Source organism: Phoenix dactylifera, chromosome 1 (assembly GCF_051530095.1).
Source record: "Phoenix dactylifera cultivar Ajwa chromosome 1, Ajwa_hap1_PhDact_Kaust_v1.1, whole genome shotgun sequence".
Classification (NCBI taxonomy): Eukaryota; Viridiplantae; Streptophyta; class Magnoliopsida; order Arecales; family Arecaceae; genus Phoenix; species Phoenix dactylifera.
In genome coordinates this window covers 31,667,903-31,739,991 of record NC_143190.1, presented here as the reverse complement: position 1 = coordinate 31,739,991, position 72,089 = coordinate 31,667,903, and the positions used below count along the sequence as shown (strand labels likewise).

General features: G+C 39.6%; 3 protein-coding genes and 1 pseudogene across 6 annotated transcripts; 1 reads left to right on the top strand and 3 right to left on the bottom strand.

The window, feature by feature from the left end:
- Positions 1-19,469: 19,469 nt before the first annotated feature.
- On the bottom strand, positions 19,470-29,557 carry LOC103718205 (putative disease resistance protein RGA4). Of its 3 annotated transcripts, none has more exons than XM_088721444.2 (5): positions 26,092-29,557; positions 24,622-24,754; positions 23,052-23,249; positions 22,836-22,961; positions 20,579-22,192 (listed from the first exon to the last, which is right to left on the bottom strand). In XM_088721444.2, the coding sequence occupies exon 1, from the start codon at positions 29,442-29,444 to the stop codon at positions 26,142-26,144; it is 3,303 nt and encodes a 1,100-aa protein (XP_088577570.1). In that variant the 5' UTR covers positions 29,445-29,557; the 3' UTR covers positions 20,579-22,192; positions 22,836-22,961; positions 23,052-23,249; positions 24,622-24,754; positions 26,092-26,141. The 3 variants fall into 3 exon arrangements, with proteins under 3 accessions (XP_088577567.1, XP_088577570.1, XP_088577574.1); XM_088721448.1 differs by having other exon boundaries at positions 22,147-22,286; XM_088721441.2 differs by having other exon boundaries at positions 19,470-22,961.
- Positions 20,579-22,297, bottom strand: LOC148715154 (putative inactive purple acid phosphatase 27; annotated as a pseudogene). Its single transcript, XR_015986923.2, has 3 exons — positions 22,026-22,297; positions 21,806-21,931; positions 20,579-21,041 (listed from the first exon to the last, which is right to left on the bottom strand). The product of XR_015986923.2 is annotated as a putative inactive purple acid phosphatase 27 (transcript).
- Positions 29,558-30,415: 858 nt separating the features above from the next.
- Positions 30,416-31,916, top strand: LOC148715153 (uncharacterized). The gene is made up of 2 exons (XM_088720895.2): positions 30,416-31,797; positions 31,898-31,916. Exons 1-2 carry the CDS (start codon positions 30,416-30,418, stop codon positions 31,914-31,916), a joined length of 1,401 nt encoding a protein of 466 aa, XP_088577021.2.
- A 15,411-nt stretch (positions 31,917-47,327) lies between these two features.
- On the bottom strand, positions 47,328-67,107 carry LOC103718202 (putative inactive purple acid phosphatase 1). Its single transcript, XM_026808897.4, has 13 exons — positions 66,732-67,107; positions 66,243-66,423; positions 55,995-56,086; positions 55,572-55,638; positions 55,356-55,478; positions 54,742-54,834; positions 53,033-53,162; positions 51,634-51,715; positions 51,319-51,451; positions 49,334-49,539; positions 49,116-49,241; positions 48,046-48,355; positions 47,328-47,791 (listed from the first exon to the last, which is right to left on the bottom strand). Exons 1-13 carry the CDS (start codon positions 66,794-66,796, stop codon positions 47,486-47,488), a joined length of 1,914 nt encoding a protein of 637 aa, XP_026664698.3. The 5' UTR covers positions 66,797-67,107; the 3' UTR covers positions 47,328-47,485.
- Between the last annotated feature and the right edge of the window lie 4,982 nt (positions 67,108-72,089).

Below are 72,089 nucleotides of genomic sequence, written 5' to 3'. Positions count from 1 at the left end.
GTCCGGATCTGATCTATCTACTCGGCAATTCATCCGGTGACTTCACGGTCGCCAAAGAAGCCCCAAGAAGCATCAAACATTTTCGATGAGATCCATGGAGCTATTCTGAGATAGCAAGCACTAGCTCCCGGTGCGACTTCATAAAAAGCAATCAAAGATATGATCGAAGAAAATGAAACGCACGTGGTGGTCATTATAGCGGTTCCTTCTGATCCTAGAAAACGTCCGAAAAAACCGGCTACGGAACTACCGAGCAGAGGCAAAAAGACAATAAGTAGATACATAATTTCGAGTGTATTCATCAAACAAAAAAATCAGACAATGAAAGAGCGGCCTGTCATTGAGACAAAAACGTGTTAAGCATATAAGCACTTTCGACTTTACTTGCAGTGGTCAGTCACGCAAGACGGGAAGATAGTTTCGTTCTTCAGAGTCGTTCGACCGGAATCAATCACCGCTGCTTTCAAAAGGGCAGCTGCTACTATGGAGATTCCATTCCGTCTCTATCTATGTCATTTCGAGATACGAAAGACGACTTTCGAGAGTTTGACTATACGATAAAAAAAGTCAGAAAAGACCTTGTCACGTCGTTATCTGATTGATTGAGAATCATTGTTTCAGTGAGTAGAGCGAAGGACAATTCCTTATTCCTTATGAGATGGTGCATCTTAGCCCCTTCCTTGTTTACTGCTATCTTCGGCCCCATGTTCTTCTTTATAGCCATTTCTCAGCGCCCTTTCTGTCGCTGAAGCAGCTAATGATCAAACTTCATCCGTAGTAGGTCGTCTAACTGGCTTCCGTGGATCGCTCTACCCGTGAGCAGCTTTCCATTCCGAATCTTTAAAGTACCCATTCTTGAAAAATGTACTGAACGGCTTCGGATGCTACACCTGCCTATACAAGAACAAGAACTATTCCTAATCCAGAAGTTATCTATTCCTCCATGAGTTCCTTCTCTTCTTCAATTGTGATGCACTGGAATGATTTTCAGAGGGCATTTCGAGGACTGTGGTTTATGGTTTCTGGCTGGTCAAGTCTCTGAATCACAGGAGTTTCCTATATTTTTTGGTCTTAGCGCTTCCTTCTACTCTATCTTTCCCATTGGCGGGACTGAGACGAGACGAAGATTTTGCTTGCTCCAAAAGGAACAACCCTTTTTTTCCATCTGACTTTCTTTGTCCAGCAGACCAGGGATTTCTCGATTCAATGGAACTTTCTCTCTGGAGAGACTGCACCCTCGCAAACTGGGGCTGAAAGACCCGGGACTGAGGACCTCGCTGACCCAGTCGCTGATCCAGTAAAGTAAAGCCTTGATTTTGGTCTGACTTTTCGAGGAATTCGGGGCATTGTCGCTAACTATAAAGGGTCAAAAAGGAAGATTATTTAAACGTCGGAGTATGGATGGACTGACCTTACTTGTCCTACCTTAGCTGACCTCGACTCCAATAGATCTCTGGTCGAAGAAGGACTTTCTTTTTCGAGTACTTCTTTTTTCCTTCGTGGCGGGACCGAACTCCTTACCTTTTTAAAGAACCCATATTTTTTGACTCCCCCCTCTCGAGGAAAGCCCTTGTCTGTTTTCGCTTTCTATTCGTAATAGGAGGAAGAATGACTCACTCTGCCACTTGTGAAATAGAAGGTCTTATCTTCACTTTTCAACTACTCCACGACAGCTCTACTGGAAGCTTCCTTAAGGCTGATCGTCTTGCATCATGGGAAGAACAAAATATGGGGAACAAGAACTCGGTAAAGGAGATTCTTTAGAAAAATGTTTGAGTATAGTATTTTCCGATAGGACAGGACTTTGCTTCGACTTCTAGACCAATATTTGTTTTTGACTGACTCTCGTCATGGTAGGAAGATTGACGAACTCTCATGACAAACTGGTGAAAGCCAGTCGGCTGAATTCCTCCCTCCTTCAGTGCGAGAAAAAGCGTTTAGGTTTGACCGATGACTGATAGCGTGAGCAAAAGAAAAAAGAAAAAAAGATGAATCCGTTCATAAACTCTGTTTTTTCGACTTCTTCTACCACTCCGAAATCCGATAACTGCTTGTTGATCGAGTCAATCGGGGATGATTTTGAGCCTCACTTGTCGGCGAAATCTCAGATTATGGCCTTCCTTAAGAAATTAATGCAATTTCTTCCCTTACCGAGACCAATCCACTGGCTATGGCTTGTTGACTGGCTCTTGCTCGCTCACTTCAAGGAAAGGATCTCGGTTGGCTCTTCAAATGATAATCTTTCTTTATGGAGGTTCATCGGGAGAGAAAGGATTTCTACTTACTTTGTGTGGCACCCCCTTATCCTTGATACTAAACCGGATCGAGCCGGGGATCTTCTTGAAAATGAGAAGATCTAGTCTTATAGCCTTTTTCCAATGAAGGACTGAAGCCACCTGACTCCTCTTCAACCCGAAGCGAGAAAGAGAATTTGCCTAAGCAGGCTGTCTTTCTTGAACTGATCTTGCCAACCCTGCTTGATGATTCCCATCATCTTCAGATCAGAAAGGGGATCTCGGATGGCATGAAACTGACTCTTTTACAAGGGAAAAGATGATTGCTGGGCAAGAGCCCTTACACAAATATAGGAATGTGAAGGATTGGCAAACTACTTGAATCGACCAAGGAAGCTCTTCTTTTCAGACTACGTGACTGACTCCTCAAACCACCTTTCTCCTTAGCCTCTGGTCGGCTTAGAAACTTTGCTTCAATTGGCTTCCCTTTCATCATAGTCTTCATGACACCCAGGATCTATCAAAGGTGCCTTTTTTAGTTCAAATACCGTTCGCGCTATCCAACCAAATTCGACACATCGAAATAGACAGGTGATCCTGCACGCCTAACCTCACATTCAGGCACTGTCTACGCATGAGTTAGATGTGTTCATCAATGCACATAAGATAAGAGATATGGGGCTATTATCCCATCGAAGGCTTTCGGGTTGATATTGTATTGGGCAGGACTGTGTATGTGTATTGGCTTCGAAATTAGACATAAGAGCCAGCTGTGCACCTCCTCGCTTCCGGTTCAAAGAACTCCGGATTGCAAAAGTGGAAGAGGGCAGATGCTATATCGCATCGGCTTTGATGTCCCGAATGTTCTCTTTAATAAGGTCGCCTTGACCGGGCTCTTCACCGTAGAACCTTTACCCGTTCAACTGGAGCACAGCTATACTTTCATCGCTTTCACTAGAACCAGAGTCATAGGGGCACTTTGACTTTTGCCTTCATTAAGTCCTATGTTTTTTCGTGGAGCGCAGAATTTGCCTTAATCGGCGAGAGTATATACAATCTATGCCACTGGCAAGAGCATGATTTCGGGCTTAATACTGTAGTCTTTAACTATTCAATTGGTCATTGGCTCTACCTCCAGCCCCTTCATATTCCGTATCCTGCTGCTTCTTTGCTTGCTTTTCTCGATCAAGCATTCCTGTGCTTAGCAAAGAGGTAGTAGCATTTGGGGTGGAAAGAATTTCATTTTCCGGATAAGCCGGCACAGCTCTTGCTTGCTGTCTGTATGTGGTAGGGCCTGGTCAACTGCCCGGCCACCTCTTTAGCTCATCTCTTGTCAACGCTAGCACTTTTTAATAAATGATGCCATTCCCGACTCGCGAAGTGAAGCTCAATCTCTATTCATTAGTTCAGCGCTAAGATGTAGAACTGGATCGTATATGGGTCAAGAGATCTTCAATCTGGAATTCTCTTTTTTATATTGCAATCCTTCTTAGTGAGAAATTACTCTAAAGACTATGTAGGGGAATGCACTATGGGGACTCAATAAAAGAATTTATTTGAGACTTTGGAAATGAAACTTCCATTCAACTATAGTCGAGAGGAAATAAGTCTCAGCAGGCACTAAAGGGGAAGCTTAGAGACGGAATGAAAATATAAGAATAGAGGAGTACGTGGGGGGTGAAGTAAACAACACTCTAGCAATATAGACCGGGCCTGCTTCCCATTCATTCTTTTATAAGGATGCTCTTCGGCTGGTCAATAGGGCACATCGCTTTCGCTTCTGTAATAGAGGCGCTGTAATAGGCGCGCTTGGCTAACGAATAAAAACCTTGGTCCGCTTTCGTTCTTTCCATTCAATATCCCATTCCCGTCGCATCTGTTCTATTCAGCCAATCCCTTGCTGCTTGCTTCATCCCGCCCTGCCTGATCATCGGTCGTACCCTATCTTGAATCTGGAATCGAATTTGTGTCGGCATCTGTCCCACTGGCTGTTGAAGGTGCTGGCTGATGAAAGACATCCCCAGAATGCCCCCCTTTCGTGCCTATCTCACTTGTTTACAGCTCTTATTGGTCTTTTAGCGCTGCTTTCACATGATGCAATATCTAGGCCTCCTAGACCTGCTCTCTCGCCTAAGCCTCATAGCATTCATATTCCAAGCACTAAGTATTACCTGCCCGCTTAGATGCGTCAATCCGCCTTCTGTCCCCCACTACCAAAAGACGTGGAGACCCGTTTATCTCGTCAGCTCCTTACCTAAGGCTACCTTCACGTCACTTCCTTGAACTCGCTTAAGGAAATCCCAAGCTCCAATCAGCTCAGCTCCAACACTCTAAAAGAATAACTACACAACAACAAGGCAATGGGGCCTACAGAGCCCCATTTATACCACCACTCAAAACGACAACTCAAAACACCAATTCATTAGCGAAACTCACCCCTATTTCACTTACGAAGCAACCGGGCTCGCCTCAACAAGATAAGCTGCATCCCGTAGGGAAAGAGTCCCGTAGGCCCTTCGGGAAAGATAGCAGAAAGAGAACCGCTGCTTTGACTTGACTCTCCCCTGTAACCCTTTGCCCTCCTGCCTGCAGATTGCCACAAAAGACGTGTGAGTACGCCCCTCATGCTTTGCGTTGCCAGCTTTGCTTTGTCCAACCCCTTAGACCCCCTGCACCTATAACATAACTATACCCCACTTAAGGCTTCTTTCGAGGAAGTGAAAGACGGTGGAGGGGCACTAGACTGACTCGCTTTTCCGAAAGGTTTTGTCTTCGCCTCAATCCGCCTCTTTCCCAACAACTCAAATCGCGTATCCCTGCCCTTATTGACTTAAAGCTGGGATCCTTAGACCCAGACCCCCACGACTATTAATAAAGCACTGCTCTTTCCTCACATCTACCTAACCAACAACAACTACCCTTAACTAAGTTAAGAAAGGGATGCGTTTCCCCTGTCGGGCCCACCGAAATGAACCTGACGCACTTTGGCCTAATTAGGGAGTGAGGCCCCTCAATAGTAAGTTGGTGCTACGTTTGCTGCCGTAGGAGGACTAAGGGCTGTCTTTACTCACACAGCCAAAAGATAAGATGCGCTACTAATGCGTCTCAACCCCCCAACACGCCAATACTCGCAACTGGTCGCACTAAGGAACAATGACTACTGACTACTTTGGCTTAAGGCTAGATAAAGACATTGGGTGTAATCGCTCTGGTTCGCTCAGATCCTGCTCTTCATTGAGTTGGCTTTTCCGGAGGGTCCTCGCTTTGTCTAGACAGCGGTACAAGCAGTCCCCCCGTTGGAAGACCTATTTTCAATTTCATAACCTTTTTCTTTATATGAACTATATCCACTACACAGACTTTCCGATACAGAAAGAGAAAGAGAAAAATCGCCTACCAAAACACTTTTTTCGATCTCCATTCTCTAACGAATATCTCTTTTCCAGTAGATCTATATTCTCTGGAAGATCCCCCTTATCCATCGGAAGATCATTTTTATAAAATGGGTGGAGAAAAATGAGCAACTACCATTTGCATAGACCAATCCTTGACCTCGATCGAATCCCCCAAGCTCACTCGAAAGCCCTTTTTCGCTCTATTCTATAAATGCTTTCGTCTTGGATAAATGCGTATTGAATTGCTTAAGAACGCGTATAAGTCGTTCTAACGCGATCTGAGAGGCTTCTATCTGTCCTTGTTGGGCCAGCCGTCTATTACATAATCTAAGTCAGTCCTCCCTGAAAGAAAAGAAGGGAAACCACTATTCTTTTAGGAATCCGGCTAGCCAATAGAAAGCCCTACTCGTAGAGGCCTTAAGCGAGCATTCAGTAAAAGTCAGTATTAACCTTGCCCTTGTTTACTTTTTTTGGGGCTAGCTAACCATAGAGAGGAGAGCCCGTTAAGGAATGGGCATCTGAACCGGGCCAAGCTCTTAGAATGAATGAGTACTTCGGGACTCTATGACTAACAATCTGAACTGGACTGGTAGTATCCGAATGCACTAAAATTGATTTATAATCGATTGATGCACTTTTCCTTTCCCGGGAAACTAACAAGCCGAACTTGTTAGAAGGCTGTTAAAAATAGTTATAACCTACTTAATTAAATAGAAAGAGAATGTGGTGGTACCGCCAAAATATGGTCAAAGAATCATTCGTAGGTCTCGGAGTCTCGGTTTTATAGAATCGGAGCAAGCACCAACAAAGAATAGGTTGAATGAACCGGACACCGTACCTCACCCGAAATCCCGCTGCAAAAAAAAAAGGAAAGCACCTGCAGCGTACAAGCGGAGGAGTCTTTAGGTAGTCTTTCCCTATTTCCGAGCTTGGTTGGTTAGCTCCTTTCGTACTTGTATTGTATTTGCTTTTCGTTGACTAAACCGCTGACTGGCCGGTTTGCGAGTGATGAACCGATCTCGGGGAAAAGGTCAGACTTGATAAGTGAGTTCAGAGACAGAAGTGGTCAAGGGGCTAATTGACTCGCATGCTTACCGCGGAGCGGAAGTGAGTACTTAAGCGGACTTAGCCGCTGATTGAACTGATCTCGAAGCGGACCGGGTTGCGTCTACGGCGGGAAGGGTAGGATTTGGGTTTGTTGAAGTTACTAAGCAGGATCTAGTGGTCTTCCAGCTTCCCAAGTTATTTAGCTTTCGCGTCCGTACTACCCGATTTATTCTATTGAGAGATCCCCCTCCGGCCTCTTTCTATCTAAAGTAGGAAGTTAGTTCGCTTTCCCTGAGGGAGCTAGTTTGTTCCAGGCACCCAGGGCTAAGGTCTCGTGCTCCTAGCCCCCGAGGAAGAGAAGAATAGGGTCTTCCCTAGTCATAGAAGGGGGAGCTATGCTAGTCCTGAGAGTCCGTATTTGGTCCACTAATTGATCTATCTCCGAGTGACTTATAAAGAAGAGGGACCTATCCGAGTCCACCAATTCTTGTGTACCATACTAGTCTCGTATCATAGGATTATTCGGATTCTGCTTTTCACATGCATTCTACGTTCAAAATCGTCTACTCTCATTGAGTTGAGGTAGCCCCTTCTATCCCGACATTGAGGTAACCCCGCTAACTTAACTCCGACGACAGGCAACCGCGGCTATCCCGATTGGGATGAGAAAGGGGGACTTGAAGGACAATGGGCGAAAGCCCGATCCAGCAATATCAATATCGCGTGAATAAGAGTGAAGGTCTATAGACTCTCTCTTTCCGAGGTCACTCTCACTAGAAGTAGGAGCAGTAGGACATCTTAGTGAACAACCGATTCTGTGAAACAATCAGTTGTTAACCGAGTAGGAGCCTACTCTCTTCCCTCCAAATAGCGTAATAGAATGGGGTCTGCTTAATATGGTATGCTCTGTACCATACCACTGTACCATATTCTCTTTCTTTGCGAATATGTTAATCTGGGAAGCCAACCAAGGCCGAGGCCATTCAACCGCTATCCTATGGACCGAGCTTCCTGTAGTTAAAGAGAGATAAGGCATGCTCCCTCAGAAGACTATGCTATTGAGCCTAAAAGAAAGAGTAGGGTCCCATTATGGAAGCGAAAAAGCAAATAGAAAAGTCTTTTAACAGAAGGGAAAAAACCTGTCCTGTGACTGAGCTCCGAAGTCTTTCATTCATCCCTTCCCACAGTCAGGGTTTTACCTTCCAGATATGGCTATCTGGCCCCAGTATGAAAAGATTCCCGATTTCCTCTATGGCGAGATTGATCCTTTCTGCTGGAGCTCGTTTAAAGGCGTGTTCGGGTTGTTAGGATATAAATAGATCACCCTTGCCCGACTTCAATCGACGTTGAGCAAAGGCTGGGGTTGTACCAGGTTTCTCGAGGTACAGTATTTGGAACAATCAAAATCGCGGGGGTATCCCCTCTAAAAGGCGAATTTATCGAGTAAGGTGTTCTGTTCTCTTAGAGACCCACCCAACCTAATGGTGATCGGTATCGATCCCATCCTTCCCTTGTGTGAAGGAGGTCGTCCTACTCGCGAAAAGGTTACAACGGTCTGGCAGCACCACAAATTGTCCCACGCGCCAAATCAAAAGAGGAAGAACCACCCTTGCTTGCATCTCTGTCAGCTCCACAAGTTGGTTTGCCCGAGTGAGCTCCTTTGGCCAATAAGTAGTAGACCTTCCCCTCGCTTCCAGCTCGATAAGAGGTCTCTCGAGCCTTCATGCCGCATTTCCGTCATGGGTCTCTTTCCCGAAGGTTGGGTTCGGTTTTTCCCTTTGGTGACGGAGGAATCAAATCAAAGGTCCCGCCAGGTGTATAATAAGGGCAGCAAGCCCCTTGTCCTCAGTCTCCATTTGTGTATTGCTTAAAGAGCTCTTTTTAAGCCCAAAATACGGTGTTTTCGAAAGGATTCTACTTTTGATCCCACTCCACGGAGGGAAAAAGAAATGGAAGCTAAAAAGATGGTCTTTCATATCTCGATGTGGCAACGGGACTTTCTGGACTCCAATACCCGAGGTTTAAGAATTCCATATACTCAATCCTTCTTATTCCTGGATGGCAGTTTCTTCTTCGTGCTTTGGAGGGAAGTACGAGCACCTCTTAGCCTAATCCTAGCTTTCCCATAGACTTGAATCTTAGAAACCTGGCTCGAGAGACCTTTTCTCAACTTTCAGGACAGACAGAAAAGGGCAAGCTTTCCACTTCTTCATGAAAGACCACACGACCCAGCCTTTAAGGCCTTTAAGCTCTATTACTATATTAACAGCTAAACCCTTATCCGCAGGCGGAGATAGGAGAGACTCAGGCACTGAGCTCAATAGATGCAGAAGAAGGAGGACGTCGGGGATCTTCTCCTTGACTTGGGATTTCCTTTATTCATAGAGGAGAAATGAACCCTAGGATATTTAAACCTTAGTCTTGACTTCTCTATTAAACCTAGCTCACGATAAAGAAGAAAAAGGGCGATCGATCTATGTCCATCCTAACAACCCGAACACGCCTAGCTATTTAGTTAAAACCTGCAATCGCTTATGCTCGGTCGGGGATAGCAGCTACTTCACTCCGCTGATCGGAGGTCTACGAGTTGGCTTCCGGTCTTCTAAATAGGGACTGAGACGTCAAAATTCTTCTACTTTTTTATAATAAAATTTTTATATGTAAATTAGAGTATAGTAGGCAAGCCCGCTAACTCTTCTTGTCTTACTGAACTCATTGCGTAAGAGAAGGAGTTGCTCTTCTCCCTCGTACGGGAAGCTACTCACCGAAGGAAAAGAGCACCTCGTCCTTGCTTTTGAACAAGTGGTTTTTCTCTTTTCCTTTCCTAATTGCTAGGTGTTCCGCCCGTCTTACCTGAAATGATGACGCCTTAACTGAAATGAGAGTCTCACCCTCCATCAGGGCATCCCGAAATGCTTACGAGACAAACAACAAAAACGCGGGCAAAAGGAGTCCACGGGTCAGGATCCAACTGAAGAATGGGTGGGAGGTGGTTGTTCTACTACACCGATGTATCGCACTTTATTTCCCAAACTTTGGCTGGACCCAGTTACACCGGGTTTTTTCGTACCCTCCATCTCAGAGGGAGCAAGCCAAACGCAGTTCTACCCATCAACCCCAGTCGTCCGGCTTTATTTCAGGGGCGCCATAGCCTCGAGGAGGCTCATCCGTTATGAACCACTCCTTCTTTTGGTAGTCGAAGGCATAACGCTTCTCAGGCTTCGACTCCCGCTCCGACTCCGCCACCTCAGACCCCGATTCCCCATCAACTGCGCACGACAGAGCTTTACTTCTTTCCACATCAGCGTAGCCATCCACTGCTATTTGAAATTCAAACGGGCATAAGCACAAGGATACTCGTCGCTATTGACATCACGAAGAGCAGCCTTCAGGTATCGAGACACGCCACCGACAGCACTCGCACGGTAGCGGGCCTCCTCGGCGTTGACAGGCTCCCGCTGATATAGCCTTCTAAAATGAGGAACCCTTCTCTCTTCCTTCTCAACCCGGCCTTTAAGGATGAGCGGCCAGCACGCATAATCGAATGCTTCACTCGAAGGGCTACGCCAGATAAAGAGGCTTACCGCCACCTTGTCCACCTTCCCGCCTAGGAATTCCATCAGGACCGGCTCACGACCGTCATTCCGCATTTGGTAGTTGGTCTGCCATTGAGGCTAAGCCCTATTTGAGACTAAGGCAGGCTTCTTTTGACTGCATTTTTTCCTGCTTTCTTTGCGCCCTTTCCAACTAGTTATAGATTTCTTTAATGCCTATAAACTGGGACCAAGCCAAGTAAGTCCATAGATCATCTGTTAATCCTTCTTTGAATCCCAGTTGTATTAGTATCCGTCGTCGTCTGGGGTTTTAACATGACCAAAGTCAAAAAAGTCTTGTTTTCATTCCGGGGCAACAAGGAAAAAATGAAATAAAGTTTTGAAGCCTCGAAAAGTCTCTCTATCTGGCTTTGTTATTATTACAGTGTCATCTGCAACCAGCCGTAGAGATATGGAGAGAGGAGACAGCCTTGTTGCAGACCTTTGTTTGGTTCCTTTTATGAACCCCACTGGTCGCCCATGGATCATAGGTGCTATTCATTGTATATAAATAAACTTTCGTATCCTACTCTGCAAATCCCATTTTCCTTAAGCATATAGGAACCTATGATTAACATTATCATATGCCTGGTTTGGCGAGTTTAGTGATCATGGCTGGCTCACCTGATCTATCAGCTGAGTAGTAAGCCTCCTTGGGATAATAACCTATTGCAGCCAATCTACACTGCATGGACCCATATGGCTAGAGACCATGTATGTGTGCAGTCAAACTACAATAACCTCACTGTGAGTAGCCGAAGCACCGCAGGTCAAAGGACCAGTCACACTACTGCAACATCAAGCAAGTCACTGACGAGTGGATAGACATCCAAGTGACTTCTTGTCTTGGTCACGCTCAGTACCCTTATTCTCTAACAAGCACCTGCACTATCACTTCAGTGTCCCCACACTGTGGACTCAAGTCTCGTCCATCCAGAAGGAAAGTGATCTGTGCACTGATCGGATCGATCACCGTCCTCGTGATGATCCATTGATCAGGAGCATTTAGAAATTAATCACCAATGATACATGGCTCAAATTCTCAACTCTTGAGAATATGTATCATCATCTTATTAATTTCTTGGACGATTCATAGACACATAAATAATATGAATGAAAAGATGCCTTTTATTTATTCAATAATAAATAGTCAAGTACAAAATTATGTCCCTAGAATTAATAATGTGTCAGCCAGATTGGCTTCTAGGGCATACATCTAACACAAATGGCATTCTTCTATATGCAAATGTTCCGAATGGACATGTAAAAGTGGTTTTCTTTTGATCATCAGGATACACGGCCACTTGGTTATATCCAGAATAACCATCTAAGAAACAGTAGAAACCCTGACCGGCTAATCTTTCTAATATTTGGTCAATAAATGGCAAAGGAAAATGATCCTTCCTAGTCATGGAGTTAAGCTTTCTATAGTCGATGCAAACACGCCAGCTAGTGGTCGTGCGTGTAGGCATTAATTCTCCTTCTGCATTTTCAACCACAGTAATGCCCGACTTCTTTGGTACTACTTGAGTCGGACTCACCCAGTTGCTATCAGAGATAGGATAAATGATTCCAGCATCTAGCAACTTTACTACTTCTTTCTTGACCACCTCTTTCATGTTAGGGTTAAGTCTCCTTTGCATTTCACGGGTTGGTTTTGCATTTTCTTCTAGGTGAATGCGATGCATGCAAATAGATGGGTCAATCCCCTTTAGATCAGTTATAGACCATCCAATTGCATGTTTGTGTTCTCCGAGTACACTCAAAAGTTGACTCTCCTGTTTGTCAGATAGGTCAGCTGCGATGATTACAGGTAGGGTATCTTCGGGTCCTAGAAAAGCATACTTAAGGGTTACCGGAAGTGGCTTTAACTCAAGTTTGGGAGGGGACTCGATGGAGGGGCACTGTAGCGTACTAGAAAGAGTAGGAAGAGGTTCATATCGGACATGCCAGGGATGAAAATTTGTGAGAGACGGATTGTCAAGTAGGACATTGACTTCTTTTATGGCATTGTTTAAATCAAGATTATCAATGTCAAAATGGGCTAGACATGCTTCCAAAGGGTCATCTGCCAGAATATAGGGAAGGGCTTCTTCTACAAGATCGTCCATTCTGTCTACTAGAAAACACTCATCTTCCCTTGCAGGTTGATCGGAGGCGTGGAATACATTCAGTTTGACTTTCATGTTCCCAAAGGATATATCCATCACCCCCGTTCTACAGTTAATACATGCATTGGCTGTAGCTAGAAAGGGACGACCAAGAATCATGGGGATCTGTTTCTTGAGATTGGGCACAGGTTCCATATCAAGGACGATGAAATCGACTGGAAAATAAAATTTGTCGACCTTGACTAGGACATCTTCAATTGTTCCTCGTGGTATTTTAACAGATCGATCAGCCAACTGTAGGGACACCGAGGTAGGCTTCAATTCACCTAATCCGAACTTTTCGTAGACTGAATAAGGAAGGAGGTTAACACTCGCCCCTAGATCTAATAATGCTCGATCAATAGGATTGTCTCCCACCACACAAGAGATGGTAGGGGCACCAGGATCTTTGAACTTAGGAGGGGTTTTGTGCTGAAGGATGGAGCTCACTTGTTCAGTCAGGAAGACCTTTTTAGGCACATGTGTCCTAGATTTTCGTTTCTGTGTACAAAGGTCTTTAAGAAATTTGGCATAAGATGGAACTTGTTTTATAGCATCAAGGAGAGGGAGGTTGATTTTGACTTGTTTGAATACCTCCATTATTTCTTCCAACGAAGTTCCTTTCTTGCCAAAGGCAGAAGGTGTATTCAGACACTGGGGGAAAGGAGCCTTCAGCGTAAACGGTGTGGTCGATACTGGACTAGATGGCGACACAGACGAGTTCGCGTTCTCTTTAGGCACAGTCATATTCTTATCTTCATTTTCTTTATGTTCTTTTTCTCCAACCTTATTATCTACTATGCGTCCGCTTCTTAAGGTGGTCATGGCATTGGCTTGTTCATGGTGAACATCATTCGGTTGAGTCTCTTGAGCCATGTATTGCCCTCTTGGGTTACTCACTGGTTGGCTTGGAAGCTTGCCTTCCTCTCTTTTATTTAGTGCACTCGCTAACTGCCCTAGCTGGGTTTCTAATTTAGCAATAGACTGGGTATGGGAGTGCAACAATTGTGAATTGGCTTCGAGTCCTTGAAGAGCAGTTAAAACCTTTTGCTCAAAAGCCATATCTCTTTGGGGTGCTGGAGGAGGGACATGTTGAAATTGTGAATAGTGAGTAGGAGGGCGGTTTGGGTGAACATTCTGGAATGGTTGAAAGTTTTGGGAATAAGGTTGGGAAGTATTGGAAGTCTGCTGCTTCCAAGAGAAGTTTGGATGGTTGCGCCACCCCGGGTTATAAGTATTGGAAAATGGGTCATTACCCGGTCGGGATTGCGTTTGGGCAGCATTTACTTGTTCTTGCACAAATTCAGGGAATTGAGCTGCCGAAGGGCATTCATGAATAGGGTGAGACGGGCTAGAACAAAGAGCACAAACTTGTGCTTGGGGAAAGTTTAGAAACTGTTCTCTAGACATTAGCTGGTCCAACTTGCGGGATAGTGCATCTACTTTGTCAGATAGACCTATGGACTGGCTAACTTCATATATGGTTCCTTTTCTTTGAGAACTCGGGGGTGCTTGACGAGCGGAGGAGGCATGGTGGAGGGAATTTTCATTAAGGTTCTCAAACAATTGCCATGCCTCATGTTCACTTTTAAGCATGAAAGTACCCCCACAAGAAGCATCAACCATCTGACGGTTTCGTTCAGACAACCCGTCATAGAAACATTGCACTAATTGCCATTTGGGTATTTGATGATGCGGGCATTTTCGGAGTAAATCTCTAAATTTTTTCCAAGTTTCATGAAATTCTTCCCCATCAGATTGGGAGAAGCTCGTGATAGCACGCCTAAATTGGTTTGTTCTTCCTATGGAAAAATATTTTTTTAGAAATTCATGTTGCATTTGAGCCCATGAAAGAATGGAATTGGCTTCTAATGAATGTAGCCACTGCTTAGCTCTATCCTTAAGGGAAAAAAGAAACAGCCTAAGTTTCATAGCATCATCAGTGAAGTTCTGAATTTTAACAGTAGTGCAGATCTCAAGGAACTCATCTAAATATTTGTATGGGTCTTCATTGTTGAGTCCATAAAAAGAGGGAAGCATTTGGATGACACTAGACTTAATCTCAAACTGTACAGCAGCAGTGGTATCAGGTAGTCGGATACAAGATGGAGAGGTATAAATGGAAGGAGTGAAGTACTCCTTTAACAGCTTGGGTTGTTCTTCAGCCACCTTGATAGGTGAAGCAGATCCTAGGGTTTTATAAGTGCGGATTTTAGCTCGAAGGGTCCTAATAGAACTCTCTATTTCAGAGTCAAAAGGTACTAATTCAGGAGACCTGGAACGACACCCTAGCATACACTAAGACTCCTTTGATTAGTCAAATACAGTCAAGCATGCACTAAAAAGAAAAACACATCAATTCCTTAAGTTCACCCTAAAATCACTAGACAGCTCCTAACTGGTTTGAAGAGGGCACCTAAGCCTCCAATCCGGTCTAATGACTGAGCTGACCAGGTAAGCTCCCAGATAAGTGGGGGGGTCACGATGCGTTGCAAAGGTCCCACTTAAAAACCACTTGCCTCGAACAGATGAACTGTCTCCCTTAAAGGGACAAAGCTTACCTAGACATCAACTGAGCCACAGAGCGAAATTGGTGCAACTTTCGGTGATCTTCGTCCTATTGAGCTCGAATGTCCCTAGGGGCCAACGTCTAATTGATTTTAATTAAGGTGAAAGCTATGTGAGAATTGATTCACCTAATTTGGGCAAGAATCTAGTGATGAAATCCAGTTCTTATCTTGCTGGGGTGATTGCCTTTACTATGTGCAGATTAATTGGTGTATGTGTATCAAGCATGCATTCACACTTTTGTAAAAAAAAATTGGAATCAAACAATCACCACAACTTGCAGGCTAGATGGGAATCAATTTGAAATAAGAAAGGTTCAGATGTTACCAGAATTTTCAACAATTTTTTTTTAAAAGTAAACCTCTACAGTATTTCTTTTTCAGTCGTTCCCTTTCTGATTGTCCCAAACTTCCTCTTTGGTTCCTGATCAAATGCTACCAAGAAAAATCAAAAATTAGTAAGAGAGGAGAAGGAGATAAGGAAAGTAAAAATAGAAACTATTTTTATTTTATTTTTTTTTTCGAAAATTTTTTTTTGAAAATTTTTTTTAATAAAAAGAAAAACAACTATGCTACCAATCTCCGGCAACGGCGCCAAAAATTGATAGTCAACTTTAAAGACCACGCAATAGCACGTATCTAGTAGAATAGTGATTACGGGTATCGATCCACAGGGATTGGGGTACAGTTATTTTTCTTTAAAAATAATTGAAATAAAGAGAATTTGTAGAGAAAATTCAACTAAGAAATTTAATGAAAATGCAATTGAAGTGATATCAGTGTGAGGGGACCTAGGGCAAGAAATTCACCACTAACATCGGAACAAGGATTAATTATATTTTAATTTATTCTTGGATAAACATGCAAATTGGCTACAAGCCTAATAAGCATTTAAATAGAAATTCACAAAAGTAATTTAGGCATAATCCATCTTTAGTTAGCATGAAATGTCTACCCTAATCTAAGGTGGCAGCACATCGCATCTTCCTTAAGCATGGACTATCTTATATTTACCTAGTGATCATGAAGAACAATTGTATAAACGTCATATTTAAAATCACAAAAATTAAATATGAGATGAAATAAAATATTCATTAGAAGCAAAATAAGGTTTATACAACTCCAAGAATAGAAATCAAAATATAAAACCCTTGTCCCTTTATTAGGGCTGCATCCAGCCCTAGTGAGGAGATCAGCCTTCCATGGAGTCGTGGGCGACAGCAGCAGCGATATAGAAGGCCTTCATCACGACTGGGTTCTTCCTCTTTTCTCCCGTCGACTTCCTCTCAGAACATCATCATCTTTTATATGTGGGAAGTTATTCCCAAAATAGCCAAACCTCTCTCCCTCCTCTGTTTCCTGTGGGACTTCCACCCGAGAAGAGATATGTGGAACCCCTCCCGGTGGGGAATGAGGAATGGAAGAGAATGCCTCTAGCCTTCATCATCGACTCCCTTTTATAGCCTTCTCTATCTTCTGTTAGCATCCGGAGGATAAACTTCCCAAGTGAAAGGATGAGGATGGAGGAACGGCTTCTGTTTCACGGCAGTGGGCGATGCATAGAAGATTTGATTCGAGCGAAGAGGCAGATGGTTGGGGAGCTTGATCCGCGGACTGTTGCAGTTCTGATCCGTTGAAGGGATTTTGCTGGGATGAATCAAGGGGAGTTTGGATGAAGCTCACAGCTGAAAACGGATTCTGTTTTGAGGATGCTGGGATGATTCGGATGAAGATAAAATGAACTGGAAACAGGGGATAGCGGGGATGCATGATTGAATGGATCCTGAGTTTGGTTGGCGATGAAGACGGGATGCTACACGTAACAGGGGATTTGAGCTCATCCGTGGGTGCTGGAACTGGGTGCTTGAATGATATTCACGGTTGAGAGGGGATAAGAATGAATCGTGGAGAGGACGCATGAGGTGCTGGGAGCTGGAATTCCGTTCGTAGGATATTCGGAAGGATGCGGATGAGATCCTGGTTCTGTTTCCGTGGCTGGGGTTGTTTGGATGAAGATGGATCACAACGGGATAAGATTTGGATTGGTTCCGAAACAGGGGAAGTAAAGTTCGATGACGTTGGGATCATTTGGTTGTGCTGCCATTGGCTGGAAATCCGGGAGATGGGCATGAGATAAGGATGAAGTCGGAACAGATTGAACGTGAAACAGGGGATTCGGAGAGGAGCATGGGACGTTGGGGTTAATCCAAAAGAAGGTTAGCTTGGTTCGGAAGAGGAGAACGTGGCTGGGGGTTTGGATGAAATGGGATGAACGGCTCTAATCCTGGTCCGAATAGCATGCACACAGGGGAGGTGAGTTAGGATTCTTATCCGTGGGAGATGATGATATTGAATATTTAAATGGAATTGATATGGAAAAAAATGACTAGTGGATGGCTGGGAAGTGGGAGAATCACGTGAAGGGGAATGATCCATGGATGCTCTGTTCTTTGTTTCAATGCATGGGAAAAACAATGGGTTTGAGAGGCATGGAGTTGGGTGATGCAAGATGAATGGCTGAGATGGGATGAGGCTTTGAGATCCGTGCAACTAAGATGATATGCTTTGAGATTTGAGAAACAAATAATTGAAGGGATTTTATTGTTTTTGAGATTAAAATTAGATCATGTGGAAAAAGAGTTGGAACGAGTGGGGAGAAATTTAGGTGCACTTAGAAAGCACTGGATTTTGGAGAAGAGTTCTTGAAGTCGACTCCGGAGAATGTGAAACTGTAAAATGATGTAGTGTCCGTTTAGGCTTTACCTAATTGAGCTCGACTCGACCTGCACGCATTAAGCTTAATCAATAAATAATCAAATCAAACTTGAATTACCTTGGATAATTTATTAAAATGCAATCATGAAGGTAATACAATTTTTAGTTAAATTTACAAAATATGTGAATTAAAATAATGATAAGTGCTATAAATAAGATATTAATTTATGCATTATTTAGCACTTATCACCGTTTTCGAGACGCGGGAGTCGATTCCGATCTCAACGGTAACATTGTCAAGCTGCACAGTCATGTCAGAACGGCTATTTTACTTCTTCCAATGGCTATTTTTCGAAAATTAAAGCTCTGAAAAGTGGTTATAAATAAAGTAGAGACAAGAATACAAAGACCAAATAAGAGGATTCAAAGTTCACAACCACCAAAGAAGAGTTAGAGCCTTTTCAAAGAGAAAAGAGGAGTAACTGCGCCTACATCGATTTCAGAAGTATTCCTCACATTCAAGGCTCGATTTATTGATCCTCAACCACCGGTATATTCAAGAGAGGATCCAGAAAAGGAGAAGCCACATCTTCCTTCAGCAAAAATCTGTTTGAAAGCTTTTTTCTTTTTCATATTGCTTACATTGTTAAATCTGCCTTTTTAGAAGCTGCAACTTTTAAACATTTAAACTCTGATTTTGTTACTTGATCCAATCAGGAGATTGAATCAAGAAGATTGAGGTTTGTTGATGAGCCAGTGAAAACCAACGTTGTAAAGTTGTAGTTGGTGAGCTGGAAAAAATCAACTAGGTTGGATTCTGAGCCCGAAAAAACAATCGGATTGGTTCTAGTCGGTAAGCTTATGAAAACCGACCGAGTTCGTTGTGATCTCGTGAAAATAACAAGTTGGGTTGTGAGCTTATAAAACAACCGGCTGTAAGCTAAGGGATTATGGTGAACTCCTAAGTGAGGCTTGGAGAGTGGACGTAGGAGCAGGATTGGCTCCGAACCACAATAAAATTCGTTGTGTTTGTATTGTGGTTCCTTGAGTATCCCTTCTCTATTGCTTTCTTTATAGCTTGATTAATCTCTTTAGATTAAAATCAAGAAAGCTCTCATAATCACATTAGACAATCTGAAGAAGAAACTAAAGTTTTATTTAGAACCCAATTCACCACCCCCCCCCCCCCCCCCCCCCCCCCCCTCTTCTTGGGTTGTCTACTAGGCACACTCCCACCTACACTTGTTTAATCTAGGTGGGTTCAGGGGGCTCAGGGGTGCAAGTCAGATTTTTCTACCAATCAACAATAAAATGGCATGGGTTCTAGAGTGTAGGACTTCTTAAACTAAAGAACATATTATATTAACAGTATTGATAGAAGAATATATTTGAATCCAGTATTTGCAATAGCATAAGAGCCCTAAATAGGATTATTATTTTGATTCAGTTCAGGATCAGCCATTACTTAGGATAACACAACAGGTGGACCTACATATATCATAAGATCCTTTACCTGAAAAGAAAATACCCAAATAATCTTAACAGAATGAAAATCCTTCCAGAGATAGACACAAATGAATGAAATGATTACATCATTAAAAACACTTGACGTGATTCAATTTGTGACTTTGTCTAATGATGTCAATCTGAATCAGGATGTGCTGTAATCAAATGTCAGGACCCATTTCAGGCAATCACGTACAGGAGAACAATTAGCTCATGAACTACTAGATGCAACAAAAGACAAGCACATCATTACATGTTTCAGTGCACTGTAAACAATTTGGGATGATATACCACTATTCTTAATTAGATCATTTTGGAACTGCAAGTTCACATTACAAACTTTGTGATGCCTTTTCACATTTTATATGTTATATTTTTCAGGAAATTCCATTTTCTTAACAAAATCTGTCATCAACGTAACAGGTAAGCAAACATTAGAAAGTTCATAACGAATATACAAAGATGTCATGGCTTAAAAGCACAAGCATAGGTTGGTTATGCTACCTTGCGAGTGTTGGAAATTGCGGGAACTTTGAGAATTAGAAGAGTCCAACCTTCCATGCTGCATCTCCCTGCTCTTTCATTTCAGTTTCTTTTAGGAAGAGGAGAAACTCCAACAATAGTTCCCGTTACTCCTGAACTAACCCCAACATCCATATGCAAGCCATTGTTGCTCAAAGGTTCATAGCTTGATTTGTTGATTATTCTGTTCCCATCAGTTATAACAAATGGCTTTGCAGCTTGTGCAGTAGGTGATGAGACTGAGTTAAATACGTACTCTTCAATTTCAAAATTTTCATCGTAAAGCAGAGGGACGAGACAGGTCTCAATAGAAGTAAGAGGCTTCACAGGGTATCTGCGAGACCCTCTGCTCCTAAGAGTGCTTCGGCCCCTACCATGCCCATAACCAACACCAACACTCCTTGGAGAAACATCGACGAGTAAATGGACCTGGGTCCTGGGTTTTGATAGCACCTCCACCTCCAACAACTACATTGGTGGTTTCTGCAAATGGACGGCTGTAATGGTGCGAATGTGATGCATTGCGCACGCAAGTATTCTGCAACCAAAGAAAAATATATTGATCAAGCCATGGTATGCTGTACTGGTCGGTATCAGTCGGTACCGGGCGTACCGTACCCGTACCGATGGGTACCGGAATCGATATGCCAATATCGGTAGGCCTGGCGTACCGCATACCGTACCGTACCGACACTCGGTACGCCTATACTAGTGCGGCACAAGTACGAGGTTCGGTACCGGTACAGCGAACCTTCATCAAGCTCAATATATTGAAACAAAAAGAAGAAATGATTAGATAAGAAAAGTGGGGAACAAAACTATGAAACCATCAGCTTCTCCCTGGAGGAATAAAATGAATGAAACAGTTAAATTCTAAATGGTTCAATGTGATTAGTATAGTTTGAAGCAGCCAATGCCTGTAAGAAGGATTTGTATTCATGCTAGCATGGCTGGTAATTGGACTTACAAAATGGAATACCCGAGTGCCGATAACATATTTATCTAGTAAATTGGACATATTCTTTCATAGTTGCGGACATGACCATTGAAGGCAATGTCAACCTTATACTTCTGCCAAAGATCTTGAAGGTTATCTCAACCCCTTGGCTCCTCAAAGGATCGTTCCGGACCATAGTATGCTCCAGAGGAATAACCAAGAACCAGATGAGAAAGGAAGATCAACCGTGGTTGTTTTTGTCCATCAACTGATGAAAGGCTGTGCTCGATGAATTCATACTGCTCAGTCCCTCATCTCCAGTCATGCTCGGTGTCAGGTATACAGAAGCGAAACATGCCATAATCTGTTGAATACCTGATGATAACAATAATAAAAACAAATTTTAAGATGAATTATTTGGCTATAGCAACAAGATGCGACAATATAACTGGATATCATGATATCAGAATTTTAAATATTTCAATATTATAAGCAGAAGGCATTACTATGGTAGAAGTTACACCAGCTTCATTATAGTTATAATACCAAAGCAACAAAAAGATAAGCAGTCAATAACATGTCCTTCATCTGTAAGGCATTTACAAATCCAAAACAAGAAGAAAAACATGGAATTTAGAGTGCAGTGCCATACAATGCTGAAGAGAACTCACACTCCATACAAGATTTCGCACAAAGAAATTCTCCGAGAATTGTTACTCAAAGGGGATGCCTAATGGATCGAACTCAACTTGAGTACTTAACAACTATAAATGTTTCTGTATTGCATATATACAAAATAATGATGCATAAGATAATCAAAAAATCAGCAATGCTAACAACTTATATGGAAGTCATTTTTTGATTCAACTCAATAGAAACTTTGCTTATGTCAAAGTTTTCAGTGAATATCTTAAGTTATTGATAGACATAACAAGAGAGGAAAAGGCATTAATTAATGAAACAATCTAAATCATTGGCTGTTTGATCCAGAAGAGATTTCACAAATTGAATTAAGAGATCTAATGGTACTACATTAAACAACAAAAACCATGGAACCTATAAAAGCAAATGCTCTGTCTTTTCAGAGAGGACACCAGGAAAAAATAAATTCAGCAGAGCTCATTTCTTGAGGCATCTACCAGAATTTTGCCCGGTTCTCTGCAGGAATATAAAACATGGTTTCAGCTAGTACACCACATTCTCCACCTGAATCCTTATTGCCATAGAAGGACCCTGTTCCAGGCCAATCACGCTCATGATTACCACTGAAGGGAAAACATACTCAAATGTTATTTGCTATGCTAACAAGAGAATGATGTTCTAAAGTATTATATGGAGTAGTGAACTAATGAGACTAACCTTCCAATCATATAGGGCACAACTGAAGCAATGGGCTCAATTTGTGATGTAAACTAATCCCACTGCGATATGTATCCATTTGCATAGCATATATCTCCAATATGGATAACCATATCTACGTTGTTCAGGGCCTTGATTAGCTGGTAAGTGGTGTTCAAGGAGTCAGGCTGAAAATTGTTGTATTCATTGGAACCATCAGCTTCATTATAGTTATAATAGCAATGCAACAAAAAGACAAGCAGCCAATACCATGTCCTTGATCTGCAAGGCATTTACATATCAAAACAAGAAGAAACACATGGAATTTGGGGTGCAATGCCCTACAATGCTGAAGAGAACTCACTCTCCACACAAGATTTTGCACAAAGAAACTCTCAGAGAATTGTTACTCAAAAGAGATGCCTAATGGATCGAACTCAACTGGAGTACTGTACAACCATAAATATTTCTGTATTACGTTCATACAAAATAATGACGCATAAGATAATCAAAATATCAGCCATACTGACAATTTAATGGCAGTCATTTCTTGATTCAACTCAAAAGAAACTTTGCTTGTTTAAAAGTTTTCAGTGAATATCTGAAGTTATTGATAGATATAACTAGAGAGGAAAAGGAAATAATGAATGAAACAATATAAATGATTGGCTGTTTGATCCAGAAGAGATTTCACTAATTGAATTAAGCAATCTAATGGTGTTACATTAAACAACTAAAATCATGGAACCTATAAAAGAAAATGCTATGTCTTTTCAAAGAGAACATCAAGAAAAAATAAATTCAGCAGAGCTCCTTTCTTGAGTCGTATACCAGAATTTCGCCCGGTTCTCTGCAGGAACATAAAACATGGTTTCAGCTAGTAAGCCACATTCTCCACCTGAATCCTTATTGCCATAGAAGGACCCTGTTCCAGGCCAATCACGCTCATGATTACCACTGAAGGGAAAGCATAAATGTTATTTGCTATGCTAACAAGAGAATGATGTTCTAAAGTATTATATGGAATGGTGAACTAATGAGACTAACCTTCCAATCATATAAGGTACAATTGAAGCAATGGGTTCAATTTGTGATGTAAACTGATCCCATTGTGATATGCATCCATTTGCATAGCATATATCTCCAATATGGAATATTTACGTTGTTCAGGTCCTTGATTATCTGGTAAGTGGTGTTCAAGGAGCCTGGCTGAAAATTGTATTCATTGGAACCATCAGCTTCAGCCTGAAATAGAATCCAGAAAGAACATTGTCAGGATATGTTAGACCAAATTCCATTTTTCACTAATATTTCAATGAGTAAAGAACTTGACACCTTTTAACTGGCCACATGATTTATATTAGAGAAGTGTCGACTCATTATTGATAAAAAAGCCATTTTAGAAATGTACTTGTAATTTGATTCTGATAACAATGTGAAAAAAAAGAAACTTATAGTAATAAAAAGCACAACATTGTTAGCACGGCCAGATAAAATTTTTTGACCCAATCACATGGAATAAGTTTTTCCTGCTATTGTTATTGGCATCAGGCAACCATGCACCATGCAAGTGCTTGCAGAAAGGTAAAGGTTATAGAATCAGAAGTGAACATATGCTTCGGTAAAAGCGATAAGGCACATCTAAAAAGTGGAAGACTCACTGGATGGGAAGTTGAAGAAAGTGATGATGATGAACTATAACAGTTTTAGTAGACAGCATTGAAATCATCCAGAAAGAAGCAGGGGATGGCATTGATGGACATCTGTAATTCATTTATCTAGAAAAGATGCAACTAGCTGGATATGTGACCAGTTTGACAAGAAAAAAAATTCTAATAAATTGGGGCTGGACAGCTATGACCATATATGTTACTTTTCTCCAATGCACATCTCATTGACTTTTGATCAGTTTTTGATGTCAAACTGTTCTGTCTTTTCAATGGTTATGATGCTTTCAAGAACTAGGTTTCAAATCTGGAACTAGTATGGTGCATCATTCCTGTCATGCCCTGCCCTCTTCCAGTAAACTTCTATACCACCCATGATGACAAGAGTATCACTTTTCAGCATTATTACTGACCCCCACCCAAAAAGCCACTCATCGGCCAATTCATTAACTTAAATGTGCTTTAGTTCCACTCTTCCAAGTCCAATCATGTAGGTCCATACCACATCAAAACGTGTCCACAAATGCAGCCACCTATAGTCCTAGGTTTCACCAAGTCTCTAGTAGTTTTTTCTAGGGAAATCTAACTTCAAAACAAATCATATAGAGGATCACAAGTCAATTATTTTTACACATTTTACTCTTAAATATCTTAATCTAAATGATTTTTTCCTAGGTTTTGAAACTCATTCTGAGCGTTGTCTGAAAATTTCACATTTTCAGAATATGCAGTATGATACCATTTATTCAAGAAAAGAATGAATTGGAGTCATAAAACATGAACAAAAAGAAATCACTCTATGGGGACAGCATTAACAAAGATTTAACACACTGAGGAACAAGATAGGTATCAATTAACCAAAAATGGAAAAAAAAAACAATAGGATACAGAATAGGCATGAAGATATGTTGGGTACAATCATGGAGTGAAGCTAAAAGAAAATTTCTTACCTTCCCCATATTGCCAAAGATGACAACACATTATAAAGACTCTTGTCCAGGGTAAGGAGATGCTTTGAAACTGTATGATTGAGTCTAAATGTACGGACCATTAAATAATCTATGCTCAAGCCTGTATGTATACCTGCAACATTCTCATATAAGAATATTATGACACATAAGACTACTCATAGAAGCGATCGTCAATTTTCAAAGTCCAATAAAATTACAATGAAATATGGAATCATCTTGCGTAACTTACACTATGAGTTAAACTATAGATGAGCTATCAATACATCAAAACAAAAATGTACAATAAAATAGATACTCTATATTCGCGACAAGTCCTTTGGAAAACTTGTATGTATGAAACCAAGATCAGACCATCCCACTGTTCTTGCAGACGAACATGCAAAATATGATACATAAACTTTGGATTAATTATAAGATTTGTGGCACGCTACATTAAGTTGCCATCTTCAGGATCTAGAGCCATATAAAATATAACTTAAAAGAGAATGTGGAGGATATTAATAACAATCTCCCACTCAAGAATGTCAGGAAAAATAATTTCAACTTCTTCTTTTCGGAAAGGGAGACTTAGATCAATAAATTGTAGTTTCCTTTTCAATAATGAGTTTCTAATTTTTCTCTCCAACCACATAAATATAGACATTAAAATAAATTTGTCCGCAGGATGAACGGTGATGATAATTAATCTAACCTTAATTTACCTTCATTTTGTGAAGGCTAAGGATGTAAAAACTTAACACCCTGAAAAATTGTATTTTTACCTATGTTCATGTGATGCAACAGAAATATATTTAGTTTATTTGAAATGCCATTATATTAATATATATTTTTTAAGAAAAAGAAAGGTTCCCCTATAATTTATTTCATGAGATAGGAAATGAATGCAACTGTAAGTACCAAAAATTGTCTGGTAAAAACATTGCCTTCTAAAAGTGTCCGAGTAAAGCATGGATTTTAAATAGATCTAAACCAATCGCATATTTAGCACTAGAAACTGAATTCCATTCTTTTCAAAAAAATCTAAAATCATACAGAATTTCAGATAAAGATTTAGAAGATCTTCTGAAAATCCAGTTCTTCCCCGGAAACCAAATCCACAAGAATAGATGTCGTGCCAAAGGAAAATTAAAAGAACCAATTGCTAAGTCCATGAGCTAAAAAGAAGCTTAGAGTCCCTGTTCTTCTAGTTCATTTACATGCTCCCTTAACAAGAAAAAAGGTTCTAACAAACTTTCTCCATTATTGGAGAAAGGGTCCAATCAAAATAAATTTAAAGTATGTATCAAGGAATATATGTTTTGTGTGCGAACAAAAAATTGAAAAAAGGAATATATATTGCAATGTAAAGATGCTATAAGATGTTTCTAGGATTGAGGAACATAACCTGTCTCGGAGGAAATGAAAGTAAAAGAGACATAAAATGAAGACATGTCAAGGCAAGGTATATACCTGGAAAGAACTGTAGCCAAAGTTGAAAAGGAGTATGGAAGCGGCATGGATCACAAAGCAAGGCCACTGCTGCTGCTGGTGGTGTCGTTAAAATTTGTAGTGAAGCTGAAGGGGGACTTGTTATAGAAGAGATGCAGCAGTCCATTATCCACCGATCTATTATCTGAGAATACGCTCACCCGCTGGATGTCTTGGATTGTTGGCCACTCCGGGCTGGCCTTTTGGCAAATTTTTCTCATCAGTCCCAAGTTGCACCGAATCACCAGCTCCTCCAGATGAGCTGTATGTACTCCTTTTCTTGTCTTGGAAGGTCTATATACTCTTTTCCTTTTTTTTACACCTCTTTGCACTTCTTTCAGAAAGTATGATGGGAGAGATTTCATTTTGTAATCGATCAGATACATCCTTTTCAAGGATTGAAGATTCTCCACCACTTGCAATTTTGGGCAGTACTGAACGTCGAGGGTTGTGAGCGCAGGGAGGTTTGAAACTTTCTCGAGGTTGCGACTATGCGCTATATACAATTCTTTGAGCGAAATGATGTTCTCAATTGTCGTGAGGCTGTTCGCAACATAGATCATCAATTTTGTCAGAGAGGTTGCATGGAACAAGAGACCCTCGGGAAGAGACTTCAACTTGGGGCAGTGTAGAAGGTGCAGGTCCTTTAGACATGGCATTGCTTGTGCTCCTTTATCCCAATGCCATTCCTGCCAATTACATATATTTATGAACCATAGCGTCTCCAGCTTGGGGAATGCATACTTGGAAGAATCTACTCCTGCTCTGTCGCCGACCAAAAATTCAGGTCCAACGTCTATGACTGCTGCAGCACCCCTGACATCAAGATGTTCTAGATGAGGGAGCAGCCCGCAAGGTGGAAGCCGCTCACAATATTTGCAATATTGAAGCTCCAACCGTCTCAAATTTGAAAAAAGAATTGATGTTGATGAAGATGTCTCTGCCATCCATTTTGGGAACTCACGGCCAAAGTAACACGTGATGCTCAGTCGTTCCAGGCAAGGTGGAGGGTGGAGCTCTTCAAACACCTCCTCGATTCTCCTCATCTCCTCCTCGCTAGGTTGAAGGTCAAGTGTGCAACTCAGCTCGAGTGACTTGAGCTTGGATTTGTTTCCAATTTCGGCTGCTTTTGCCTCGGAGCTACTGGATATGCACTCCATTTTATCAATTAAGAGATCCGTGAGACACGAGAGAGATCTCAATTCTTCCATCGTGCAGCATCCCTCTGTCCGGTTGCTCTGCAGCATAAATCCACGCAGTAGTTGAAGATTTTGAAGCCTTCCTAGGCCTGCTGGCATCCCAACCACCCCCGTCTCAGAAAGATCGAGGCTCCTAAGGTTGTGTAAATTCACGATACTGTTGGGAAGGCGAGAAAGGGGCAAACACATCCACATATTCAAGGACTGTAAATTTCTAAGATTCCCTATGCTTTCCGGTATCACGCTTATCTTGGTGCTTGAGATATCCAAGTACCATAAATTTCTGAGATTCCCTATGCTTTCCGTTATCACGCTTATCTGGGATCCTGAGATATTTAGGTACCTCAGATGTATGAGGTTACCCAAAGAATCTGGCAATCCTTGAATTGTCGACGAACAAATATCCAGCACTCTTAAACAAGAAAGTTTATTAAAAACAACATCCATCTGAGTCTCAGACAAGCGGGTCTCTCTCCATATTAGAGTCCTCAGCGAGTCCTGTTTTACTAACACATCAAAGATTTCTGTTGTTTTACGGTCTCTCACATGTACACGGCGCAGCTTCATCAGCCCGTTACTGCTGCCTACTTCGTGCTGCTTCATGACAACCGAGCTCTCATCTCGTGCCAGATACTGAGCAAGATACTGCAGGAGGTTATGCATCTGGAATGCCATTTGATTGACGGAAGACTGCAAAAGATTTCGCATAATCAACTCTCTGTAGTACTCTTCTGCTGTCTCTTCCATAGTCGAACTCCCTTCAGCTTTCACAAATCCCTCAGCAATCCAAAGTGTAGTAATATCCTTCTTAAGGATTCTATAGTCTTTAGGAAACAACGAGCAGTATATAAAACATTGCTTCAGATAGCTTGGTAGGTCTTCGTAACTCAAATATAATGCTCCCTTAACCTCCTCAAGAAGCCCGGATGTGGACCATGCAGTGCTTTCAAGAACTCTATTCCAAGCTGTCCAGTTCTTCTCCTTCGTGCATAGCACACCTGCAATCGCTTTAATGAGTAAAGGAAGGCCATCACATTTCTTAACAATCTCCATCCCTATGTCCTTGAGATGCTGGATCTCGACCTCATCTCCAGTCAGGACCACCTTCTTGCAAAGCAATAACCAACTATCCTCTAAAGACAATTTGTTGACGTGATGGATGTTCACTGCCAACATCTGCATCGCGATGTCTTCATTTCTTGTAGTAACAAGGATCCTACTGCCGGCAACACAACTATTTAGCATGTTATGCAACAAGTCACACCAAACCTTTGCAGTCCAAACGTCATCAAGAACAAGAAACAACTTCTTACCCCTAAGACTGCTCTCGACCTTGGGCTCAAGCGAGGACCTACTCTGCTCCTGGGCAAGATCATCCTTGTCTCCATTGAAGATATCTTTCAGCAAATTTATCTCATCAAACTCTTGCGATACACACACCCACTTCTTCACTGAGAACTCCTCCCGAATCCTCTGGTCATTATATATCCTTTGAGCAAGTGTGGTCTTGCCAATTCCCCCCACACCCACAACTGCGAAAACAAGAATGTTTCTCCGTCCGTCATCCTTAATTAGGGAATCAACCAAGCTCTGAGCGTGCTTTTCAATTTCAGATCCGACAATATCAATCTCACCTGCAGGAGATGTCATGCGAGTAATTCGAGATGTCACTTGCTGCCTGTCATGGGAAGTGAGCTCAAGATTGAATTCAGACCTCCAACTCGAAATCTCCTCAAGCTTCTGATTGAGTTCTCTAATTTTCGTGCCAATCTCATGAGCAACTAGAGGCTTTCGGAAAGGGAGAAAGGACAAGGGGAAGCGCACCCAAGAAGTGGACGAAGATCCTTCATTACATTTGTCGGCCTCAATGCGACAGAAGTCGAGGATGTCATCGGCATCGTACATGAAATCCTTGAGCTGCTTGATCCAGTCATCGACGGCCTCATCATTGATCCTCCTCCTCTCGGCGACGGAAAGGACTTTGCTGATCATACGGTGCTTGCTCTGGAGCTTTTGGATCTCACCAGGCACACCTAAGAGCATGTCAACCTCCTCCTTCGCCAACTCGACCAGCATTTCAGCAAATTTTGAGACGAAGGCCTCCGATAAGGCCTCCCATAAGGCCTCCAATATCATCGCCACCTTCTTCCTAGACTAGTTGGGATTGGGAGCAAAAGAAGATACAGCTAGATCTGATCTCTCCCAGGCTGCCGGTGATCTGGTTCGGGCATCGATGCAGGAATCTAGCAAGACATGGGAGTAAAGGCGTTGTCTCCATGACAGTGACTCTAACGGGATCCACTGCAGTGCGAGCTTGCACCGAAAAAGGTTCTACGGAGCTCAGTCACCGCCACATCATCACTCATCAAAACAGATAGCTCACGTGGCGACGATCGAATGCTGTACGGCACAAAACACGCACCACAGGATCCAAACTCGACTCGATGTCGGAAAAGGAATTTCGAGCCACTCTGTCACCATTCAGTAGAGCCGGTCGACACGGCACCGCTGGAAAGAGACTGAGCACCAAATTAATCAATGCATGTGAAAAATTTTTCATGTACAATCCCAATCCATTCGGATACGTCGAGGACAATAGATTTTCTCAAGATTTTCTTTCCAGTAACACAGATTCTTCCCATCCAGACACCGGAACCTCTCTTCCCAGTAATACAGGCTCTTCCCATGAGAACCCCAACGGCTCTCTTTCAGTTCAAAGTTTAAACGTTTCGTGAACAGTAACTGTTGAGACGGAGAAACAGAAACCAGTTGAAACAGGACTCTGAACTCCATGATCTAGAAACTTCATCTTTTTGAATTTTAGATTAGTTACATTCAGTTACAATTTGCATTGCTTAAATAGCTAGATTAGTTACACTTTAATCCAGCTCAATGTGTATAAATATCACCAATCTATACTATGAAAGAGGAAGAAAAGTGAATGAAATCAGTATTCTCCTTCTCCCCTGTTTCCAGCTTCCTTCTTCTTTTTTTTCCTAACATGGTATCAGAGCAGATGCTAGAATTCTAAATCAAGCTTCTTCTTCCTCTTTGAAGATGCAGTAATCTGTATCAGCCATTTCTTTTTGTCTTAGGATTGTTCTAAAATGGCAGATGGAGAATCTTCAGCTCATGTATCCCCTGCATACTCTTCAACTCACATTCCTTCTCCCTCCGAAGATCCAAACAGTCCATTTTTCCTTCATCACAGTGATAATGCTAACACTGTGGTGATCAGTCCTCCTTTAACAGGATCCAACTATCTCTCATGGAATAGATCCTTCACTTTGGCCATTTCTGTCAAGAATAAGCTGGGATTTCTTGATGGAACTATTCCCACACCAGAATCAACAAGTCCTTTTTACTTACCCTGGTTGAGATGCAATAATCTGATCCTTTCATGGATTCTAAATTCCATTTCAAGGGAAATTGCATCCAGTGTTTTGTATATAAATTTTGCAAGGGAAGTATGGGAAAAGCTAAAAATCCGGTTTGCACAACCGGATAATGTGAGGATCTATCAACTTCAACAACAACTTAGCTCGGTGATGCAGGGAACCCAATCAGTAAGTGATTATTTCACTCAACTCAATGCCATTTGGGAAGAATTACACAACTATAGACCACTACCTTCATGTACTTGTGGACATTGTACATGTAATGCAGTGGGAACTATCAATGAAGCTCAACAGAAGGATTATGTGTTCAAATTCTTAATGGGATTGAATGATTCATATGACAGTATAAGAGGACAGGTAATTCTTATGAGTCCTATGCCCTCCTTAGATAAAACTTTCTCATTAGTTTTACAAGAGGAAAGGCAAAGGGAAGCACGTACATTAACGCTTCCTACTTCTGAATCTTCTGCATTTTCTGTAACAAATACAAAGAGAAGGGAAAAGTCAGAATTAGTGTGTTATCATTGTGGGAAAATTGGACATACTAAAGACAAATGCTATAGGCTGATAGGATTTCCGCCCAACTTCAAGTTTACCAAAAACAAATCCGGAAATCTCAATGGTGTTCCTTCAAACAAATATTCAGCAAATCAAGCAATTATTCAGAGCCAAGGAAAGGAATCAATATCATCTCAGACAGTGCTCACTCAAGCTCAAATGCAGCAACTCATTGATCATTTCAATGCTCAGATGCTTCATCAACCTAAGTCAAATGACTCATCTTCCCTGATGACCAAGACATCCACGGAATCATCAAACACTCACTCCTATGCTAACATGGCAGGTACTTCCATCTTTACTTCTTCAGCACTTTCTATCATCAAACAGAATTCTAAACTAGTCAAGGAACAAGGAACTCCATGGATACTTGACACAGGAGCCACTGATCACATGGTTTGCTCAGTTTCTGTTCTTACTTCCATAATTTCTGAAGTACATGCATATGTTCAGATGCCAAATGGAACTAAGGCAAGGGTGACTCATATTGGAAATGTGAAGTTATCAGATCATCTAACTCTCACAAATGTTTTGTGTGTGCCTTCCTTTACCTTTAATCTTCTCTCGGTCAGTAAACTCACCCATGATGCTTCTCTATGTCTTATCTTCTTGGACAAACTATGTTTTATACAGGACCCCTCTTCATGGATGACGATTGGGTTTGCAAAGGTTCATAATGGTCTCTACTTCTTCCTTCCAAGTTCTGCAGACAACCAAATCACTCTTCCCAAGTATACTTCATTTTTCAAAAGTCAAGCTCTTCATGCTAAAGTCGAACATTCTTTTGATCTTTGGCATTTTAGACTGGGACACTTATCCAACCTTCGATTGAATTTAATTCAATCTCATGTCTCTGATGTAAAAGGAAATGAGCCAATGCAATGTATTGTTTGTCATTTAGCCAAACAAAAAAACCAACCGTTTCCTGTAAGCAATTCTGTTTCTTCTTCCCCTTTTGATTTAATACATTGCGATATATGGGGCCCTTATTCTCAAGCATCCATTCAAGGTCATCACTATTTCCTAACCATAGTTGATGATTATAGCCGAATAACCTGGGTATATCTCATGAAGTTCAAATCTGAAGCTAGAAACCTTATGCAAACCTTCATTCATTTAGTTCAAACCCAGTTCAATGCCAAGGTGAAGAAAATTAGAACTGATAATGGCATGGAGTTTCATATGCCTGAGTTCTATAGTTCCAAGGGAATTATACATCAAAAAACCTGTGTCTACACTCCACAACAAAATGGCATAGTGGAAAGGAAACACCAACATCTTCTCACTGTTTCTAGAGCTCTTCTCTTTCAAGCTTCACTTCCAATAAAATTCTGGGGAGATGCAGTTCTCACAGCCACTTATCTAATCAATCGTATACCCACTCCTACCCTTAAGAACAAATCTCCATATGAAACTTTTTTTGGCTCTGTTCCTTCTTATACCCATTTAAGAGTATTTGGTTGTCTGTGTTTTGTTTCCACACTTAAACACAACAGAACTAAACTCAGTCCCATAGCTAGCAAATGTATTTTCCTTGGATACCCAGCAGGGATTAAGGGATACAAAGTCTATGACTTAGAAGCTCAATCATGTATCATTTCCAGAAACGTTGTCTTTTATGAATCTACTTTTCCTTTCCAAAGTCCTAGTACTAAGAACTTGAAACTTCATCAATTTCATTACCACCGGCCTTACCAGACATTTATTTACCATGTCAACCGGAAATGAGTCATCTTTCCAACTCTCCAGCATCCAGTTCTGTTGACATTAACATGCCAAATGAATCACTGTCACAAGATGAACATCACAATACTGATATTCTCCTCAGAAGATCCAATAGAAACAGAGTTCCACCAAGCTATTTGAAGGACTACCATTGCCAGTTAGCCACAAATGTAACTGCCGAACACCCAAAGTTATGTTCTACCTTCCACCCTCTGTGCAAGCATCTATCTTATGACAATCTTTCATCATCCCACAAAGCATATACAGTCGCCCTCTCCTTGATCAAAGAACCTAAGACATATACTGAAGCCATGACTTCTCAGCATTGGAAAGATGCAATGCGAGCTGAAATAAAAGCCCTGGAAGAAAACAAAACTTGGACCATTACTTCTCTGCCTCCCGGGAAGAAAGCTGTAGGATGCAAGTTTGTTTACAAGACCAAGCTTAAATCAGATGGAACAATTGAAAGATACAAAGCTAGATTGGTGGCTAAGGGCTACACACAAAGAGAAGGTTTTGATTACCAAGAGACTTTTAGTCCGGTTGCAAAACTCACAACCATAAGGGTATTTCTTGCCTTAGCAGCAATCCATGGTTGGCATTTGGGACAATTAGATGTTCATAATGCATTCCTTCATGGGGAGTTGGATGAAGAATTATATATGGAATTACCTCCGGGTCATCAGATTAAGGGGGAGTCATCTAACATGAATTTGGTGTGCAAATTACACAAGTCCATCTATGGTCTAAAACAGGCTTCTAGGCAGTGGTACTCAAAATTCTCCTCTTCTCTTACCACTATTGGTTTTCGGCAATCAAAATCTGATTACTCTCTATTCACAAGAGATGATGAGCATGGTTTTGTAGCTCTTATAGTTTATGTGGATGATATTATTGTGGGTAGCAATAGTATGACAGCAATTGATTCAATCAAAGCATATCTACATACTCAATTCAAGATAAAAGACTTGGGAACTTTGAAATTTTTCTTGGGATTGGAAATTGCAAGATCAGCTGCTGGCATTCACCTATGTCAAAGAAAGTATACTCTTGAAATTCTAGAAGACACTGGGTTTCTTGGCAGTAAATCAATCACAACTCCAATGGAAATCAATCACAAATTATCACACTCCTCCAAAGATTCCTTGGTTGATGTCACAAGTTTCAGAAGATTGGTTGGTAGACTTATTTACCTAACAATTACAAGACCAGATATAACGTATGCTGTGAATGTTCTCAGCCAATTCATGGATAAACCAGCACAAATCCATCTACATGCAGCTCACAGAATTTTGAGATACTTGAAAAGCTCTATAGGCCAAGGTATATTATTTTCCTCACAATCTCCCCTTCATCTTAAAGCTTATAGTGATTCAGATTGGGCAGCATGTCCCGAAACAAGGAGGTTTGTCACTGGTTTCTGCATCTTCATCGGAGATTCATTGGTCAGCTGGAAGACCAAGAAACAAGCTATTGTATCAAGATCCTCTGTAGAAGCAGAGTACCGGGCCTTAGCTCACACCAGTTGCGAAGTTGTCTGGTTACTTGCCCTGCTAAAAGAGTTCAAGATACAGCATGCACAGCCGGCACTTGTATATTGTGATAATCAAGCGGCTCTTCACATCACCAAAAACCCAATCTTCCATGAAAGGACCAAACACATAGAACTGGATTGCCACTTTGTCAGGGAAAAAGTTATAGCAGGAGTTATTAATCCGGTTCATATCAGCTCAAAATTTCAACTGGCAGATATTTTCACAAAAGCTCTGCCTGCTACCTCCTTTCATTTCTTGCTATCCAAGATGGGCACGATGAACATCCATGCCCATCTTGAGGGGGAGTCTCAAGATTTTCTTCCCAATAACACAGGTTCTTCCCATCCAGACACCGGAACCTCTCTTCCCAGTAATACAGGCTCTTCCCATGAGAACCCCAACGGCTCTCTTTCAGTTCAAACTTTCATAACGTCTCAAATGGTTTAAACGTTTCGTGAACAGTAACTGTTGAGACGGAGAAACAGAAACCAGTTGAAACAGGACTCTGAACTCCATGATCTAGAAACTTCATCTTTTTGAATTTTAGATTAGTTACATTCAGTTACAATTTGCATTGCTTAAATAGCTAGATTAGTTACACTTTAATCCAGCTCAATGTATATAAATATCACCAATCTATACTATGAAAGAGGAAGAAAAGTGAATGAAATCAGTATTCTCCTTCTCCCCTGTTTCCAGCTTCCTTCTTCTTTTTTTTCCTAACAGATTTGGAGTCTAAGATGGAGATTTACAGAGAAAGAAATGATAATTTTAGTTCTGACATAACTCTTAATTGAAGTGAAGGAACAGTCGAAAATAAAGATGGATGTATAAGAGAACAGAGCTATCTCATCCCTACTGGCTGCTGTCCCTTCAATGATTAAAGCCATAGAACACATCACAGATAGATATGGTCATCACTATGATACATTAAGAAGAAATAATTTATCTCATCTCTACTGGTTGCAACTCATCACCGTAGCGCATATGCTGGAGATAAAGGTTCTAGAGTTCCATCCCGAAAAAATGAAGCATTTAAAGGAGCTACCACATGATATTTGTTTTGACTTTTGCCCATTCCTTTGGCAAACGAGAAAAAAAAATTCACAAAAAAATATAAATCAGTTGTTGTTGTCATTTTATCATCTTCAAAGCATAGGTCTTTAAATGATTTTGTGCTGATTTGAAATTTGAATCGTTCCAAGTCCACCAGCCGATGTTTCCATCTTGATGTTCTTGGCAAGCTTACAGAGATAATTCTGGTTGTTGTCTGTGTCTATCATATCATAACAATCTAGAGACCTAATTAGCTGTAGCCATGTTACTATTGCATGTACAGATCACTAAAGGTAGGAAGTAAAAAATCACAACTTACATGATGCCCATGGAAGAATTATTGTTTTTCACATAATCAACCATGGCATCCCTAAGGCACAGTTAACGAACTTCATTGGACAACATAGAAATCACTTTTCAATTGACAAAACTGGGCCAGCCTTCTTCTTCCAAACAGGCATCCATACCACGCTGAAGCTGATACACTTGAAATGCCAGCATAGACAGCATGTAAACCGAAACCTAGTATGTTATGATGCATCAGAGAACTAGATAACCTAGCTGATCAACTATACAACAACCAATATACAACATCCAAATCCCAAAGTACTCGGTTTGGCAAGCAGAAATTCACTCAAAGGAAAGGTTTTAGAATTCGTGACCATCATATTATTCGGTACACCTGATTCAATTTTTTTGAAAAAAAGAGCTGCAAACCTACCAGGGGAATCCAAGGACTGCAAGAAAATACTAGGAAAAAATTGATTTTGTGAGAATATGCCCGAATGGGCTGAACCCGGTTGGCCCAGCCGACTTCAGCCCATAACCCCAACGAAGAACCAGAACAGAGTAACCTCTGCTCCGTCTTCCTCGGAGCGATGAGGCCGCACCTGAACTCCGTCGTGCCCCTCTTATCTCTCTCTCCGACTGCAACTCCTCTTTTTTCGTTCCATGGGCGCCTGGGGAAGAGGAGAGGAAGGGAGAAAGAATCCTTTGATGTCGTAGGAGAAATTGGTGACTCGTTTCTTCCTCCCAGAACGGTTCTTGATGGAAACCCCTAAGGAGCACAGCTCGTCGGAAATCTTGAACCTGGATATGTATCTTCAGAGACATAAAAAATGCAAGTTAGACGATGAGGATGATAACTATCGTTACAAATCTGAGGTGAGTTTTATGTTCTGGTTTTGAGAAAGCCAAAGAAAAGTTTTCCTCCAAAGTTAGAGATTATTCAAATCCACTTGATTTGTTGAATCTTCTGGAGAGCTTGGATGAAGGAATATATGGAACTGTAACCAAAGTGTGTGAAATTCTCCATGCTCAGAGGATGCAGGTCATCAAATTCTTGCCCACATTACGGCCATCACTTGCAAATTCGTGGGATAAATATTTGGTCAGACCTATCAACCAGAGGGAATCAGAATTCAGATCGACATGTTGATAGATCAATATTGATTTGGAGGCTGACTCCATTGATGCTGCTGCCAACATATCCATGAAAATGTCTGCAGGAAAAAAAAAAAAAAAAAAAACACGAGTCCAGTGTTCAGAATATTTTATATCCAATACCATAATAGAAAATACAGTTAACAAATTAAACAAGCATGCATTCAAATTATGCATGATAATTGATACTTGGTCTTTCCGTTGTTAAATTATGGAATGATTAAATAATCCAAAACAATTATATAAAATTCTAGAGTTCAATATGTTCTCAAATATATAATGAACTACAAGAACGTGGGTGCATCATGATGGCGTAAATTTCAGCCTCTGTTGTTGCAAGCTCCAAATTCAAAAACTATAGCATTGCTTCATTAAGGTAGAGCAAAATTAAAATCCTGGTGGAGAACTACCTCTTCTTCTGTTATCTTCCTTCTGCACCTCCCTACGCTAATCTCCTAAAATTACTGGCTTCTGCAACACGCTTCATTAAAGATGTCTTCTCTAAACCAGGAGGATTTTCAGAATGTGGACCACTTTGGTTATTACGAGCAGGGTTGGATAAGATCCTAGAGCAAGATCCGTCATATCGAAAAATTGAGTCGTAGGACAAATATCCGAAGGCAATAACTTGGTCATATGATACCCAATTGAGATGATATATTTTTTAAAAAAATAGGTAACTTTTCAAGATCTACAACTTTGGCCAACCCCCTAAGGGGTTGAATCAGGGCGAAATTTTATCATTTAGACTCCAAAATGGACTGGTCAAACTATTTTATTTTATTTTTTGGAGAATATTTTGACCGGATGTTATCTGCAAATCTATGAAGAATTAGGCAGAGTGATAGAAGGCAAATTGATATAAAAGTCGAGATTTACCTCCGATAGAATTTTTATTTTTTTTTAATTATTTCTATTAGTAGTATTTATTTTTGAAGACCTAATACTATTTGAATTAAAAGAGAAATCTAACCTAAATTGTAAAAGGAGGGGCCTCACTAATATTATAAATTGGGACGATGTACCTTAGTTTAGGAGGATCATCAGTGAAAGAAAAGGCTAAAAATATTTTTGCAAGGCTTCCAACCTCATCTAGTTTTCTTTTGAGAGTCAAGTTGAGTAGGTTAAAAAATACCTTCTTTCTCTGTGATCAGATCAAGTTAGTATTAGAGCACCGGTTCTTTACATCCATGGAAGCCTTTATTTATGGTCTAGACGTGCGAGCGATACAAGCAATCAGGATAAAAGCTATTTATGCTTCAGGTACATCAAAGGATGAAGGCGAGTATGGCTGCTAGTTCTTTTTCAATGGATGATGAGATAAAGGGACATTTCATACAACTAGAGGACAAGATTGTCTAACTTACTAAGATCGTCTACAGATTGGTTATAACTTCAGCATAAGTACTAGCAACTCCTGTTGCAAAGATATCTTCTACGTTTGGAGATGAAGATCCATCATCTAGCATGGAGGATGAGCAATTTGCAAGAATAAAAAATCTCCCTCTTCAACCCTGTTGCCCAGAAGACAACCCAAGAAGGAGGGGGGGTGGATGAATTAGGTTCTTAAAAATTATGCTATTCAAATTTTACTTAGTGAAAGCTTTCTTGATTTTAAGCTGAAGCAATAATGGAAATACAGTAAAGAAAGGAAGATAAATAAATCACAACACAAACACACAAGATTTTATAGTGGTTCGGAGCTAACTCTTGCTCCTACGTCCACTCCCCAAGCCTACTTGGGAATTCACTATAATCCTCAGATTATAGCCCGATTGTTTTGCGAGTTTACAACCCAACTCGTTGTTTTACCGGGATCATAATGAACCCAGTTGGTTTTTCCTGGATCACCAACTTAAAACCAAACCTCAACCAATCTTGGTTGAATACAGTCCAATTCACGGGCTCGGACAAAGCCTTAACCTCTTGATTCAATCTCCTGACTGAATCAAGTTACAAGATAAAAAATGATTTGTTTTAGAATAATTACAAGCTTCTTTATGCAAGCAGATATAGTAATATAAATAAAAGAGTAAAGGAAGAAAGCCTATAAGCAAAGATTGTTGCTTGAAGAACTTCAGTTTCTCCTTTATTTAACCCTCTTCTAATTTCACACGAAGTTGAGGATCATTGAGGAAGCTTAATTGGAGAGGAAGCCTTGAATTCACACACGTTGCTTTTCTTCTCTCTATTTCTCTTTGAATGGCCCTTGAATGCTCTTATTAGGTGTTTTTATTGAATGCTCTTAATGATCCCTGAAATCCTTTGAATACTTATTGAAAAACTATTAAACACATCTTCATATAGCCTTCTTCCAGAGAAATAGCCGTTAGAGACAAGAATAGAGCCGTTCTGCCACTTCTGAATGTTTTGACAACTAGCTGTTGGAGATCCTGTAACAACCCAGGACCTCACCCAAAATGGCTAGTCGGAAGTTACTATTTGGGTTCCTTGATCCTGTATAAATACCCAAGATCTACTCAGCAAATAACCGATGTGGGACTAAACACACGTCCGCACGGGTCCTCACATATTTCCCCCATTCAAGACCTGACGTCCTTGTCAGGCTAAGGGTTCAAATCCATTCAAATCTAATCACAAACACTACGATCGGCCCGTGGTCAGCCCAAATAGATCCGTGCTGCAGTGTCCCCTAGTCCACATAGGTTATGGGTCGGGTCCGCTCTGATACCATTTGTCACAACCTAGGACCTCACCCAAAATGGCTAGCCGGAAGTTACTATTTGGGTTCCTTGATCCCGTATAAATACCCAAAATCTACCCAGCAAATAACCAATGTGGGACTAAACACACGCCCGCACGGATCCTCACAACCTCATCCAAAATGGCTAGCCGAAAGTTACTATTTGGGTTCATTGATCCTGTATAAATACCCAAGATCTACCCAGCAAATAACCGATATGGAACTAAACACACGCCCGCACGGGTCCTGTATAAATAATTGTTTATGATTTCATGAAATGTACATCGATTTGTCGTGGTTTTCACATTCAAATTATTATTGTGTTGGTATGGATGTGTAGGAATTTTTACTGGGCTGTAAAACTCACCCCCTCTTCTTCTTTTTCTTTATCAGAGTTGCAGGATGCATAGGGATGGGATGGGCGCAGAGTGCGAATACCAGAGTCATTAGTTAGTTTGTTTATTTATCCTTCTTTGATGTCGATGAACATTTGAAGATCTTGTAATTAAACTAATTTATTTATTTGGGCATGTCGGATCTGTCTATTTGAATTATTAAATTAATTATGGATTTATTGGAATTTTTGTTAATCATAGGCCTTGCATGATCTTTAGGGCACTGCTCTAGGGCTCATGCGGCCGGTCGCGTACCGGACCCGGGTGCTGGATTTGGGGTGTGACAGAGTGGTATCAGAGCCAGGTTTATGTGAGGACTCGTGCGGGCGTGTTTTTAGTCCCACATCGGTTATTCGCTGGGTAGATCTTGGGTACTTATACAGGATCAAGGAACCCAAATAATAACTTCCGGCTAGCCATTTTGGATGAGATCCTGGGTTGTTACAGTTCCAGCAGATTTGGAGACATCTCGGCTTTTCTGTGAGTCGGTTCGTCTCAGGTTGGAGACGTCTCTGATAAGTGCTAAATAATGTACAAATTAATCTATTTTACATAGCACTTATCATTATTTTTATGCACATATTTTAAATTTAAACATGAAAAAATGTATTCCCCTTCATCATTGTATTATTAAAAATAATTCGAGTTTGCTTGATTTTATTGGTCGAGCCTAATGTATGCAGGTCGAGTTAAACTCATTTGGAATGACCCCTGAACCCAAATTGCATACACCCCACGAATCAGATCCTCTCGGATTCCGATTCAGCCGTCCATTCTAATTATTCTGTTTCTTTCCCAACATTTTTTCGAGTCCACCCCACGTCCACGTCATCCTCATCTTAAGAATTAACCTCCCTGCTTCACATCTCAACCACTCGCATTCAACTTCTCCCGTGTTCCCTCCGTGGTGAAATGGCATTAGCCCATTCTCCGGATTAGATCATCTCCCGGAAATCTTTTCATCCCGTTTACGTGCACCCTACGATCAAGCAACCAACCCTCATCCCGTTCGTGATCTTCTCTTCATCCCGTTCAGATTGGTTCCATCTCCACGGATTGCGTCTACCAAATCCCAACAGAATCCTAGCTTCCTCCCATGATGCATGCCAAGCAAAGGATCTTCTGAGCGCGTCCCCTTCTTCCGCACATCCCACATCTGGATTTCCTTTTTCGTGAGTTCCTCCCAGCTCCCTCTTCTTCATCCAAACCGAATCCCCTGTTTCAGCCGTGAAGAGCAAAACTCCCAACAAATTGCAACTAATCAGCCGATTCCTTCACATCCCCTACTCCTAAATCATCTCCTCTTCATCATGAATCAAAACAACCGCTTCCCCCTCCACGGATAAGCTCCCAGCCATCAAATCTTCTTCCGGATTCCCCTGCTTCAGAACAGAGTGCCAATGGTCCATGCTCATTCCAGCCAGCCGCGATGAATCCAACGAGTTCCAGCTTTCTAGATTGATTATCTCCCGGATCTCCTCTTCCAAACCAAGTCAGCCTTTCACTCGATCGCGTCCAGCTACCCATCCTTCGCATGCATCCCGAGCCTCACAGATTCCCCTGTTTCGGGACCACTTCCAGCCGAATCCAGTCGCTCCCAGCCGTGTCCAAGCTTCTTCCCTGCACTCACGAATCAGATCAAACTTCTTCACGCGTGCATCTCGAAATTCCCTTGCTTCAGAATCACTTCCTCCCAGCAAATCTAAGCTTCCGCATGCGCCCCAGACTTCATGGAAAGCAACTCACGGATCCGATCCAGCCTTGCATCCTTATCCCAACGTCCGGATCAGATCCTGCAAATCTCCCATCATCTGCAGATCGGATCAAGCTTCCGCCTCCTTTCCGCATCCTTATCCTCCCACTCGCACGTGAAGTAAAACAGGGGATGCCGAGCCTATAGAAGGAGGAGAGTTCTCCTCCTTGGGCATTCATTCTTGGGAGAAAGCTCCACCGGGAGGGATTCGGCTTGTTCTGGGAGTCCCACAGAAGTCATAGGAGGCAGGAGATGAGAAGGGAAGAAGGCAATCGTAATGGGAGTCCTTTGCATTGCTGCTGTCGTCCACTACATGGAAACTTAAGCTCTTCACTAGGGCAAGATGAAGCCCTAACAAAGGCGACAACAGTTCTTGTATTTTTATTATTTTGTTCTTGGAATTTATGAACTTATTTTGATCTAAATGAATATTTTTTTCTCTCATATTTGAATTCTATGATTTTAAGTATGATGTTTATACAATTGTTCTACATGATCACTAAGTAAATATAAGATAGTCCATGCTTAAGGAAGATGCGGTGTGCTGCCACCTTAGATTAGGGTAGACATTTCATACTAACTGAAGATGGACTATATCTAAATTACTTTGGTCAAATTTTATTCGAATGCTTATTAGGTTTGTAGCCAATTTGCATAAAAATCCAAGAATGAAATAAAATATAATTAACCATTGTTGCTAAGTTCGTGGTGAATTCCTTGCCCTAGGTTCTTCTACTTATATCATTGTCAATTGCATTTTTATTAAATTTCTTAGTTTAATCTTCATCACAAACTTTCCTTTTCACATATTTTTACGAAAACAATCATATCTCAATTCCTGTGGATCGATACCCGCAATTACTATTCTACAAGATACGTGCTATTGCGTGGTCTTAAAACTGACTATCAATTTTTGACGCCGTTACCGGGGATTGCTAGTACGGTTGTTTTCTTTTTGTTTATTTATTTTTATTGGTTTCTTTTTAGCGATTGAATACATCTACTTCCTTATATTGCTATATTTTTGAGATGTACTAATCATTATTTGTTTTGTTAGTATTATGGAAAGAAAAAGAAAAGAAAGAAGGAAAGAATTTTGGACGACTATAGGACACGTACTGAAGAGGTTTGATCAATTAGCTTGCTGAAATCTTTGCTTAGTAACCTCTAAATCTCTCTTGTCTTTATTTTTACGCATCAGCTTGCAAACATAGTGAGGAAGCTCGGCACATACGTCTCGGCATATGTATGTCTAGTCTGTCGCCCCTTTAAACTATGAGTGCTCGAAGAGATTTTATTTAGGTTGCTCATGCATTTGAATCATTGTTGTGATTGTTTGATTTAATTTGAGTAAGGCGTGTATTACTGCTTGATACACCACTTAATATATCACGCACATAGTAAGGGCAATCACCCCAACAAGATAAGAACTGGATTTCATCATCAGATTCTTGCCCAAATTAGGTGAACCAATTCTCACATAGCTATCACTTTAATTAAAATCAATTAGACGTTGGCTCCTAGGGACATTCGAGCTCAATAGGACGAAGATCACCGAAAGTTGCACCAATTTTGCTATGTGGCTCAGTTGATATCTAGGCAAGCTTTGTCCCTCTAAGGAAGATAGTTCATCTGTTCGAGGAAAGTGGTTTTTAAGTGGGACCTTTGCGAACGCATCGTGACCCCTCCACTTATCTGGAAACTTACCTGGTCAACTCAGTTCATAAGACCGGATTGGAGGCTTGGGTGCTCTCTTCAAACCAGTTAGGAGTTGTCTAGTAATTATAGGACAAAGACAAGGATTTGATGTGTTTTTATTGCATGCTTGACTGCACTTGACTGATCAGAAGAGTTTTAGCGTATGCTAGGGTGTCGTTCCAGATTTTCTGAATTATTGCCTTTTGACCCTGAAATAGAGCGCTCTATTAGGGCTCTTCGAGTCGAAATTCGTACGAATACAACTTTAGGATCTACACCACCTGTCGAGATGGTTGAAGAACAATCCAAGCTACTAAAGGAGTATTTCACTCCTTCCATTTATACCTCCCCATCTTGTATTTGGCTACCTGATACCACTATTGCTGTACATTTTGAAATTAAGTCTAGTATCATCCAAATGCTTCTCTTCTTTTATGGACTCATCAATGAAGACCCATACAAACATCTAGATGAGTTCCTTGAGATCTCCACTACCGTCAAAATTCAGAACTTCACTGATGATGCTCTAAAACTTAGGCTATTCCCTTTCTCTCCTAAGGATAGAGCTAAGCAGTGGCTCCATTCATTAGAAATCAATTCTATTCTTTCATGGGCCCAAATGCAACATGAAAGTCGGGCTCTTCAAAAATGAGTTTTTGTTTATTCTGCAGAAGACGGCTCGCGTATGTCAAAAGTCGGCTCGCACTCTGCCTCATTCAAATTGGGTTTCCACTTTCATCTGCAAGAGACGGCTCGCAATAGTCTGGAGTCGGCTCGCGCACTGCTTGCAAAATCTACTCTATGTCTTTTCTCTGAAGGAGACGACTTGCGCTCTACAGGAGTCGTCTCGCATTCTGCTCGGAGAAAAGTGTTGTTCTGTTCTTCACTGCGGGAGACGGCTCGTGCTTAGCTGGAGACGTCTCGCGCACTGGCACGTTGAGACATTCTTCTGTCTTTCTGCTGGAGTCGACTCATCTCAGTCATGAGTTGACTCGAGGATGTGCCAGACCATTTTCTAGGTGCCAGAAACATCTCGTCCACAGTGGGAGACATCACATGGACTGTCCAAGTTCAACTAAGGTTCATTCTAAGTGTTTAACTCATCTTAATTCCTTTGAACCTTTTTCTAATGAATTTCTCTTAAGTTTTTATGTATTTTCTCCTGAAACACTCATATAATAAGGAATATACTCATATGTTTTGGGCTCATCAAAATCAATTAAGGAATCAAACACAATTAATCAACAAACCCTTTAAAGTTGAAGCTCAAATCGAGATCCTTGTATATGACAGGCTTGTCGATGCGGAGAAGCTAAATAACTGGCTAGACCAGTTAGTGATATACTTTATTATCTATAGGATACTCTAGTATCAAGAAAGTAACTTTTGCCAGTCTCAAGCTTTCTAGCGCTTTTATCTACTGAAATTTATACATGAGGAACAATGATGTTTCAAATCTGACATTGAATAACTTTAAAATCCTAATGAAGAAATAGTTTTATCCAATTAGCCACGAGAAGGATCGGTGGATCAAGTGGCAGTACTTATGGCAAAAGTATGATCAATCTGTTAAGACTACCCGACCATGTTCCACAAGTAAGAAATCTCAATCGGAATCTCCATCGACGCTCACACAATCTTTATGAAATACGTTAGAGGTCTCCATGAGAGCATCTGAAAGGAGTTGAAACTCTTTAAAGTTGAAGACATCAACAAATCCAACGTGAAGGCCATGGTGATTGAGGAGAAGAATCGGTCTATGGAAGAAAAAAAGGGCAACAAGTTTAAGAAAGACAGTAGAAAATCAAACTAAAAGAAAAAGGAGGGCAAGAAGCAAGCCAACATAACTCAGAAAAATATCTGTGAATACTATAACCTCTATGGACACACCAAAGAAAAGTGTTGGAAGCTTTATCCTGAGTTGCTACCAAAGAGGAAGATGCAAAAGGATAATGATTCAAAGAAGATAGAAAAGACAGTTCTCAATGCTGTAGAAGTTGAGAAGCTGCTCAAGCTTGAACAAATAAACTCAAAATTGAGCTTGATGGGAGGAAAACCGAGACAGCAATTGAGACAAATTTGGAGGTATGAGAGGAACTCTTTCGCTTGAAGATCTAGATGAAATAAAGCATCATCAAAGCTATTGTAGATCCTAGTAGCCAAAAGAACCTCATCTCTGAAAATTTAGTTCAGAAGCGGGGGTTGCAGATCAAGCTTCATCCACATCCTTACCCTTTTAGTTGAATTCAAAAGGATATCGAGTTGAAGATCACCAAGCATTGTACCTTTAAATTTGCTATAACAGACAGGTATATTAATGAGGTAACTTATACAGTAGCGAGATCAACCACATTAGGAAGCTAAGTCGCAAGCCAAACTTTCGGAGGCCATAACTTGGTCTTACAAAACTTTTCTTTCTGAAAAAGACTTTGATATAAAAGTTGAGATCTACCTCCTATAGAATTTAATTTTTTTAATTATTTATATTAGTCATATTTATTTTTGGAGATTTAGTCCTATTCGAATTAAAGGAGGAATCCAACTCAAATTATGAAAGGGAGGACCTCATTAGTATTATAAATAGGGGCTATGTACCTCAGTTTAGGAGGTGTGGATCATCACTAATAAAAGAAAAGAGAACCTAAGTTCTACTTTCGTAATTTTTTCATATTCTTCAAGTTTTCTTTCGAAAGATTCGAGTTGAGTGGGTTGAAGAAAATCTTCCTAGTTCTCCCTCTGATCGGATCACTCTTACTAGTTCTCCCTCTGATCGGATCACTCTTACTAGTTCTCCCTGAAGATTTTTGTTTTTTTACCAAAAAAAAAAGGTTGAGAAAACTAGCTGACCGAACAGCTTGGACCTCCAATCCTCATCCATAAGTTATGCTTTCCTCTTGGTACTCTTCCTGCCATCTCTTTACTTTTGTCTCGCATTATTTTCATCCATCCTTCTAGTTATTTCCTCTAATCTACACCATCAATGCTTCCATGATACCCTATCAGTTCCCTAGTTGTTTTTTACTTGAGACCTTATATATCAGGAGTGCTCAGAGAAGTTTTATCCAACTACATTTCCATATATAATTGATCGAGAGAGGAAATCTTGATAGACTGATCGTTGAAACAGGTAATAACGCAGGATAATAGCCATAGCTCAAGGCCGAGCAGTGTTACAAAATGGTTTGCATGTTATAATACGGCAGGTTAGGGGAGCAACCACTCAAGATGAACTTGATTAGATGGTGCAAACCATCCACCATGGGCTCTGTCGTGTGGAATGCTTGATATTTTTCCCCCTTAATTGTGGGTCATCTCTTTGGGTTATAACTTTATAATTGGGTGTATCTGCGCAGATGTCATCTGAGTGACGGTTTGCATGATGATGAACACCAGCTATTGATGGTAGAGCTTGAGAAACTATGAGCTAAGGAATGCAGTTGGAATTTGTTGAATTTTAAAATAACCAAGCAAGGTATATATTTACATAGTAAAATAAGTTAACCTCTAGTTTGCTGCGTGGTAAATTTGTCTTTAAGCAGATGGGCATATATCATATTAGCATTAGAACCTTAGCCCACAAACCTATCAAGATGCTGAGCATACTCTGGTTGAGCAGAGTCTGCGCTGGCTTACCACCCGGTCCTACGGGGCCTAATGTTTCTGTTGTTCCCTAAGATGAACATTACCTTGACATAGAAAGGAGTACATTGCTACAAGATGCAACTTATGTTGACAAGTAAAATAGATGAAGAACTTGGTGGGAATCTAACACATCTTAGCACTAGCAGTATATGATTTATCAGCAGTTTTGCTAGCATTGAGATAGCATATCATCCTTAATCAGGATCTTGCCATCGCATAACAACCCTCCTTTCTAAGCAATATATTTGCTAATACATTTCATAGGCAGGCTCAAGTAGCCAATGTAGTCCTCGAGCAACTGTCGACGGTGCAAACTAAGATGTCACGATAATCACGTGAGATTGTGAAGTGATCATAGACCCTACCATCGCTGCTTTTCTTGTACTCAAACAATAGTGAGGAATGGTTGAAAGCAGTGAGTTTCACAAATCCAAAGTCAAAGTCTTGAAAATAACTCCATAGTGTTCGAACCGGGGAGAAAGTGGAAAGGCTGGCACCTCCACCTCCAACAACTACATGGGTGGTTGCTGCAAATGGACCACTGTAATGGTGCGATGCATTGCGCACGCAAGTATTCTGCAACCAAAGGAAGATACATTGATCAAGCTTAATATATGAGAAGGAAACAAAAAGAAGAAAGGAATTGTATTCATGCTAGCATCAGCTTCTCACTAGAGGAATAAAATGAATGAAAGTTGAAATCTAGTGTTCCAATGTGATTAGTATGGTTTGAAGTAGCGAATGCCTGTAAGAAGGAATTGTATTCATGCTAGCATGGCTGGTATTTGGACTAACAAACTAGAATGCCCAACTGCCGATAACATGTTTACCTGGTAAATTGGACATGTTCTTTCATAGTTGTGGACATGACCATAGAAGGCAATGTCAACCTTATACTTCTGCCAAAGCTCTTGAAGGCTCTCTCTTCCCATTGGCTCCTCAAAGGATCCTTCCAGACCATAGTATACTCCAGAGGAATAACCAAGAACCCGATGAGAAAGGAAGATCAACCATGGCTGTTTTTGTCTATCAACTGATGATAGGCAGTGCTTGATGAATTTATACTGCTCAGTCCCCGGTCTCCAGTCATGCTCGGTGTCAGCTATACAGAAGCGAAACATACCATAATCTGTCGAATACCTGATGATAATAATAATAACAACAAATTTTAAGATGAATTATTTGGCTACAGAAACAAGATGGCACCATGCAAGTGGGCATCATGATACGAGAATTTTAAATATTTCAGTATTATAAGCAGAGGGCATTCCTATGATAGAAGTTACTAGCTTCATTATAGTTATGATAGCAATGCAACAAAAAGACAAGCAGTCAATACCATGACCTTGATCTGCAAGGCATTTACATATCAAAACAAGAAGAAAAACATGGAATTTGGGGTCTAATGCCCTACAATGCTGAAGAGAACTCACTCTCCATACAAGATTTTGCACAAAGAAATTCTGAGAGAATTGCTACTCAAAAGAGATGCCTAATGGATCGAACTCAACTGGAGTATGTAAAACCATAAATATTTATGTATTATGTTCATACAAAATAATGACGCATAAGATAATCAAAATATCAGCCATACTGACAACTTATATGGCAGTCATTTCTTGATTCAACTCAAAAGAATCTTTGCTTGTTCAAAAGTTTTCAGTGAATATCTGAAGTTATTGACAGATATAACTAGAGAGGAAAAGGCATTAATCAATGAAACAATATAAATGATTGGCTGTTTGATCCAGAAGAGATTTCACTAATTGAATTAAGCGATCTAATGGTGTGACATTAAACAACAAAAATCATGGAACCTATAAAAGAAAATGCTATGTCTTTTCAAAGAGAACATCAAGAAAAAATAAATTCAGCAGAGCTCCTTTCTTGAGTCGTATACCAGAATTTCGCCCGGTTCTCTGCAGGAACATAAAACATGGTTTCAGCTAGTACGCCACATTCTCCACCTGAATCCTTATTGCCATAGAAGGACCCTGTTCCAGGCCAGTCACGCTCATGATTACCACTGAAGGGAAAACATACTCAACTGTTATTTTCTATGCTAACAAGAGAATGATGTTCTAAAGTTATATGGAATAGTGAACTAATGAGACTAACCTTCCAATCATATAAGGCACAACTGAAGCAATGGGTTCAATTTGTGATGTAAACTGATCCCACTGTGATATGTATCCATTTGCATAGCATATATCTCCAATATGGATAACCATATCTACATTGTTCAGGTCCTTGATTATCTGGTAAGTGGTGTTCAAGGAGCCTGGCTGAAAATTGTTGTATTCATTGGAACCATCAGCTTCTGCCTGAAATAGAATCCAGAGAGAACATTTGTGAAGATATGTTAGACCAAATTCCATTTTTCACCAATATTTCTATGAGCAAAGAACTTGACACCTTTTACCTGGCCACATGATTTATATTAGAGAATTGTCCACTCATTATTGATTAAAAAAACCATATTAGGAATGTACTGGTAACGTGATTAAGATAACAATGTCAAAAAACAAAGAAACTTATAGTAATAAAAAGCACAGATTGATAGCGTGGTCCTGATAAAATTTTTTGACCTAATCACATGGAATAAGTTTTTCCAGCTATTGTTGTTGGTATCAGGCAACTATGCACCATGCAAGTGGTTGCAGAAATGAAAAGTCAGAAGACAGAAGCACACGCATGCTTTGATAAATGCAAGAAGGCAGATACAAAAAGTGGAAGATTTACTGATGGGAAGTTGAAGACAGTGATGACGACGAACTACAATAGTTTTAGTAGATAGCATTGAAGTCATCTAGAAAGCAGTGGCTGACATTTATGGACATCTGCAATTCATTTATATAGAAAAGATGCAACTAGGCCGATATGTGACTAGTTTAACAAGATAAAAAAGACTAATAAATGAGGGCTCAACAGCTATGACCATACATGTTATGGAAGTAGTGGGTCTTGGTCGATGGTTCTATTCTTGATGAGAGAGGAGGCATTTGTACAAGTAGTGTACATTTCCTGCCAACTACTACTTTATGCCGCTTGATCTCAATACCAAGTCCCACCCTCTAATACCTCCCACTCCTATCCTGCTGGCTGCTGGTTGCTCCTTTTCTAATTTTTCCATGAACATTTTTCTCTTGTCCCTTCACCTCATGCTTTTATTGGATTTGTTTCCTCTTAAAATGGTTCTCCATCATGATTTCCAAATCATTCCAATATGTAGCATATTTTACTTTTTCCAATGTAAATCTAATTGACTTTTGATCTGTTTTTGATGTTAAACTGTTCTGTCTTTTCAATTGTTATGATGCTTTCAGGAACTAGGTTTTCAAATCTGTGACTAGTATGGTGCATCATTCCTATCATGCTCTTTCCTCTCCCTATTAACCTTCTATGCCACCCATGATGACAAGAGTATCACTTTTCTACATTTTTACTGACCCCCACCCAAGCCACTCATTGGCCAAGTCATTAACTTAAACGTGCTTTAGTTCCACTCTTCCAAGTCCTATCATTTAGGTTCATACCACATCAAAACGTGTCAACGAATGCAGCCACCTATAGTCCTAGGTTTCATCACTGGCTCTCTGGCTGACTACCACTTAATCATTCTCACCTTCTAGCATACTTTCAATCCCTAGGATAGCGATCCATGAAAGTATCACGTGCCAAAATGTAGTTAACAAGGTCTATTAAAAATCTTAATCAAGTATCTAGTAGTTTCTTCTAGAGAAATCCAAATTTAAAACAAATCACATAGAGAATCTAAAGTCAATTATTTTGATATATTTTACTCTTCAATATCTTCATCTAAATGATTTCTTCCTAGGTTCTGAAACTCATTCTGAGCTTTGTCTGAAAATTTCACATTTTCAGAACATGCAGTATCATATACTTCATTCAAGAAAAGAATGAATTGGGCACATAAAACAAGAACAAAAAGCAAATCACTCTATGGACACAGCATTAACAAAGCTTTAACATATAGAGGAACAACATAGGTATCCAAAAACGAAGAAAATAATAGGATACAGAATAGGCATGAAGATATGTTGGGTAAAATCGTGGACTGGAGCTAAAAGAAATTTTCGTACCTTCCCCATATCACCAAAGATGACAACACGCTGTAACGAGTCTTGTCCAGGGTAAGGAGATGCCTTGAAACTGTATGACTGACTCCAAATGTAGGAACCATTAAATAATCTATGCCCAAGCCTGTATTTATACCTGCAACATAGTTATATAAGAATATTATGACTCATAAGACTGCTCAAAGAAGAAATCATCAATTCTCAGAGTCCAATAAAATTACAACGAACATGGAATGATCTTGCTGAACTTGCACAATGAGTTACACTATAGATGAGCTATCAATACATCAAAACAGAGATGTAGAATAAATTAGATACTTTATATTTGGCCATAAGTCCTTTAGAAAACTTGTATGTAGGAAACCAGGATCACGCCATCCCACTGTTCTTGCAGGTGAACCTGCAAATATGATACGTAAACTTTGGATTAATTATAAGATATGTGGCATGCTACATTAAGTTTCCATCTTCAGGATCTAGAGCCATTAAAATATAACTTGAAAGAGAATGTAGAGGATATTAATAACAATATCCCACTCAAGAATGTCATCTTAGGTCAATAAATTGTGGTTTCCTTTTCAATCATGAGTTTCTAATCTTTCTCTACAACCACATAAATATAGAAGAACTCTAAGTTCAAATGCTTCAACAATATCAAAATGTAACCACACCGGTATACTCAAAGTTATAAAATTCTTTTTGTAAGGTATATTGGCAAGATGGTGAAACTCCAGGCGTCATAGGCATTTTGATGCCTCAAACCACCATTAAGCAATACAACAATAACAAAAGATAACAAAAGGGAGGAAGGAAAATGAGCACAAGCTGGGTAGTTTATATGTTTGATGTTCTTCTTCTCAAGATGCTTGGTCGACTATACTACTGCACTTTTATGGCCCATTTTCTTTTTCTTATTTTATTGTTCAAGAGAAAGATTGGATAAGGCCCGATCAGCTTCCTTAAGCAGAAACTTTCACTTCCATCGCTTATAAGTTACTCAAAATTTCAACTATAGTGACCCTTCTAGTCAAGCTTCTCCTCTTGGTAGAATCATGTCAACCCCTGCAACTCAGGATTCTTGAAGGCATTGCTTTAATACCAGCTAGAAATAAATATGATAGAGAAAGAGCCTTGTGTGGCTAAGATCTCTCCCAAATCTCCAAGAGTACCTAAACAAAAGAATGGAAACTACAACTACAACAATAACACAATCGCGTCACTCTAGGACTATTTGGAATCCTAATAAAGAAAACTTCCAACAAGCATACTCTCAACCCAAAGAGACGTGACAGGACAACTTGGAAATGAACATGCATGGCTCCCACTATAATTTAGAAAGGATAAAACACCATCCTGAAGATTGAGTCTGCTCAACTGTGTCAGCCTACTATCTTATAACAAATATCTGGATTGTATAATTAATTTGTCCCGTATTAGCATATAACATGCAAGTTAAAACAAGTATTAGTTTGTATTATGGTTGCAACCTTTTAGGCAGCAATATTGTGAAATTATTGAACACTAACAGGGTGGAAAGGCTATCATCACACAACGATCATGAAATATCCCATGCCTGTTGTACTGTCTTGCTAAGTAGTCATTAAGACAAATACAAAGATATTGGCCACTTCATACTGAACAATTTTTCTGATGGATTGAATTTGAGAAATTACAATAAGATTATGATGAACTATTTGTAAAGGAAGAAAACACTTACCACACATGCTGTTTCGACTGAAGGTTAATGTCCCAGCTGGGGAATGCATTTTGGGTCCTCCTTGCACACCCCACTCAACAAAAGGTACTGCCTCATCTATACCATATCCACTTGTCCAGGTTACAGCCATCTGGTATCATGTCTACCCACAGTCACGATCTTCAATAGTAAAGAAGAAATAGGAAACCGCGTGCAGCTATAAATAGTTAAAAACAATGACAAGCATCTTTTCATATTCATCTGCATGAAGACAGATTCTATTTAATTTCCAGCAGTTCATTTCTTTTAATTTTGTTTAAATGAATACTGAGAAAGATCTCAAAGGAGGAAAAGAAATTTTGGAAAAGCAAGCTTCAATGTCCATCTCATCTCCACAGAGGGGATGCTCCTGCAGACTGGTAGGTCTAGCCATTGCAAAAGCATTCTTGTTTCACAAAATTACAACCAATATAACCTTCTTTTGAAGAGAGAAATAGAAGTACACCAACCAATCAAAAGAGTAAATTTATCATGGCACATGAATTAAAATGAATCCACCGTGAAGAAAACAGGAAAAAGTTAGTCTCAAACAATTCACTTGGGGATGAGCATAGTCCGCCGTACCGGCCCGAATCGGGTAGTACGGTATGTAACGTATCAGTTCAGAATCGGTATCCAGTACAAATGGCGTACCATACCATACCGATTCGGTATCGATATCCAGTACGGATGGCGTACTGACACTCGATATGCCGAAAAGATCGCATACCGTACATACTGACCAGTGCTAGTATGGCACTAGCATGGGATCTGATACTGAGATGACGAACCTTGGTGATAAGGATTGCAACCATCCATCAAATACTCCTTAAATCAGTCATATGCATTTCATGTGCCATGTACAATTTTTCCATTGATATATCACAGCCATACATCAAATATTCCTTTCTGTCGAGCCAATCATGTGCACAGCCTATGCCATGTACTATTTTGCTGGCTGTTGGACTCATAACCATCCATTAGATACTCCTCCTGAATTAGTTATGTGCATTACAACTGCTGATTAATATTTTATTCCCTGATAGGATAAGATCCATCTATTGACTATTTATTCCTTTCTACTAAGTAACTTGCATTTCGCGTGTCATGGTGCAGTATTATGCATGGTACAATTACAGACTTTCTTCACATTATCAGGATTATGCATTTAATCATAATATCCAATAACACCTCAATAACGGAGGAAGCAGCATCATGATGCCTTATATGTGAAACAAGAAATACAGTGGGGTTTGCTAGCATTAACTAAAAGCTTATGGGTTTCCATTTTGATGGTTTATCACAGTTTTCAAGACACAAGCAAAATCATTCTATAATGAATAAGATATCTCCATACTTTAATATGTAGCATCAAATCTTAATAGCTTGGTCTGCTCTGAATAATATTACCATTCACGTCATCTTTCTCGTGAAGCACTTTACTGGAATTGTCAGAAAAATGCCATAAGAAAGTCATGTACTTACTACTGCACAATTACTTATTTTCAGAGGTATTAAAAATAATTAAAAAAAATACAGTTCAAACAGAAATCCAACCAAAAGAACTCTAGATATAAAATTTAACAATAAAGAGACTAATTCTACCTAACAACCTATTCAGTTTATAACAAAAGAAAAAAAAGAAAAAGGAAAAAAAGGGGAGAGGGAGAGGGGGGTGGAAGAAACCTTACTTCATTCCAAGATTTTCCTTGAGATAGCCGTGGGTAAACAGGCACTTTTGGATTTGCAAAAGCTACTCTATTTGAGACAGTAATCAGCTTTGGCTGTTATACAAAGAAATTTCCCCTCACATTAGCAAGAATTACTTTTCTTCATTCAAAATTTTACAAAAAATTTAAATATATTGCAGAAATGCAAGGGACATTGTGGTTAAGTCATAACATATGTACAGTCAAGTGTTATCTGCATGTGTCCTATGAGGTTGTGTGCATGATGTATTCATATGGGTATGTGCTTAAGAAGTCATAATCAATTTATATCACAAGATAACCAGCCAGAATTTCTCTTCTGGATATTTCTTGATAAGATCACAAAATAAGAGATCACCACCAACTTTTCATTCAATTCTCATGTTATATTTATGCAATTTTTTCAGATATCATGCATAATCTTCAAAGAACAGGAATAATATGCAGGCAGCAATAACTCTGGGGTTTTTATGCCAGTGTTTTTGATAACACAAAGATTATAAGCATATAAATGCACTAATAAGCTGTAATCTTGCAAAAAAATGTACCAGTGTACTCTTATGTATAAAAATCAAGCGTCACTTTTGGAAACATACATTTGAGAGACCACCAGAAAATAATGCAAAAGAGAAATCTGCTCTTTGATTGATCAGTTGAAGCTTCAATGATCCCTTTCCAGTCCTGCTATACTCGTGACTTGTGTAATTTGCATATTGGTACTGCAGAAAAAGCATAACCTTTCAGAATCTGCTATGACTTTGTAAACATTTAGCTTTTATACTCCAAAAGATGAATCCGGAGAAAATTTTGACCTTAATAGGGGCTGTACATAGCAGTGGAGGAAATTCTCTCTCATTTTCTTGCTCACAGGTTGAATCGCTGAAAAGTCAATATTGCATCATGTCAGATTAATTTTTTTATTAGACTATCAAAATAATTACATATGTTTTGGGAGCTATAGCATTATGAATCTCTGTTCACCAACGTATTTGTGATGGGATTATGTTTAAAAATAAAAAATTCTATAACATAAAATAGGGGCTCTATTCCTGCAACAACAACCTTGAAGGTACAACTCAAGAGAAAAAACCATTGCCAAAATACCACCTTTTTTAAGTTCTAAACCACTATATCTAAGATAGATAGTAAATGGGATCTGTTTATATTTATTTTTTCATCATGAGAGAATTAAGCTAATGGAGAATAGTCAATTTATCATCAGGAAGTTCTATTACTTGAAATTTGCAGGAGAAAAGACACCGATCCAATCACTATTTGAAGGATTGGAATAGCTATACTCTAAAGTCACCCACTCGCTACTTTGCCCCTGCAACAAGAGAAAATTTTATGAGTCAGCATTATCAAATAAAATACTTTATAACAAAATCATGCTCTTGCACTTTTCATCGAGTATTGGGACTGCATGGAATCTTTTCTGTCTCTTTCCTTACAAACCTTTTAAATCTGATTACTAACCAAAACATTTTCTCAAAAGATACATGAAAAATAAGAAATAAATTTAAATGCCTGAATTAGACAAATCCAAGGAAGTTTGATCCTGACAGTAAGATCACCAGAAGCTGCCTGCTTATCTCAATCATCAACGAGCAAATTCACGGATTGCAAAATAGGAAAAGAGTGGGTAGGCCTTATTAGGTTTAAATATTATCCAAATCAACGGTTAAAGAACATTTTCATGGAGTTTGTGTTGCTCATTCATGAAGGGTATTTTTGGTATTTCCACCAAATTCCATATTTTCCGGGTAGACATGACACGTTGCTAGACGTCAATCTTGTCTTATAGGTTTGATCGAATTAAAGAGTTTAATTCGATCACCAATTAGAAAGGATTCTAATTGTTAAGTTTGGGTTCGCGCAGTTTGGACTTAAATCGATTGGAAGAGTTCTAATCAAGTTGGGTCAACTTGCACTCACACCTATTGCTGGCTAAGTATGGAACCCAATGGGTCACACACAAGAAAACTTATTAAGGGTCTAATTGGATTAGATCATGTTTGCAAGATAGACATCCTAGCAGGTGTTGCAAACCCTTAGCTCTTGATTCGAATTGGATTCGAATCTGATTCTTAATTGATCTAATTTGATTAGATCATCTTCTAATATGGGTTAGCCAAGAGTTGGCACCTAATTGGCTTGGTTTGAGTCTAATTGGATTAGATTTAATAAATCATTTAATCTAGACCGTTAGATCTTGATCTACCGTTGGATGAAGACATAATGGAGAGTTGGTTTAACCCAATTGGATTGGGTTAGAGGATGGCTATCATAATTGACCATTGGATCTTAATCCCACCATTGGATGAAGACATAATGGGTCAAGTAAATGGCGCCTTGCATTGGAGCCCTTGGATCATCATCATGAAAGATCAAGAGGTGAGGCATGATGGACATGTGATTAGCATGTGATGTTGACTTGGTCAAAATATGGCACCACATGAAAGGACATATCATTTGATACACCTCTTCACTTGATCTGCACCTCCTCTTATTTGATATGGCCCTTAGATGATGTCCTTTCATGAAAGGATGTGTGGATGGGATGCATCCAAGGGATGCATCCCTACACCTATTATAAATAGGCTAGCACTCCATGGGTTTCATCATTCCAACTCCACCCCACTCCTCTCTTCTTTCTTTCTTACATTAGTTTCTTTCTTTCTAGCATTGCTTCTAGTGTGTCCTAAGCCAAGACAAGGTGGTCTTCTTTAGGACAAAAGGATTAGAAGTGATTTTAGAAGGTTAAAGAAAAATAGAAAGAAAGGAAAGCAAGCCATTAGAGTTCTTTAAGAATTCTGCATTAAGGATCAAAATCTTTGGAGCTTAAGACTTAAATCAAGTTTTCGTGTGGATCAACGTTGGAGGGTGAACACTTGGGCACCTAGTGGAAATTCTGCATATTGGATTAGCGTTAGAGGTATTCTTCTATTTCTGCATTTATATTATATTATTTGATTGCTTTCATTAAGGTGATCTTGGCTTATAAGGGTTTTATGTTAAGGAACTTTATCAAGAAATTTTTAAAATTCCTAACTTCCGCTGCGCATTATAACATGCTAAAACCCTTCAGTGGTATCAGAGCCATCCTTAATTGGTTCAATCAAATAATAATGCATGATGTATGATTAATAATTTACTATGAGATAGTAATGTCATATGCTTAATGAAATGCTGAAATATATGATTCATATATGATATGTTATGTAATAAAATATCATGATATGAAATTTTCCATATGAAAATATGTTGAAGCATATTAATTAAATTGCTTATGATTTATACATGCTATGAGATAGCCATGATGCATAATAGTTTATTTTAGACATGTTAAATATATGTTACAATTAAAGAATGTGCTAGAGACTAGTAAGCCCTCAATAAAATTATATTAAGTCATAGTGTTGAAAAACTTTGAGCTAACCCATTCAAGAACAATTAATCTAATTGGTGTCTAAGGAAAGCACTAAAGGTGGTTACTTAATTAGGACCTTACTCTCTGAGTAAGGGGAGCCTCCCACCTGCTTACCTGGCCAATTGTTTGATTGCCTATTATGGATAAGCTTAATATTGATATAATACTATTGATAGCCTTCCTTCATGCCTCGATATTATTATGTCAAGATCCATGCTAGTTTGTTGTGCTAACACAAGACTTGCAATGGGGACTGATGTTATACTGTCTTGGTGCATTAAGATGCTTATGGCATATTTTAATATATTGCCTTGTTGTGCAACCACAAGGGCAATATTATTCGAATATGACTATATGGAAATGAAGGGTTTGACTTAACTAAAATATTATTGTTTGTTGTGCTAACACAAGGCAATAAGTATTTTAAGAGGACAAGATAAAGTTGAGAATTGCATGAGATGCAATTGGAAAGAGTTTCCTACCTTTGAACTCATAAGAGTTTGTTGTGTAAACACAAGGCTTTTTATGATGAATTAGGATCTCAACCCTATTAAGAAAAATTATATTTTCACGTTTATCATAGGAGAGGGCTATGATATTCGATAAAAATAGTAGGAGACAAATTAGATTAAAGTCCTTATCTAGTTGCAAACATGTCATCATGATTGGTCTGCTTATATTAGTTTTGTTCTTGCATATGTAGAATTATTAAATGGCTTCTTCACTTTCACTAAGAGGCATCTTAGATGCCAACAAGTTGACCGGACCAAACTATGTGGACTGGTTGAGGAATTTAAAGATAGTACTCACTCAGGAGAAAATTTCCTATATACTTGAAACCCCTGATCTTGGAGATCTAGGGGATGATGCTACAGAAGAGGAGGTTGCTACACATAAGATGTGGAAAAATGACAGTGTGACTGTCAAATGTATCATACTTGCCTCTATGAGCAATGAATTACAGAGGCAACATGAAGGCATGGACACTCAATCCATACTTCTCAATTTAAAAGAGTTGTATGGAGAACAAAGCAGGACTGCTAGGTATGAGATATCTAAGCAGTTGTTCCGTGCTAGAATGAATGAAGGAACTCCAGTGCAAAACCATGTTCTTATGGTTATAGACTTGATCACCAGATTAAGTCAATTAGGTTTTGCTATGGATAGTGAGCTCAGTCAGGATTTGATCCTGCAATCACTGCCTGATTCATTCTCTCAGTTTGTTGTGAACTTTCACATGAACAAGCTGAACACCTCCCTGCCCGAGCTGTTAAATATGCTCAAAACAGCTGAAGGGCATATTAAGAAGGACAAAGGTCCACTCCTTCTTATAAATAACACCTCTATGAGGAAATCGGGAAATAAGGGTTCTAAGAAACGATTGAACCCCAAGAGTAGCATCAAAAAGAAAAAAGGAAAGAAAAACTCCGGATCAAGTACCTGTTTTCATTGCGGCAAAGCTGGCCACTGGAAAAGGAATTGCAAGAGTTTTCTTGCAAGTATGAAGACCGATGCAAGAGTTGCATCAAAAGGTATGTTTATGTTACATGCCAACTTGTCATTAAGTTCTTCAAATTCAAATTCATGGGTATTGGATACCGGCTGTGGTTTTCACATTTGCAAATCTTTGCATGGACTACAGAAAATTAAAATTTTGAAGAAAGGTGACTTCGAGCTGTATGGCGCTGGAGGAGAGTCCATCCAGGCTGAAGCTGTTGGAACCTACAACTTGGATTTGCCTTCGGGAAAGCTCCTACAATTAGAAGATTGTTATTATATGCCCAAAATTATTAGAAATGTAATTTCCATTCCTTTGTTGTTAAAGAAAGGTTTTGAAATTAATGGAAAGGGCAATGGTTGCTCTATTTATTTTTCTAATAAGCATCTTTGCAATGGCATTATGGAAAATGGTCTTCTAGTTTTATTACTTAATGACAATGTCTTTCATATTAATAAAAGCAATAAAAGAAAGAGAGAGGAAGTGAATAATACCCTCCTTTGGCATTGCCGACTTGGTCACATAAGTGAATCAAGAATCAACAAGTTATACAAAGAAGAGTTCTTTGATCCTTATGATTATGAATCATTAGGAACTTGTGAATCTTGTCTTATGGGAAAAATGACCAAGTCTCCATTCACTGGACATGGAGAAAGGGCAAGTGAGTTATTAGGACTTATACATACAGATGTATGTGGTCCTATGACAACTCCAGCTAGAGGTGGATACTCTTACTTCATCACATTCACTGATGATTTATCAAGGTTCGGATTTGTGTATCTTATGAAACATAAATCCGAAGCCTTTGATAAGTTTAAAGAGTATCAAAGTATGGTTGAAAAACAAACCGGAAAGTGTATTAAAATCCTTCGATCTGATCGAGGAGGTGAATACCTTTCTAGTGAATTTTTAAATCATCTTAAAGAAAAGGGTATTCTCTCTGAATGGACACCTCCGTATACGCCACAACTAAATGGTGTAGCTGAACGGAGGAATCGTACTCTATTAGATATGGTAAGGTCCATGATGTGCTTTACAGATCTTCCTATTTCCTTCTGGGGTTATGCCTTAGAAACTGCTACATATGTGCTAAACAGGATACCTTCAAAATCTGTATCTAGTACTCCATATGAGATATGGAGAGGTAGAAAGCCCAATCTTAAATATTTTAAAATATGGGGCTGCCAAGCATATATCAAAAGAAATTTTGGACATAAGCTAAGTGCTAGATCAGATAAATGTACATTTATAGGTTATTCCAAAGAAAGTATTGGATATCTCTTCTATCACCCTACTGAACAAAAGGTATTTGTTAGTAGGCATGCCACTTTCTTAGAAAAAGAATTTATCTTAGAAAAGGGCAGTGAAAGAAGAATTGAACTTAATGAAGTTCAAGACCTACAAATAGAAACACAAGAAATTCTTCAACCAGATGTACCCATTGATGAAGTACAACCACAACACACATCTCCTCTCCAAAGGTCAGATAGAGTACGAAATGCACCTAAGAGGTATGGGTTTATCATTGAGAATGATGAAGCCCACATCGTCGAAAATGATGATCCTCTGACCTATTCAGAAGCTATCATGAGTAATGACTCTAACAAATGGTTAGAAGCTATGAAATCCGAAATAGACTCTATGTATACCAACCAAGTATGGACTTTGGTTGATGCACCAGAAGGTGTAAACCCTATAGGTTGCAAATGGGTCTATAAGAAGAAGATTGGAGCAGATGGCCAAGTAGAAACCTACAAGGCTAGATTGGTGGCAAAAGGTTTCAGGCAAAAGCAAGGAATTGACTATGATGAAACTTTTTCACCAGTTGCCATGCTTAAATCTATTCGGATTTTGCTTGCAATAGCTGCATACTATGATTATGAAATTTGGCAGATGGATGTCAAAACCGCCTTCCTTAATGGTTATCTTGAGGAAGAGGTTTACATGACACAGCCAGAAGGATTTGTCTCAAGTGGGAGAGCAAATCAAGTATGCAAGCTTAAGAGATCCATTTATGGATTAAAGCAAGCATCGAGGAGTTGGAACATCCATTTTGATATAACAGTCAAAGAGTTTGGTTTTATCAAAAATGTGGATGAACCATGTGTGTACAAGAAGACTAGTGGGAGTGCCGTTGTCTTCTTAATATTGTATGTAGATGACATACTAATCATTGGAAATGATATTCCAATGTTACAATCGGTCAAGACTTGGCTATCAAAAAGCTTTTCCATGAAAGACTTGGGAGAAGCATCCTATATACTTGGTATAAAGATCTATAGGGATAGATCTAAAAGGATGCTAGGCTTGTCCCAGTCTAGGTACATAGATCATGTGCTAAAAAGATTCAGCATGAAAGGAAGTAAAAGAGGTTACTTACCTATGAGTCATGGCATACGTCTCTCTAAGAAGATGTCTCCTAAGACATCTGAAGAGAGGAATAGAATGAATTCTATTCCCTATGCTTCGGCAGTAGGATCAATTATGTATGCTATGCTATGTACTAGGCCTGATGTTGCTTATGCCTTAGGCATAACAAGCAGATTCCAGGCTGATCCAGGAGAAAATCATTGGATAGCTGTGAAAAATATTCTTAAGTACTTAAGAAGGACTAAAGATATTTTTCTAGTTTATGGAGGATCTGAGTTGAAACTAGAAGGATTTTCTGATTCTAGTTTTCAATCAGATCCAGATGATAGCAAGTCCACTTCAGGGTATGTCTTTACCCTAAATGGTGGTGCAGTGAGCTGGAAGAGTTCCAAGCAGCAAACTGTAGCTGACTCAACTACTGAGGCAGAATACATCGCTGTAAGTGAAGCCGCTAAGGAAGCTGTCTGGATGAAGAAGTTCATCGCTGAGTTGGAAGTAGTTCCTGAGATTGCTGGACCAGTTTCAGTTTATTGTGACAACACTGGAGCTGTTGCTCAAGCAAAGGAACCAAGATCTCATCACAAATCCAAGCACATTCTAAGACGCTTCCACCTCGTTCGAGAGATCGTCGAGAGACAAGACATAGTCATTGAACGAGTAGACACAAAGAACAACTTAGCAGACCCGTTCACTAAAGCTCTACCACAACAGCAGTTCGATCGCCACCTCGATTGTATGGGGATAAAATATAAGAGCGATTGGCTTTAGTGCAAGTGGGAGATTGAAAGAGTAGATGCCCTACAAGCCAATCGCAATATGTATTGCGAAAGGTTTTTTCTTTTGATTTGTCCAAATCATGTACATGACATTTAAATATGAATAAAGGCGTTATGTTTTATCATATGCTGTTGATTATATTTATGATAAACTCCTTAGATTAGGGCAATGGTTTTAAGACTATGATGAGATCATACTAGTGAGACTTAAAATCCTAAAATCCTAATCTTAAATATTCCCAGTCATTGGTACATTGAGTCGGGGATCAATGATTACCGGAAAGACTGGCATATCTTATGTATGCTCGATGCAGAGGATGATTGATCTCACAATCATTTGTGTGGAGACACTAATATAAAGATGTGGGTGCTCATTAGAGGAATGAGTTCACTGAATTGACCTACAAAGAGAAATCTTATGAAGTCTTACTTACATGTCAAAAGATGATTCTCTTAGTGGGAGTTGTGCAACTGATCCTATGACCTGAGATCACCATGGTATCTTGTGCACATGAACCCATATTTTGGTTTACACTCATTCATGACAATAAGTTATGTACGAGGTCTTCTGGATATGGTGAATTGTGTACGAAGATTATGAGTAGGTCAACAAGAAATTAATCACTTCTAGTAAGAGAAGATAGCATCCTATTTATTCTAATCATATGATAATTCAGGAAGCCTTTGATCAAAGCAGAATGAAAATTAGAAAGAGTTTCTAATGTTTCATTATTTGAATTATCATTAAAAGATTGAGAAAAATATGAATATGAAATTGAGTTTGACATATATTCATACTCATATACATATTTGGAATGCAGTTTGATTAAAGGATTGAATTGCATGGTAACTTGCCACTGAAGGGTATTTTTGGTATTTCCACCAAATTCCATATTTTCCGGGTAGACATGACACGTTGCTAGACGTCAATCTTGTCTTATAGGTTTGATCGAATTAAAGAGTTTAATTCGATCACCAATTAGAAAGGATTCTAATTGTTAAGTTTGGGTTCGCGCAGTTTGGACTTAAATCGATTAGAAGAGTTCTAATCAAGTTGGGTCAACTTGCACTCACACCTATTGCTGGCTAAGTATGGAACCCAATGGGTCACACACAAGAAAACTTATTAAGGGTCTAATTGGATTAGATCATGTTTGCAAGATAGACATCCTAGCAGGTGTTGCAAACCCTTAGCTCTTGATTCGAATTGGATTCGAATCTGATTCTTAATTGATCTAATTTGATTAGATCATCTTCTAATATGGGTTAGCCAAGAGTTGGCACCTAATTGGCTTGGTTTGAGTCTAATTGGATTAGATTTAATAAATCATTTAATCTAGACCGTTAGATCTTGATCTACCGTTGGATGAAGACATAATGGAGAGTTGGTTTAACCCAATTGGATTGGGTTAGAGGATGGCTATCATAATTGACCATTGGATCTTAATCCCACCATTGGATGAAGACATAATGGGTCAAGTAAATGGCGCCTTGCATTGGAGCCCTTGGATCATCATCATGAAAGATCAAGAGGTGAGGCATGATGGACATGTGATTAGCATGTGATGTTGACTTGGTCAAAATATGGCACCACATGAAAGGACATATCATTTGATACACCTCTTCACTTGATCTGCACCTCCTCTTATTTGATATGGCCCTTAGATGATGTCCTTTCATGAAAGGATGTGTGGATGGGATGCATCCAAGGGATGCATCCCTACACCTATTATAAATAGGCTAGCACTCCATGGGTTTCATCATTCCAACTCCACCCCACTCCTCTCTTCTTTCTTTCTTACATTAGTTTCTTTCTTTCTAGCATTGCTTCTAGTGTGTCCTAAGCCAAGACAAGGTGGTCTTCTTTAGGACAAAAGGATTAGAAGTGATTTTAGAAGGTTAAAGAAAAATAGAAAGAAAGGAAAGCAAGCCATTAGAGTTCTTTAAGAATTCTGCATTAAGGATCAAAATCTTTGGAGCTTAAGACTTAAATCAAGTTTTCGTGTGGATCAACGTTGGAGGGTGAACACTTGGGCACCTAGTGGAAATTCTGCATATTGGATTAGCGTTAGAGGTATTCTTCTATTTCTGCATTTATATTATATTATTTGATTGCTTTCATTAAGGTGATCTTGGCTTATAAGGGTTTTATGTTAAGGAATTTTATCAAGAAATTTTTAAAATTCCTAACTTCCGCTGCGCATTATAACATGCTAAAACCCTTCAATTCATTCATGCATTATAGAGAGTGGTAGCTTACAAGTAAAAGACAGGTATAGAGAGTACCATGAGTTATTCTTGGTATGCATGGTCAAGTTGTTGAGAGCCTTGCCCCACACAATCTTTAATCATCACAACTAAATCCAGAGAGGCTTGCAAAGCTCTAATGTAGAATTGACCATATTATTGTATTCATAACAGACGAAGCAACTCTCATAACATAACTTGGCCCCATGGCAAAAATTTAGTACCCTGAATATGTGGTGAAGGTCTATGACCATAGAGGGCTTTAAAAGGGTGGTAAATTCTCCACTGAAGTCAAATTAACTCAGAGCTATTGCAAGTTTGATGGGTAGCTTGATCTAGGATTCAAGCAGAAATAAAGATTTAAACAAGTGGTGCTGGAGGCCAAAGAGACAAAATGGAGCAGCAAGCTAGGGTGATATCCTGGCTGCAAAAGTATCTTGACAATGATAAATGGGGATCACGCTCTGTGAAACAAGACATTACTATCAACTAGTTCACAAGATGAATTCCGACATAATCTGATTTGATTTTTATTAAGCAACAACCTTGAATCTTTGATGCATTTTGTATAAAGCTCATGCATGCATATTGACCTGAATGTTTAAATTATCCGCAAAGGAATGAGCCTTTTGATCTTTAGCATGTTTTGTGTTTCTGACCTTAAATGGTTGTAGATACTTGTGTTTGGCTGGGAGATCTCCCCTGCCCCGCCTATGTAAAAAGTAGCAAATATAAATCTCATTCTTCAAAGTTGTCTTCTAATTAATTTGCTTTACTTTTAGGTCATTTAAGTACTTTCCTCATCAGATTCCATGTAATTAGGTCTACTCTAGCCTTCCTCTGTACGAGGATTTGATTGGAATCAAATATTGCAGGAATTCTCCTTTACCATTGACTGGCAGATAGGCTGTTTGAATTGCAAAAAAGAAGAAGAAGAAGAAGGAGGTAGTTATCATATTTGCCCTTTCCTCCGGGACAGCATAACACATTTTCTTGTACAAGTATTATCCCAAAAAAAAAGTGCTGTCTGAATCTAACACTCTCAAAAAATCCCGAATCCCTGTTCCGAACAATTACTTTTCTGGTTCTATTTTACGATGAGCATACAGTTTCGAGATTATTGAAAAATCCTGCGAAGAGAAATGCAAATCTATATGTGTACCTTCAAACCAAGAACTAAAGGATAGGCTTTGATGTAGGCTGACCCATCAATTGCAAATGTAGTCCTGTGAATGGCGATTCGTGAGAGGGGTTGTTCCCCACTATGCATCGCCACACCATAGCTGAATATGCTTGCAATCACCAAGAAAAACACCACAAAATACCTCATCATGCCCCAAAACCTGAAATCATCAAAAAATTTATATATAAAGCAACATCTTCCAAGAATTAAGCCTCAAAAATCAAATTACCAACTAGCAGAGATCCAACAACCAGCAGTCGTTTCATGTTCGATAACAAAAAAGAAAACCATCATGCCCAACTGAGTTCTCAAAAGAGTCAAAAACAAAGACCAAGCTCAAAGAAAAGATCTCTGAGCCACCTTTCTAATCACCGACTATATAATTAAAAAAATAAAACAATAAAAAAGCCAAGAATTAAGAGTACTTCCACACAAAAATCCAGCATCAGTGAGGCGAAGAGAACCAACCCGAAACAGATCATCTCCCAGAGACTCTGAGAAGTTGAGTTAGTAAAACAAGAGCTGAGCATCATCTATTTATATTGGATGAGCTTTCCGAAAATCCACGGTAGAATACTCTGAACAAGAAATCTCTCTCCCCTCCTCCCACAGGATCTTCAAAGGGAAATGATTGATTAGAGTGAATGGAATATACTCTTCGGATAGCATCGAGCTATCAGTCAAACGAAAAGGGGGGCGCCAAAGTCTATGAGACCACCGAGTCCCAACTCGAAGAGTCAAAATGACCATACCGGATCGTGCGCAGTGGAGTTGGGGCCATCGCGAGCGTGACGACCTTGATCCTAGATTTGTCGGCAGCAATGAGCTGTCATAGGACGTTTCCTGTAAATTCTTTCACCTTATTTATCTAAGTTCTGATTTTTGAAAGCCGCCAAACAGGGCTTGGTTGGGTGCTAGCCATATTGCCATGCACTGGAACCAAGATTGGAAGGGGGTATGGGTTTCATGTAACATTGTACATGTTCAGCTTGACTTACTAAATTGGTACCATGTATGTGGTCTCAGCTTTTAGAGCTTGTTTGGACGCTCGTTTATGTTATCCGGTAATAATATATATGCTTTGGGGAAGAGATGAGAGAGAAATTCAAAGCCTCGGCTATGGAGTCTATTATGCTTAAAATTTATGAATAAGATAAAATATCATTCTATTTAAATATATTATTAAGAAAAAAAATGTTGGGAATCACTGAGAGGGCCTGGCCCATTGACCGGCCGGCACATAATTTGGGCCGCAAGGCACATGAGAGCAAGGGTCGCAAGGCCCGTGCGTGTGGGAGAGGAATGAATTGGACTCTAAACATGAGTCCGATTTTTCCTCCGATTCTATCGGAAGGGGTCGTTTGTGCGACCGAATCCTTCAATGTTCGAACCAATTTCCATCTATAAAAGTAAGCCCCCACCCTCCATAGCCTTCCTCCTCAAGATCTATCCCCTCTTTCCCTCTCCTTCTTCGTCCTTTTTCTGTTGAGTCTGCAGCTGCCCATCACTGTGCTCGCCAGAATTTGGGGTCGCCGATGCCTCTAGAGTCGAGGTAACACTCCGATCTTCCTCCCCTTTCCTTTTTCTTCTTTCCACGACTTGGATTATGGCCGCTGACCAAGAAATCGGCCGGAAACCACTTGGAAAAAAGAGCCCCCTGTTTTTCTCTATTTCACCTCCTCCTTTTTTTTTTTTGGCCATCTCCGCCATCAGAATTTATCGCCAAAGCCCTCGACCACTCCCTCATGTTGGTTTCTAGTAGGAGCCAGACCCCCAGCCGTCACCGAGCAAGCTAGGATCCGAGTACAATCAAGCCAAGAAACTCTTTTGTTCGGCCCCACTTTAGGTTAATTTTTGTCGGCCGGCCGCCACCGCCGACTACCTTCCACCATCTCCGGCTGCCACCTCGCCGTACGACCATGACAACTGCCAAAGTTCACCCCTCTTTTCTTCCTCTGTTCTACCAAAGAGAAGAAAGAAAGAAAAAAAGAAGTAGTAGAAGAGAAGGGAAGAGAGCCCATCCCTCTATTTCTCTCTCTTTTATCTCTCTCTGCTTTTTCTCTCTTCACTATTTTTTTCTTTCTAAGAAGACCCAAGGATCCATAACTGAGTCCTATCTCCCTATCTTATGGACCTAAGTTGATCCCTGGAAAGAGACCCTAAACTACCTTGCCGCCTTTTGGACTAATCACTATGGCCATATTAAGTATCCCTAGGGCCCACTGATTATGAACTCTATCGAATGACCTTGGCCCTGATTGAGTCTATACCCCATGATTTACTGATCGAGTTGCATAGACCTGACCTGCCCAAAGTGTCGAACACTGTCATCCGACCAATCATCTCCTTTTCTTATTATTTTAATTCTATTAAAATCATCGAACGAAAATTAATTTCGCTTTTAATGTTTTTAAATAGGGCTAATTGATTTTTTAGTAAAGTTTGATAGTCTAAGGTAAAAAAAATAAGTAGATCCTACACTTCTTATTATTTTTCAAATTCTCATATTTTTAATGCTTAAGATATCGCCAATAAAGAAGTTATATTTTTCTTAAACTTATGAATCAGTATATATGTTATGAAAAATCATGCTTTATTATAAAAATAATTTTATGAATATTTTGATAAAAATAGCTTTGTTATGAAATATAAATCTGATCATACTATTTAGTGTTTTTCATCTATTTATATGTATGTTTTAAGAAAAAGATATAAGTTTTCTAAAAACTCTCAGATAGCTATGTATGATCTTTAGAACTGGAAAAATTGACACTCGATGTTAGCACCCATACGACCACAAGCTCCACTGGCGGGTATAAAGTTGGCATACGAAATAAAAATATTTGGCGATTACGAACACATGCCTTGTCACGGGTATAAAGTGACCATGGCACAAATATCTATGAGCAATATTTTGAATTATGATATGGCTAAATTACATAAGATTGATTTATGAATTTATTTGCAAAATGAACTTGGAACCATATTTATAAAATATGAATGATTTATGCGTATATGATTGGCTTTATGACTTGTTTTAATATGCTCTACTATTAGATGCTTTATTTTATAATATCTGTTATTTTTCTTAAATGATGTAGTGAAATGGAAAAACTTATGCTCGATCCGGTAAGGTAGTTAAATGATGTCGCTCATATATGTCTCTCAAAAAAGTTGGTGGCGTTTAGCCTCCTTCTCATTAGGACAAAAAAAAAAAAAAAAAAAAAAAAAGAATCCTCAAAAGCCTGAGGGCAAGAGAAGTCCATATCGTTGGATAATATAACCCACCATCTGAACATGCCCTTAATATATGTCCTGTGCTTTGATGAGGCTTGAATCAGAAGATTATCATTTTGTTATGCATATGTTGTTGGTCAGAATCCATTCTCGTGTACTAATTCCAACTTTTCTAATTAAGCATAGGCAGAACCAAGGATGGTAAGGATTGAACTGCATGCCAGTGAATTAGCATAATATCCCATGGGAGCTAGCACCATTATATCAATCTTGGATTCGATGTATGACATCTGTTCAGATGCAAGCTAACCACCAACTCTCATTTTTTAACCTTATGGGTGCATTCAACATCTATTCTAATGCATTAGAATTGTAGCTTTAAATGTCAGTTCGTATACCGTATTGGACATTGCTAGCTAGGTTGCGCATGATATGCACCTTGAATGGAAGAGGGAGTTTAGAGACACAAATATTAGCCAAACAAGACAGCTACTATTGCAGTTCAAGCAGCCTGTCATTTTCTCTAGGTGAGGCTCCTTTCCCAAATGGTCCAAATCACAAGGTGCCAGAGGTCTCAGATGCAGTGCACGCATTATTATTTCACAACCTATACTTTGTTGGTACCAGAATATATATGTATTGGATCATAGATTCAATTGGGCTTCTTTAGAGCTAAGAAACAATTTAAATTTTTCATAGTTCTTAAAAATATATGCTATGTACATAAGTAAATGAATAAATGCATGCATAGCGATAGCGACCATGTTTTCATGAAATACATGAACCACTGTCAACCAGCATTATAGGTGTTCTATGTATTTTAAAGCTTCCAACAATATAGGATGTTCCGGTTCCTTCATTAGAGATATATTCTTCATTCATCTCCATTAAACTGGCCATCTCAACTGCATTTTATCAATTCCTTGATCGTCGCATTGATAACACATGCAAAATTGTAGTGCTGAAGAATTTGATATTCTGACCCTTGACAAGCATGAGCTATTGCTAAATGATTGTGAGTTTTGTGAATATTGATATTAAACCAGTCCAAGCTAAAGATGACTGATAGATATTAAACACAATCATTGTGCAATGGGAATGCCCTGCATTGGTATCAAGTGGGTCCCTCCGATCATAGCATGCAAGGGAGGAGTTCGTTGACTACAATGCTGGTCCGGAGGATTGAGAAAGCCATCTTCTGCATGAATATGGAAGCTTCCCAAATAATAACAGATATCACCATCGAATGAGGTCGAGAATGAGTTGGAAAAGAAGGAATAAAGCCATGTAAGGACGAAGGGCCGTCAACGTTATGCCCCAGAGAATTCATATCGACTTGGATTTAACCTGCAACTTGGGGAGGGTAGCTTCCAGAAAGAGCCGGTGGCGAGTTAATGTCAAATGAAGGACCATAAAGGCGTTATATTGTGTAATCTTTAAGGCTTTGTTTGGTAGCGGGGTAGATGAGAGGTTATCCATCCCCCTAGCGCTCAAGAACGAAGACGATAGCATCTAATTGGGTAAGTCAAAAAAATTAATTATTTTGGATTATTTCATGGAATAGCGAGGGCTTATCTCTCCCAATTACAATGCTATCCTATTTAGGTTTAAAATACACCAAAAATGGGAGGATAATTTTATTCTACTGATGAAATCCAAAAATTCTATGGAAACTTATGCACTCTCATTCCTCCACTTACCCCTCCTCCGATCAAATATCTGAAAAAAAAAACTTATTCACGAATTAAACTATCCGACTACAGCATAGGGGAGGCCTCCAAAAATTTGTTGGAACTCTAAACCAAACTATCTTTTACTTTCTTGAAGAAACAAAAGTCCTTAGATTGAATTAAATTGTCTTGAAAATGTAATGCTTTATTTAATGTAGTTGTTTGAACTTAAGTCTCTTAGGCCATGTTTGGGGGAGCTTTTGGAGGGCCAGAAAGCACTTTCTGGCCCTCCAAAAGTACTTTTAGATGAAGAACTGTGTTTGGTAAATTTTTCAAAAAGCTGTTTCAGCTTTTGCGGGAAGCTGAAAACAGCTTTTGGGAGGAAGCTCCAATTTGGAGCTTTTGGGAGGAAGCTGTTTCAGCTTTTTCGGAAAGCTGTATTTTTGACAAAAATGCCCATATTAAAATAACATAATTACATAATTTGTCCCTTTATAAACCTAAAAATCTGCTGGAGCCAAGAACCCTAGCCGTCAGACTTCCTTCCATAAGAAAAGGTATTTTTCTTTTCAATTTTTGTATGCATTTCTTGAACCACATTTTAGAAGAAAAAATTTTTAATCCTTTTCCATACCTTCCAAAATCAATCTATTGTTTTTTTTTTTATGATCAACCTCGCGGCCCACGCTGAGGTCCTCCTCGAGCGTAGACCACGAAGAAGAGCCCCTGGACCGCGGAAAATTATTTTATGAGAAATTATTATGGAAAATTATTTTATACTAATAATTATAATATTTTATACCTTTATTTTTATATTATACTATAAATATAATATCATATTATATTATATCATAATACATTAATATGTTATGTTAAATAATTTAATATTATGTTATATTATGAAAAATTAATTTATACT

Bases quoted from the DNA above. Each gene is read 5' to 3' on its own strand.
- LOC103718205 (XM_088721441.2), bottom strand. From the start codon at position 29,444: ATGATATTGGAGGCCTTATGGGAGGCCTTATCGGAGGCCTTCGTCTCA.
- LOC148715153 (XM_088720895.2), top strand. From the start codon at position 30,416: ATGGCAGATGGAGAATCTTCAGCTCATGTATCCCCTGCATACTCTTCA.
- LOC103718202 (XM_026808897.4), bottom strand. From the start codon at position 66,796: ATGATGCTCAGCTCTTGTTTTACTAACTCAACTTCTCAGAGTCTCTGG. The intron at 55,639-55,994 runs GTAATAGAACTT...TTGACTTTTCAG, and splicing joins TTTTCTCCTGCAAATTTCAA to CGATTCAACCTGTGAGCAAG. The intron at 53,163-54,741 runs GTAAGGTTTCTT...ACATGATACCAG, and splicing joins AAGGAAAATCTTGGAATGAA to ATGGCTGTAACCTGGACAAG.